Source organism: Enoplosus armatus, chromosome 9 (assembly GCF_043641665.1).
Source record: "Enoplosus armatus isolate fEnoArm2 chromosome 9, fEnoArm2.hap1, whole genome shotgun sequence".
NCBI classification, from domain to species: Eukaryota; Metazoa; Chordata; class Actinopteri; order Centrarchiformes; family Enoplosidae; genus Enoplosus; species Enoplosus armatus.
In genome coordinates, this window is record NC_092188.1 from 130,627 (window position 1) to 202,081 (window position 71,455).

General features: G+C 43.2%; 4 protein-coding genes across 4 annotated transcripts; 1 reads left to right on the forward strand and 3 right to left on the reverse strand.

Moving 5' to 3' along the window:
* Positions 1 to 1,672: 1,672 nt before the first annotated feature.
* Positions 1,673 to 32,253, reverse strand: gon4lb (gon-4 like b). Its single transcript, XM_070911321.1, has 30 exons — positions 32,230 to 32,253; positions 29,478 to 29,655; positions 29,156 to 29,298; positions 28,010 to 28,084; positions 27,650 to 27,700; positions 27,482 to 27,526; positions 27,268 to 27,381; positions 23,742 to 23,843; positions 23,415 to 23,561; positions 22,995 to 23,274; positions 22,461 to 22,562; positions 21,618 to 21,658; positions 20,549 to 20,643; positions 18,391 to 18,634; positions 16,106 to 16,192; positions 14,970 to 15,156; positions 14,737 to 14,887; positions 13,908 to 14,058; positions 13,652 to 13,768; positions 11,992 to 13,092; positions 11,577 to 11,823; positions 11,310 to 11,467; positions 4,978 to 5,175; positions 4,468 to 4,611; positions 3,455 to 3,763; positions 3,254 to 3,352; positions 3,030 to 3,156; positions 2,331 to 2,937; positions 2,115 to 2,217; positions 1,673 to 1,985 (listed from the first exon to the last, which is right to left on the reverse strand). The coding sequence occupies exons 1-30, from the start codon at positions 32,251 to 32,253 to the stop codon at positions 1,869 to 1,871; spliced, it is 5,544 nt and encodes a 1,847-aa protein (XP_070767422.1). The 3' UTR covers positions 1,673 to 1,868.
* Positions 32,254 to 35,817: 3,564 nt separating this feature from the next.
* pnp4b (purine nucleoside phosphorylase 4b) lies at positions 35,818 to 46,793 on the reverse strand. The gene is made up of 7 exons (XM_070911322.1): positions 46,771 to 46,793; positions 39,472 to 39,644; positions 39,279 to 39,382; positions 38,235 to 38,410; positions 37,901 to 38,091; positions 36,420 to 36,499; positions 35,818 to 35,958 (listed from the first exon to the last, which is right to left on the reverse strand). Exons 1-7 carry the CDS (start codon positions 46,791 to 46,793, stop codon positions 35,818 to 35,820), a joined length of 888 nt encoding a protein of 295 aa, XP_070767423.1.
* Positions 46,794 to 50,740: 3,947 nt separating this feature from the next.
* Positions 50,741 to 58,994, reverse strand: LOC139290856 (C-type isolectin Sp-CL4-like). The gene is made up of 6 exons (XM_070912722.1): positions 58,906 to 58,994; positions 57,367 to 57,473; positions 57,151 to 57,284; positions 56,849 to 56,980; positions 56,516 to 56,636; positions 50,741 to 50,929 (listed from the first exon to the last, which is right to left on the reverse strand). Exons 2-6 carry the CDS (start codon positions 57,428 to 57,430, stop codon positions 50,862 to 50,864), a joined length of 519 nt encoding a protein of 172 aa, XP_070768823.1. The 5' UTR covers positions 57,431 to 57,473; positions 58,906 to 58,994; the 3' UTR covers positions 50,741 to 50,861.
* A 9,437-nt stretch (positions 58,995 to 68,431) lies between these two features.
* LOC139290690 (ankyrin repeat domain-containing protein 34A) lies at positions 68,432 to 70,033 on the forward strand. Its single transcript, XM_070912530.1, has one exon. It carries the CDS (start codon positions 68,432 to 68,434, stop codon positions 70,031 to 70,033), a length of 1,602 nt encoding a protein of 533 aa, XP_070768631.1.
* Positions 70,034 to 71,455: the final 1,422 nt, after the last annotated feature.

Here is a 71,455-nt window from a genome sequence, read left to right on the forward strand (position 1 = left end):
CTGGAGAAAGTGTAGGCCACTCCATTTGAGGTACCCCAGCCTCCAGCAGCCGTTCCCTGATGATGCGACCTCGATGAGCTGGGGCATTGTCGTCCATGAAGATGAAATCAGGCCTGTGTTGCTCATGCAGAGGCACAATGACTGGATTAATGACGTTATTCAGGTAGTATCGGCTTGTCACGGTACCATTCACAAGGTGTAGGGCAGTTCTGTATTGACTAGACACACCTGCCCAGACTGTAACACCACCACCTCCAAAGGCTCGTCTGGTCACAACAGTGGCTGATGCATAGCATTCTCCTTGACGTCTCCAACAGTGTTGGTGGCCATCATTTCTGCTCAATGTGAATCGACTGTCATCAGAGAACAGCACTGAGGCCCACTGGTTCCTCGTCCAGCGCAAATGCTCCCTGGCCCATGCAAGACGATGACGCCTGTGCCTGGTGGTGTGGTCAGGTACCATTGCAGGTCGTCTAGCACGCAGACCATGCTGATGTAAGCGGTTTCGAATGGTCTGACGTGACACTTCGGTGCCCTCACCTCCCTTAAACGTGCCTAGAGTTGAGTGGCATTAACCATCCGGTTCCGCAGGGCACTGTTCACAATGAAGCGGTCATCAGCATGGGATGTGGCCAAAGGACGTCCACTTCTATGCCTTTCTGTGACTCTTCCAGTCTCTCTGTGTCTCTGTTGCAACCTGCTGATGACACTCTGTAACACTCTAAGCTCAGTGGCAACTTCCATCTGAGAACATCCCGTTTGAAACCTCGCAATGGCCAGGTACTGTTGATCGATTGTTAGGTGTCGTCTTGGTCTCATGATGTCAGAATGTGAACTGCATGATGAAGACGACTGTATAAATACAAATTGTCATTGAACCAGAACATTTAGTGGTCGATTCATGGATCAGACACTTGTGATTTTTGCAGTTAATCACCTTGTTAGAGAACAGCATGTTATGCAAGTACTGAAACATTGCACAGTTGGACGTGCATTCAAAAGTTTAGAGATGGTCAAATTAAGTTCACCTGTAAAGGTTATAGTGCATTTTAGGTGCATTCTGAAATTTCATCCAAAAGCCGAATATCCCTAACTTTTTGTGAGTAGTGTATGTTTTATTTGCTCTGTTTGAAACTCTGGGGCTGCAGCTGACAGAATAAGACAAAAACTGTCAAACACGCCATACGAATACATCTCACAACACATGAACACACAAATGTAATGACAGTCAGATCTCCTCGGGCCCTCATGATGGGGCAATATTAGAAGCCTTCAGTCACACAGTGGGGATTGTTTGCAGCTGCAGCTGTGCTGCTTTCAGCCTGGATGATGTATTTAACTTCTGCTTCTTTGTCTAATAGTAAAATTTGCTATTTGGTTGTAAAATATGCCGGTCTGTTGCCAGTAGACGTGTCTATGTTTGTGATTGGTCAGATGCAAACCCTGCCGCTTTCATGTGCACATGCTTGTGGCTGGATTGTGAAACCCTGGCTTGACTCACTGACTCGATAGCTAGCGTTGTGTGAGAGCTCAGCGGGATCGCGGATGTTTGGCCCAGTGAAGTCACATAACGAAAACATACCCTGGGTATGCTGAACGTGTTTCATAGCTGGTCTAAATGGGTCTGAACTGGACTGAATTGGTCTGATCCAGGACAGCAGACAGGCTTTGATGAAAAAAATGTTTTATTGTAAAAAAAAAAAAACCCACCTTGCATATTTACAAAAACATTAAATAATCTGAAGTTTTCATATTTACAGTTTTTTTCATGTATAGTAAACGCATCTTCAATGAACTATAAAAGTCCTGGGAATATGAAACAAACTTAATTTTGTCTGCTGCTGAACCTGTGGCTCTGATTGGTAATATCAGTCCTCTTCCTCATTGGCTGGTGTTGGATTAGTGGACGGAGCCTCGTCCTCAGAGCTGGTTTGACGAGCCGCTGTCCGAAACAAACTCATCAAATCCCGAAACCGGCGAGAGACCTGGGGATACAAGGAAGAGTTACTGACTGTTTACTGCCCTGTCAGTCAGAATAATCAAAAAACGTATTCTGCTCGTTAATACTGATAATGAGTGAAAAATCCCCAACAGAAGTCTGAACAGCCAATCACCTCACTGGGAGTCTTGTTGCCAAGCAGTGTAGAGATGGCTTGGAATGTGTTCTGATTGGCTCCTTCCTGCTGACATGTCGTCAAAATGACTCGATCTGCTTCTCTGAAAAACAACAACAGGGTTAAATACAATCTGTCCCCCTGCTGCTCCTCACAGAGGAGGAGAAAGGTGACCTAAGGAGTAGGAGCAGACAGGAGATGACGCAAAAGGTGTACCTGGTCCAGAGGATGACCTTCTCTCCGCTCGCTGTCAGAGAAATGTTCTTAGCACAAACAGGAAGGTCAGGAGGCGGACTGGGCCGAGGAGCAGAGGAGGAGGAGGAGGTGCAGACAGACGGAGAGAAGGAGGAAGTGGAGGAGGTCATGGTGGAAGAGGAGATAGTGGGAGAGGTTGAGGAGAAGGTGATGGATGTGAAAGAGGAGGTGCAAAAAGAGGGAGAGGAGGAGAGGGAGGAGGTAACTGAGGTTGAAGTGATGATGGAGGAAGTGGTAGAAGAGGTGGAAATAGAGGTATGGGAGATCATGGAGGAGGTGATAGGGGTAATAGAGGAGGAGATAATAGAGGAGATCATGGAGGAGGTGGAGGGGTTTGAGGAGGTAATAGAGGTAGAGGAAGTGATGGGGGTAATTAAGGAAATAGACGAGGTAGTGGGGGTTTGCAGCGCCTCCTCTCTCCTGCTCCTCTTCACCACCGGGCTCTGCTCCTTCTCACTGTTCTTCCTTTCCTCTTCACCTTCATCATCGTCCTCATCATCCAGCTCCTCCTCCTCCTCTTTCTCATCAATCAGAGGGAATGAGCCTTCCCATGACGCAATGCTTCGATCTGATAACAGAAACAATAAAGTTATACGGAAAAATAAAAACACCTTTAACACCTGTTAATTAGAACCATGGACACATAATCCTGTTCCACACCTAATTGCAGACTGTCGTCGTCCCCTTTCAGGTCCAGGTCTTTGTCACCTGGTTCGTCGTGGGTGGAGCTTATGTGAGTGTACAGAGGATCCAGACTCTTCATGGCTCTGGACACGCCCCCTGAGGTCTGGAGGAGATATGAACTGGTGAGTCATGTGTGTCAGGTGTATATAAACCTTTGTACCGGTCACTTATTCACACCTGATGAAACATGGAGGACAGACCTTGTTGCCATGGCAGCGAGAGCATACTTTCCTCCTGTGTCTGCGGATCTTTGCATCCTGACAGAGGCAAGGCCAGTCTTTATCTGACCAATCACAGTCCTGGAAAAATATCAAATGGCGTCAGAACAAATTCAAGTTTATTGAAGGGAACCAGTGTGAGAAGAAGTCCACGCATGATACCCTACATGTGTGTTTTCAGACCTTGTAGTTTCTGTGGGAGTCCATCTTCCTCCTCTGGCGCCGGCTTGTCATTGGTTGTATCTTATGCCCCTCCTCTTCCTCTTCAAGCTCTGGGAGAGTCACTTCCTCAAAGCCGCTACTGGCTCCGCCTCCTAACAAGTGTCCAACACCCTCCACACCATCTGACCCACCCCCTCCGTCCTCTGGCCAATGAGCTTCTTCGAACTGACCTGGACGGGCCGGATGTGGTCGGAGCTCGTCAAAAAATACCCAGAATTCAGCTTGTAGATGGGTGTGGCCTTTTAGCAGTGTGGCCATCTGAGCTTTTAGCTGAAACACATGAATTTTACTTTCAATAACCCCTAACCCCAGATGTCATATTCAAGTTATTAGAGACAAATTGATCAATAACTTCATGATAAACAAACATCTGATAACAAGGGGTTTTCAAAGTCTGACACTGTTTCCTCAGACAGTTAGCTGTGGGCTCCAACATGAGCCCTGTCTTTTCAGCCTGTATTTATTTACATTCAATACCAGAAACTTCTTTTTAAACTCAACACTTACAATTATGTACACACCTCTTAACCTTTTTCTGTCTAAACTAAATAAATATTAAATAGAACCTAACCCTAATCCTAATAGAATGAAATGAAACATTCCATTATTGATGGCCATTATCAAAGACAAAGTCAATGTAGAAAGATTGGACTGGCAGCACCAGCGCCACAGCAGCAACGCTGTGTGTGGAAACAACGTCTGCGAGAGACAGCAGTTCAGCGAGGTAGCTGCTCACGCGCCACTCGCGCAGGATGTGCGGCCCGGCCATTAGGGTGGGATCTCCTGTATTAATTTAATGTACTTGTACCAAAACCCGTAAAATGATCATTCTGTTGTTTGTATGTGATCATTGATAGAACATTTGTTTCAAATATGGAGTGGAAAAAAGTTTGGGCCTTAAATAAAGGTTAAACTGGTTTCTGTGCAGTTGTTATTGGTTGTGGTCAAACTGGCACTTTGTACAGCTGGCGTACCTCGTGGATGCTGGTTGGACTCAGGTCTGGACCGGTCTGCAGAGCTTTGATGATCTTCTGATAATGTGACGGATTATCTCCAAAACTGATCTCTAACTGTCGCAGGAAACGACGGCTGCGTTCAAACGCCTGCTGCTCCTCAAACTGCAGTCAGGACAGAGTTACATCAACATTTATACAAAAAACACAGAAATACAAAGGTTTGTGATGAAAACATCAACACTCTTCTCTTATTCACTGAATTCACAAATAATCAGTCTGTGAAACACCTGAAATGTAAACTTACCACAGGAAACATTTCAGCAGTTTAAACCAGTGACTGTGAACTACATACGAACACCTGCAGTGACACATATGTGACCCTGCAGTGATACATATGTGACCCTGCAGTGATACACACGTGACCCTGCAGTGATACATATGTGACCCTGCAGTGATACACACGTGACCCTGCAGTGATACACACGTGAGCCTGCAGTGATACACACGTGAGCCTGCAGTGCTACTCACCAGTCCACACAGCAGCGCCTGCTCAGGATGCAGGAATGCAGCAAAGTCTCGAAGGAGGTCTGTCCGGTCTCCCAGGATGCAGCACAGCTTCCTGAACAACAATATCACTTCCTGTCCTTCTCCCACCTGCTCAAACTCATTCAGCAGAGACACAAACTCCTCCACCTGCCCAGGTACGTCCTGCAGCGCCTCACGCACCTGGAAACACACAGTAACAGTCACCTGCAGATACCTCACCAGGTCCTGTTTTAATGTCTCTGAGGCTGCTGTTCCTGTTGCATCAGAAACACCTCTCTTTGAAGAGGATGAGACATTCCCCCCCGCGATCAATGAAGTATTTCTGATTCTAATTTCATTGAGAAATAACTAAACAGACTGTAGATGCCTGAACCCCCCTTCACACATACAAACTCAAACAACAGAGGAGTGACGGGCTGATTTTCATTCAGTGTGAATGCAACCTTTGAATATCTCCCAGTGAAGACTTTCAGCATTCGATATCCGCGGACAGCTGCAGACTGGTATCGGTTGTGTGGACACACACGCGTTTCTATTCATAGTACAATTGAGGGTCCATGTCGGTCTGGCGTTACACACATGTAAAATTCCCGTGTGTGGCAGTAATGCAGCATAACTAACCAACCGCCATGAAAATGAAGAAGAAGAAGCAAGGAGAGAAGTTACAATGTGCGTTTGAAAAACCTATGTCGGACTCCGTAGTTTTCTCTGGGCCCTTACCCAATCTGACCAGTGATGATGTGTTTAGCCGCATGTCATCCTTCAACCGCTGGCTGACAAGGTGGTGTCCAGCAAACGATGTGGGCTTCGTAGATAATTGGCGGACTTTCTGGAAGAGACCTGGTCTGATGAGGAGAGACAGCATTCATCCCACTTTGGATGGAGCGGCTCTCATATCTAGAAATCTGACCGACTTTATTAGTGAACCAAAACCGTGACAACCCAGAGTCCAGACCAGGAGGCAGAGTCGCAGTCCTACACGCTTCCCTGCGCTTCCATTAGAGCAGTTACCCACCCAAAACCCCATAATGACTGTGTCTGCCCCCCGACCACTTAAATTAATTCAATCAAAAATAAACAGGAGTCGTCGTTAATAAAAACTTAATAAAAATTAAGACCACTACTGCTATAGGCCAAAACAATAGGAAAATGAAGTGTGGACTGTTAAACATCAGATCTCTGTCATTTAAAGCTGTATTAGTAAACAAGCTAATATCAGATAATCATATTGATCTACTGTGCCTGACAGAAACCTGGCTGTGTCATGAAGAGTATGTCAGCCTGAATGAATCCACTCCACCCTTGGCGGCAACAACTACAATCAAGCGTTTGCAATAACTGGCAATGAGTCATTTACATCGCTGTGGAGGAATTTTGGCCTGCTCTTCTTTGCAGAATTGTTTTAATTCAGCCACATTGGAGGGTTTTCGAGCATGAACGGCCTGTTTAAGGTCATGCCACAGCATCTCAATTGGATTTAAGTCCGGACTTTGACTAGGCCACTTCTAAACCATCATTTTGTTTTTTTTAAGCCGTTCAGAGGTGGACTTGCTGGTGTGTTTCAGAGCATTGTCCTGCTGCATAACCCAAGTGCGCTTGAGCTTGAGGTCTCGAACTGATGGCCGGATATTCTCCTTCAGGATTTTCTGGTAGAGAGCAGAATTCATGGTTCCATCAATTATGGCAAGTCGTCCAGGTCCTGAAGCAGCAAAACAGCCCCAGACCATCACACTACCACCACCACGTTTGACTGTTGGTATGATGTTCTTTTTATGAAATGCTGTGTTAGTTTTACGCCAGATGTAACGAGACGCACACCTTCCAGAAAGTTCAACTTTTGTCTCGTCAGTCCACAGAATATTTTCTCAAAAGTCTTGGGGATCATCAAGATGTTTTTTGGCAAATGTGAGACGAGCCTTTGTGTTCTTTTTGGTCAGCAATGGTTTTCGCCTTGGAGCTCTCCCATGGATGCCATTTTTGCCCAGTCTCTTTCTTATTGTTGAATCATGGACACTGACCTTAACTGAGGCAAGTGAGGCCTGCAGTTCTTTAGATGTTGTTCTTGGTTCTTTTGTGACCTCCTGGATGAATCGTCGATGCGCTCTTGGAGTAATTTTGGTAGGCTGGCCACCCCTGGGAAGGTTCACCACTGTTCCAAGTTTTCTCCATTTGTGAATAATGGCTCTCACCGTGGTTCGCTGGAGTCCCAAAGCCTTAGAAATGGCTTTGTAACCCTTCCTAGACTGATAGATGTCAATGACTTTGTTTCTCATCTGTTCTTGAATTTCTTTAGACCTCGGCATGATGTTTTGCTTTTTGAGATCTTTCAGCCTACTTCATTTTGTCAGACAGGTTCTATTTAAGTGATTTCTTGATTCAACAGGTCTGGCAGTAATCAGGCCTGGGTGTGGCTAGTGAAATTGAACTCAGCTTTCCAAAAAATGTGGTTAATCACAGTTAATTCATGATTTAACAAGGGGGGGGGGGCAATTCGTTTTTCACATAGGGCTAGGTAGGTTTGGATAGCTTTTTTCCCTTAATAAAATGAAATCATCATTTAAAAACTGCATTTTGTATTTACTCAGGTTATCTTTGTCTAATATTAAAATGTCTTTGATGATCTGAAACATTTAAGTGTGACAAATATGCAAAAATATAAGAAATCAGGAAGGGGGCAAATACTTTTTCACAGCACTGTATATGCTTCCTTTAGGACATATCATTAGAAAACACTCCATACATTTTCATTGCTATGCGGATGATACCCAGCTATATTTATCGATCAAGCCAGAAGAACCTCATCAGTTAGCCAAGCTCCAAGCATGCCTTAAGGACATAAAGACCTGGATGACCTGAAATTATCTGATGTTGAACTCGGACAAGACAGAAGTTATTGTTCTTGGCCCTGAACACCTCAGAAACACAGTATCTAAGGATATTGTTACCCTAGATGGCATTGCCCTGGCCTCCAGTGCCACTGTGAGGAATCTCGGAGTTGTCTTTGATCCTTTAACTCCCACGTAAAACAAACTTCAAGGACTGCCTTCTTTCACCTCCGTAACATTGCAAAAATCAGGAAGATCCTGTCTCAAACAGATGCAGAAAAATTAGTCCATGCATTTGTCACGTCTAGGCTGGATTATTGCAATTCCTTATTATCAGGCTGTCCCAGTAAGTCCCTGAGGACTCTCCAGCTGATCCAGAATGCTGCGGCACGTGTACTGACAAGAACCAGGAAAAGAGATCATATTTCTCCTGTGTTAGCTTCACTGCACTGGCTCCCTGTAAAATCTAGAACAGAGTTTAAATTCCTTCTCCTGACTTACGAAGCTCTTACTGGTCAGGCACCATCATATCTTAAAGACCTCATAGTACCCTATTACCCCACTAGAGCACTGCGCTCCCAGAATGCAGGGTTGCTTGTGGTTCCTAGAGTCTCCAAAAGCAGAACAGGAGCCAGAGCTTTCAGCTATCAAGCTCCTCTCCTGTGGAATCGGCTCCTAGTTTGGGTCCGGGAAGCAGACACACTCTCTACTTTTAAGAGTAGGCTTAAAACTTTGCTTTTTGATAACGCTTTTAGTTAGGGCTGGCTCAGGCCTGCCTGGACCAGCCCCTAGTTATGCTGCTATAGGCCTAGACTACTGGGGGACTTCCTATGATGCACTGAGCTTTCATCCTCTCCCTCTTCATCTTTGCACATTCATCACCCTCCAATGCATGTTACTAACTTCATATCTTCTCCGGAGTTTCTTTGTGCTTTGTCGTCTCGCAGGTTCCTGTGGATCGTGGTCCCAGTGCGCCTGGGTGCTGCTGCCAAGGGCCTGCCTGACTCTCATCACTACAGTTATTATGTTTAGTCGTAGTTCTGTTACTATTAAAGCTGTTATTGCTATTATTAATCTCAGCTATTATTACAGATGTAACTACTATTATCAGTCATATTTCCATTATTATTATAATTATAGCTGCAATTTCTACTGCTAGTGCTGCCATACATCTCTGTCTGTCTGTCTGTCTGTCTATCTACGTCTGTCTCTCACTATGAGAAAGTCTTTCTGTCTGTCTATCTGTCTCTCTCCCTCTCTCTCTCTCTCTCTCTCTCTCTCAAACCAAACCGGTCAAAGCAGATGACCGCCCACCTAGAGTCTGGTTCTGCTCGAGGTTTCTGCCTCTTAAAAGGAAGTTTTTCCTTGCCACTGTCGCCAAAGTGCTTGCTCATGGTGGGAACTGTTGGGTCTCTGTAATAACATTATAAAGAGTCGGTCTAGACCTGCTCTATTTGTAAAGTGTCATGCGATGACTTTTGTTGTGATTTGGCGCTATATAAATAAAACTGAATTGAATTGAATTGCGACCGCTTCATGAGAACAGAGATGGGATGTGGAGTACTTCACCATGTCTTTAACATGAGCCTGAGTCTTCAGAGGGTCCTGCGTCCCAGAGGCTCAAGGGACTACAGACCCGTGGCACTGACCTCCCACATCATGAAGACCCTGGAGAGACCCTGGAGCAGCTCCGCCCCATGGTCAAGCCACACTTGGACCCCCTTCAGTTCTCCATTCCGACTTGGAGTTGAGGATGCCATCATCTACCTGCTCAACCGTGTCTACGCCCACCTGGATAAGCCGGCAAGCACTGTGAGAGTCATGTTTTTTGACTTCTCCAGTGCGTTCAACACCATCCGTCCGGCTCTACTGGGTGAGAAGCTGACGGAGATGCAGGTGGATGCCCCCCTCGTGTCCTGGATTGTCAACTACCAGACTGGCAGACCACAGTATGTGCGCTTACAATACTGTGTCAGACAGAGTGGTCAGCAGCACCGGGGCCCCGCAGGGGACTGTCCTCGCTCCCTTCCTCTTGACCTTCTACACCACAGACTTCAGCTACTGCACAGAGACCTGCCACCTTCAGAAGTTTTCTGACGACTCAGCAATAGTTGGATGTATCAGCAAGGGTGATGAGGAGGAGTACAGGGCTGCTGTGGACAACTTTGTCACATGGTGCGAGCAGAACCATCTGCAGCTCAACGTGACAAAGACAAAGGAGCTGACTGTGGATCTGAGGAGGACCAAGGCGTCGATGACCCCTGTTTCCATCCAGGGAGTCAGTGTGGACATTGTGGAGGACTACAAGTACCAGGGAGTTCACATTGACAATAAACTGGACTGGGCGGTGAACACTAATGCCCTTCACAAGAAGGGCCAGAGCCGTCTCTATTTTCTCAGGCGGCTGAGGTCCTTCAACATCTGCCGGACTATGCTGAGGATGTTCTATGAGTCTGTGGTGGCCAGTGCTATCCTCTATGCTGTTGCATGCTGGGGCAGCAGGCTGAGGGTGGCAGGCTCCAATAGACTCAATAAACTGATCTGCAAGGCCAGTGACGTTGTGGGGGTGGAGCTGGACTCTCTGACGGTGGTGGCAGAGAGGAGGATGCTGTCCAAGCTACGGGTCATCTTGGACAATGTCTCACATCCTCTCCATAATGTACGGGTCAGGCACAAGAGCACCTTCAGTGGGAGACTCATTCCACCTAAATCAAGAACAGAGTGCCTGTGGCCATCAAACTGTTCAACTCCTCCCTCTGAGTGTCAGACACTCAGAATAAACAGACTGATTCTGGACTTATTTCACCTGTCATATACTACCTCATTATTTATTCTTTAAATTTACCAGTGCAACATATATACACACACACACACACACACACACACACACACACACACATACATCTATATATATATACATATACACACACATATATATAAACACACATACGTACATACACATGTATATACATGTATGTATGTATGCATGTATGTATGTATGTTGAGTGTGTGTATATATATATATATATATATATATATATATATATATATATATATATATATATATATATATATATATATATACACACACACACACACACACACATTGTTATTGTATATATTTTTTACTTTTATTTTTCAGTTCAATATTATAAATGTGTATTTTTTTTTTTTTTTTATATCTTATCCCCCCGGGGATCAATAAAGTATTTCTGATTCTGAATACCGTACAAGAGATGAGAAGCATTGATGAGGAGAAGCATCCCCAGTAACAATCGGTGCGCTAGCTAACCCTTCCGCACGGTCACAAATTTTGGGCTGCACGCAGACGTCCTCATAGGACAGTCATTGTCAGATGACAACATTTACGCCACACGTACCCCCACGGACCCTCGTGGACACGCCGAAAGTATGAAGCAAGCTTAAAACCAGCAGATTCAGAAACATCACTCTCAGCTCTGTAACCTCACATCAGTAAAGTCGTCTCACCCTACTGAGGTAACTCTGAGCGAATGCCACGTCTTTGCTCTCTCTGTGCGGGTCGTTGTCCAGGATGTTTTCATCGTACAGCAGTAACAGCTTAGCAGCGTCTTTACTGTGGCGCTCCTGACGACTTCTCCTCAGACCACGAAGAGGTCGGCTTCGACCTACAGAGACAGTGAAGACAAAAAGCGGCATCAGGAGGCTTCTAGTGCAGAAATAAAGAAAAAAACCCAGAGGAATTTAAACATCTGATCTATCAGAGACAGCTCTGACCTCTTCCTCTTCCGGGACACCTGCCTCCTCCTCTGGGCGTCCCCTCTCCTGACAGTGTCTCCTCGTCTCTTCCTGCCTTACTGCTCCTCCCCTCTCCTGACCGCTCCCCTTTAGGCCCCTCCTCTTCCTCCTCCTCCTCCTCCTCCTCCTGAGAACCTGGGGAGGTCGGAGAGTGATCCTCCTCAGAGTCTCCGTCTGCACAGAGCCGACGCTCTGCCGCCAGCCACGTCAGCTGCTTCATGGTTTCCTAAAAAGGTCAAAAGGTCAAAGGTCAGCCATCACTTGGCCTCTGTAGGTCAAACACTGACCTATGATCTGCAGGTCAGTCTGAACTGGTGTTGGTGGAAGTCTGAACATGGAAACCAGTGGGATCTATCTCTGATAGATCAGATGACAGATGTGACTTCTTATTTACCTGTAACTCTGGAACAGACAGCACCGACTCCTCCGACGCTGATGACATCACTTCCTCCTCGTCTTCATCCTGTGTGAGGTCATCAAAGTCCTCCTCCTCCTCCTCCTCGCCCTGCTGGTCCTGATCTTCATCCTTATCCTTCTCTCCATCCTCCTCCCTCTCTCCTCCCCTGTCCTCCCTCTGTCCCTCATCCTCATCTTCCCCCTCTCCTCCCTGCTCCCCCTCTCCTCCCCCACCTGCATCCTCCTCTCCACCTCCTCCTGCACCTCCTCCCTCTCTCCCTTCTTCCTCCTCTCCACCAATGTTTTCTTCCCCGTTCAAACTGACCACACCCGGAGCAGTCCAGTTCTCCTCTTCCTCCTCCTCTCCTGCACAGGACGACAGCGGGCTCAGTGTTGGCGTTGAAGCTGAACTTTCCTCCTCCTCCAGTGGAGGGCGCGACTTTGTGGACGTCTGCGCCATCTCCTCCTGCTCTTCTTTGATTGGTCTGTGGAGCTGTTGCCCCTGAGCATGCTGGGAGGTGACGGTGGGTGGAGTCCACATCATCTGGAGGAGGAAGTACCCCGGTTTCACAGCGGCAGCTGAGCAAGGTATTATGGGATTTGTAGTGTCAGGGATGGTAAGGGAAGGGAGGGGGATGGGGCTGGGGCCACTGTCTTGTTGCCTAGAAATGCTCTGCTGCGTCCTCTGGCTGATAGGAAGGCAGGACTGGATGATGTTAGTGCACACGGGGTGTGTGGGGACTGTATGAACAGCAGCCAACTGGACAGCCCCACAGGCAGGAGGCAGAGCCACGGCTCTTGAAACAACAGGGGAGTCAGAGAGTAAAGTTATACCTGGAGGGGGAAGGGACAGGTAGCTGATTGGCTGCATGCCTACCTGTCTCTCTACCTGCCTGGCCAACTGTCTGTCTGCCGGTGCTTTGGCAAGTGGCAGCAGAGATGCATTGTGGGCCAAGGTGAAGCGGCGTCTGGGGGCGGGGGGAGGGGGACGGGACTTGTTGATCCAGTAAGGGTGGAGTCTAAGGTTGCATCCTTGGGGGAGGAAGGGGGGGTAACTGGTGGAGTTCAGTTGGGTCTTCTGGATGATCAGCTGACTGTTCTGCAGGTGGGAACCATCAGAGAACCAGAGTCACAATCAACAACCTGAGGGTTATGTCACAATGCAGACTGATGCTGGTGATGGTTTCGTTGGGTTAGTTACTATGTTTGTGATATATATTGTGTTCGTGATAAGTTAGTTATTAGGGACAGGTTACTTATAATGTAAGTAACAGTTAATATGTTAGTGATAGGTTACTAAAAATTATCTGGTCTCTTTAAGACGTTATAAAACAGCATCAGAATTCTCTAATAAATGATGAAACTGATGATGAAATTGGACGATCATGAAATCACTTTACCAGATCTCGGAATATAACAATTATTGGTAATCTAATTTCAAGTCAAACGCCTAAAATAAAGATTACAGAACTGATTTACAGTGAGGGTCAGGATGACTGTCCTTCAATTAAAATACTTGAATATTTATTATGAAAAATACATAGTTTATGTTGATATAACCCTAATCCTGTAATATGAAGTAAAACTAACAAATAAAACCAGTGACTTCAGTTTGTGCTGGCTTCACACTGATCTGGATCTGGTTTAGACTGTCAGACCTTGAGCCAGTTTGGCATTTTGGAGGTGTTTCTGTCCACTGGGGAGCGTTGGTCTCCTGGCTGAACTCTGCTGCAGGCGAGCGGCAGCGGAGGGACGACTCGTTGCATCAGGAACGTCTGAAAACATGACGAGAACACGGAGTCTAACTTTACATGTCGAAGTACAGAGATGTCTGAAAGAGGAGATGATTTTAGCTGCTGAAAGGTTCTCTGACGATGTCAGACAGTGTGTGTGATGGTGTCACAGTGATATCACCTTGATGACGTTGTTGTGTGGTGCTCTGGGTCCGCTCATCTCTCTGACGTGTTTCCTGAAGTTCCATTGAGTCTTACAGAGCAAGTGGGAGCTGATCAGCTGATCCGACTGGATCGTTCCCTCAAAGTGCTTCAGTCCCAGAACGATCAAACTGCACAGAGGCATCATGGGAAATAATTACCGCCACACTGAACCGTCAGTATATTACATGAATTTGGTACTGGATTCAGTCACAAAATTGCTCGCTGAAGCATGAGCCAAAGAAGTTTTCTAGCTTCTGTGTTGTGCTAAGAGGTGTTTCTCAGTGGGGCCCATAGACATTACATCGTCACACACTTTAAAATGTCTTTTCTAGGCTCTGTGAAAGACCTTCATAGGTTAAACATTCATAATACTAAGAGTAATACCTGAGCTTGTTTGCTGTTGGAGGCATTCTGTCAACAGTTTTACATACATTCATTTTATAATAGAGGTGTATGAGGAAAATGATTTTTGGGCTGCAGGGGATTTTTTAATTGCAGTACTGTGAGTGTCCACTGGGACAAACTGACAGCAAGACAGAGTGAATGTGTGTTCAGTGTAAATCTGGTTAATCAGTAAAGTGTCCAAACTACATTGAAGTCCCTGCTGACAGAACAGTCTGACAGCTGTAAAAGGCTAAACATAAATTAATTCAATGCGAGTCACAGACTGTCTGAAAGGGGTATGAGTGACACCTCACCTGTAACAGGTAACCTGTCTATGTGGAAGAGAAGTGATTTTCACTGTAACTGATGGATTCAAATATAGTGTGTGTGTGTGTATATCTTTGTATATTGTGTATATCTACCCGTCCTCTCCTGCAGTGTAAACACTCCGGTGGTGTCGGGTGTGGAGGGCGGGATCCAGGCTGCAGGTAGGAAGTAGTTCTGGGTAAAGGAAGATGGGCCGGGTGGCGAACAGCCAGGCGGTGTCGACGGGCAGCATAGGGAAGGCGTGGCCTACACAGAACCACAACAAGCTGACAGAACGCTTGCTGGAAAGTCCAAACATAATTACAAATTTAAAAACTTCTGCCCTTACTGTTAGTAGCAGGAGTCATCCGGGGGAGCCAGCGTCTGGAGGCAGCAGAAGCAGGTAGAGCAGGAGGAGGCTCTGCTCTCTTCACCACCTCCTGCAGGAGATCCAGCGCCCCCTGCAGGTTACACACTCTGAAACTGCTGAGGAGAAAAACCTCTTCCTGACGGCTGGCAAACCGCTGCAGCTCCTCCTGGAGGCAAAGGATATTGTTTACTGACTGACCAGGTAGTGGGGGTGTAACAGTACGTGTATTCTGCCCAAACCGTTCGGTTCAGAATGCGACTCTGTTCCGAGTACGCCCTGTGACCCAAACAACTACTGTCAAAATAGCCTTTTTATGTTGAATACTTGCACGTGTGGGAGAGAAATTCACTGGCGCAAGGTTAACTGTTTTGGCAGTACACCAGTTGTTGTCTATCAATTGTAGCACACTAGTCGAAACAAACGAGAGACTAGAGCTGGAGGATCCTCCCATGACATTTAGATCCACTGTATGGGATAATTACTGTTTCCCGTTAGTTATAGCAAAAATGGACAATGATTGGTGTGAAACTGTGTGCCGACATTGTTCAACTGAAGTCGGGTCTGTCTGTGGAAATGCTTCAAACATGACAATTACGAAGGCATCACCTGAATGTGTCGATTCGCGGAACGAGACAAAACCAGACTGCAAGGCGAGTCCTCGTCCTCACAGCATTCAGACAGCCTCTCACTGCAGACTCGGATCAAAGTAATAACTAATGCTACAAGAGACTAATGTTTATTGCTGCAGATATGTGATCGTACTCGGTCAGAGAGAACAAAGAATTTAAATATCTGGTCAAAGTGCTTGAGCCCCGCTACAATGTGCCTTCAATGTGCATGTTATTTTCTTATTGATGAAATGCAAGCATTTGAATGCCTTAACGGTTACAAGAATTATGGTCAATGAGCCACTGTTGAATATTTACATTTTTCAAAATAAATCGAAAAAATGTAAATTTCTAAATTTTTGTTTTCCCTGCTGTAGCGAAAACGTACCGAACTGTGATCCCAAAACGAGGTACATACCGAACCATGAATTTTGTGTACCCCTACCATGTAGTGTCTGAGTTATCTACCGACACACCAGGTAGTGTTTGTTTTGTTTACAGACTGACCAGGTAGTGTTTAGTGGTGCAGGCTTCATGGTTTAGGGCGTCCACACGGTGACTCAGGAGGTTAACCTGAGTCAGCAGCTGCACATGCTGAGAGAGAGAGAGAGAGAGAGAGAGAGAGAGAGAGAGAGAGAGAGAGAGAGAGAGAGAGAGAGAGAGAGAGAGAGAGAGAGAGAGAGAGAGAGAGAGAGAGAGAGAGAGAGAGAGAGAAACATTTCAGTCACACTGTTTCAGGTGAACTACACCTGGAAATGCTGCAGTATTTGTTCATGTTGGAGATGAAGAGGCACTGTTCAAAGACATACAAATACAACTATAGAGAACACTAAATGAAACACATCCATCAATCCATCCATTTCCCGCTACTTAGGGTTAGGGTCTTGTGTTCTTGATCCAGGTCATAGTGGCAGCAGTCAAAGTAGCCCAGACCTGTCCTCTTCCAGCTCAGCAGTGTTCCAAGGTCTGATATATAATTCTCGAGTAAATGGTAAATGATCTCACATATATAGCGATTTTCAACCTTCACGGTTCCCAAAGCGCTTTACAGCTAAGTCTCATTCATCCATTCACTCACACATTCACACACCGATGGCGACTGAGCTACCGTGCAAGGTGCTGGTCTCCATCAGGAGCAGCTTAGGGTTCAGTGTCTTGCTCAAGGACACTTCGACATGACGGGGGCAGCCCCAACCCGCTCTAACCAGCTTTACCTCCTGTGCGACAGTGCTAACCACTGTGCCACCATGCCGCCCAGTGCCGAGTGTGTTCTGATGGTATAAAGAATCCTCCGATGAGTTCTAGTCGCCCCCAGAATCCCCTCCTCCAAAGGGAGGAGTCCAGGAGGATTCTGATCAGATGTTGAGCAACCTCAGCTGACTCCCACATGAAGGAACAGTTGTTTCCCTCTGAGTTACTCACCCCCTCTCTAGGGTTGAGCTCAGGCACCTTGCCAAGGAGACTAATTTCAGCTACTTGGATCCAGCTTCTCATTTTTCAGTCACTACCCAGAGAGTACCACAGCCGAGGACTAGAACAGAGTCTCACCTTCAGGATGAAGTCCTTCTGAACCACCACAGTCTCATACAGAGTGCACATCACTGCTGACTATGCTGAAGTTCAACTCAGACAAAACTGAAGTTAGTGTACTTGGCCCCAAACACCTCTGAAGATATAGTTACTCTGGATGGCATTGCCCTGGCCTCCAGTGCCACCACGAGGAATCTCTGAGATATCTTTGATCAGGACATGTCTTTCAACTCTCATGTAAAACAAACTTCAAGGACTGCCTTTTTTCACCTCTGTAACATTGCAAACATCAGGAAGATCCTGTCTCAAACAGATGCAGAAAAACTAGATGCATTTGTTACATCTAGGCTGGATTATTGCAATTCCTTGTTATCAGGCTGTCCCAACAAGTCCCTTAAGACTCTCCAGTTGATCCAGAATGCACGTGTACTGACAGGAACCAGGAAAGAGATCATATTTCTCCCATATTAGCATCTCTGCACTGGCTCCCTGTAAAACCCAGAATAGACTTTAAAATCCTTATCCTTACCTACAAAGCTGTTACTGGTCAAGCACCATCATATCTTAAAGAGCTCATAGTACCCTATTACCCCACTAGAGCTCTGCGCTACCAGAATGCAGGGTTGCTTGTGGTTCCTCCAAAAGTAGAATGGCAGAGCCTTCAGCTATGAAGCTCCTCTCCTGTGGAGCCATCCTTTAGTTATGCTTCTATAGGCCTCGACTGCCGGGAGACTTCCCATGTTGCACTGAGCTCCACCTCTCCCTCTCCATCGCATTAATGGGTGTTACTAACTGCACATCTTCTCTGTCCTGTAGGTGGTGATCAGCTGACAGCGCTGCTCCTCTCTTCACCTGAGTGTCCAAGACGGCTGCAGATTTGATGACAAAACTACAAAGTCTATCATCCATTTCAGGATACTGTACGGCACATTAGAGGACACCACAGAAAACACTTGAAAACAATATACAAAACACTAGGGGACACTATATGAAACATTCAAGGCCACTTTATTAAGAACCAGAGGACACCATATGAATCAGTAGAGGAAAACATATGAAATACTTACAGGAGAACCATACAGGAGAAAAATACAAATATTGGATTGACCAGATGTAGATGTGGGTAACAACATGTGAAGGGGGTGTCCTTACATCCCATCCTGGAACAGAACCCAGCTGAGGGGAAGGTAATGTCTGACTGAGTGATGTAGTAACATTCAGTTCAGAGAGTGTTCAGTTTGAGGCGAGGTTGTGTCACGTACCTGCTGTATCTGCTGCTGTAGCTGCAGTTTCTGAGTATAGTCCAGGTGGAGAGCGGGGCAGACCCGGCTCGGCAGCACTAAGACAGAAGTGATGGTGTCGGGTTGAGGGCTGGGTGTGTCCTTCCGGTTTATGTTGGTTGGATTGGTTGTGTCCTGCAGGGCTCTCCTCTGCTGCAGAGCTTCGTACTGTTTTCTGACCGTTCGCCGTCGCTCTGTTAACATGCTGGCTAATGGTGCCTCAAAACTACGGACAGCAAAAAGGAACACAACTGCTGTAACACAGAGAGCCTTGAAGACGTCCAGTATGACGTTCTATCAGGTTCCCACCCCACCAATCAGTGGCATGTTTTCACAGATCTGGGATACCCACACCAAGATGTGCCAGCTGTGTTTGGAAAGGTAACTAAAAGACATTTTAGACATTTTTACTATGACATATTTGACCTGATAGGGGTAAAAAAAAAAATGGGACACAGCTTGTTTCAGAAGATTGACAAAGTATGTCTCCTCAACTGGATTCTTCTTCTTCGTGGTCTGTGTGAAGAAGCAGCAGCAGAGGCCATTTCTCTTCCTCCCAACCCAAACAGTCACAGCACTTCTCTGCTGCACTGTCCCAACAGGAGGACCTACATCACTCTGTGATTGTATAGATGCGTATGTGTGTAATTGTATAGATGTGTGTGAGTGTATAGATGTGTGTATGCTTGTATAGATGTGTGTGTGATTGTATAGAGAGGGGTGTGTGTGTGTGTGTGTGTGTGTGTTTGTATAAATGTGTGTGTGAGTGTATAGATGTGTGTGCTTGTATAGATGTGTGTGTGTTTGTATAGAAGTGTGTGTGCGTGTGTGTGTTTGTATAGATATGTGTGTGTGATTGCATAGATGTGGTTGAGTGTACAGATGTGTGTGTGTAGGTGAGAGGTACCGGAGGAAGCTGGAGTGGAAACTCCAGCAGAACACAACATTAGAGAGGTCTGGAGTGGAATGAGGACCATCACTGGTATCAGGCCAACCAACAACAGAGGAGTTGAAGGCAGTGTGAACCAGGCCAACGAACTGAATCTGTTTTTCAGATTCACCTGACTCTTCTGCTGTCTGCTTCCAACCTTCACCTATTCCACTCCCCCCTCCCTCTCCCGCTCCTCACAGCCTCCCACCCCCCTGTGAGAGCTTTCCTCACACCTCGTTCCCCAGTCCCCAGGCTGACGGCACTCTTCAACTTGACGACTCCAGCGAAGAACACTAATGCCCTCTACAAGAAGGGTCAGAGCCGTCTCTACTTTCTGAGGCGGCTGAGGTCCTTCAACATCTGCCGGACTATGCTGACGATGTTCTATGAGTCTGTGGTGGCCAGTGCTATCCTCTATGCTGTTGCATGCTGGGGCAGCAGGCTGAGCGTGGCGGGCTCCAACAGACTCAATAAACAGATCTGCAAGGCCAGTGACGTTGTGGGGGTGGAGCTGGACTCTCTGACAGTGGTGGCAGAGAGGAGGATGCTGTCCAAGCTGCGGGTCATCTTGGACAATGTCTCACATCCTCTCCATGACGTACTGGTCAGGCAAAAGAGCACCTTCAGCGGGAGACTCATTCCTCCCAAATGTACAACTGAGCGCCACAGGAAATCATTCCTGCCTGTGGCCATCAAACTGTTCCACTCCTCCCTCTGAGTATCACTGACACTCAGAATAAAGAGACTGGAAATCTTCTACATATACTGACAGTGCAATACATACAAATGTATATACACACACACACATACATATATATATATATAGACATACATATACATTGCTGTTGTATATATTTTTTACTTTTATTTTTCACTTAAATATTGTAAATGTGTATATTTTTATTATATGTTGTACATACTTTTATTTCTAAATTTATGCTGCTTTCTAATCTTGAATGGGAGAACCAGTACTGTACAATTTCCCCCTGGGAATCAATAAAGTATTTCTGATTCTGATCTGAGTGTGCTTGTATAGATGTGTGTGTGTTTGTATAGATATGTGTGTGATTCTATAGATATGTGTGAGTGTAGAGATGTGTGTGTGATTGTATAGATGTGTGTGTGTGTGTTTGTTTGTATAGATATGTGTGCGTTCGTATAGATGTGTGTGTGATTGTATAGATGTGTGTCTCTGTGCAGGGCTGTTACCGTAAAGCCTGGGGAACGTTGAATTTGGGTCCAGTTTGTGACAGGGCCTCCTCCTCTTGCAGCTCCTCCTCCTCAGCTGCCACCTCCTCCTGCAGCTGCACAGTGAAGAGATGTCAGTGTCATATGAAACGGCCTCGTTGACCAAACAGTCCCTGAACTAAGGAACCAAAAGTATGGTTATGGTTACTCAGTATCTTGTTCAAGGACACTTCGACATAACAGATTGAACCCCCAACCCACTCTACCCTGCTCTACGTCCTGTGACACAGTGCTAACCACTGCGCTACCATGCCACCCACACAGACTTGTTGTCTATTGTAATTTAGTGTTGTGCGACGATGGATTTGAATTAATGCTGTAAAAGATTGTGTTGACTGTAAAAGTACTCGCAATTAAATAACAACCAGATAAAAGTTTCAGAATCAGTTCAGTTTCTTTCACTTTCTCAAACTCTGTCCTGACTTTTCTCATCAGTCATGACTCGTTACAAAGTCCTGACTCAACACGAAGTTGTAGCTCGAGATTAAGTCCTGACTACCCTAACCTGCAGTAAAAACAGCAACGGACTAATTTGCCTAATCTTTGCAAGTCTTTAGACAGTGGTTGAAAGAACCTTTTAGTTCCTTGAAAAGTAGTCCCTCGGACTAAAAGTTAGGTGGAAGCGCATCTTTGATGTATGTTCAGAATGGTGACAGAGTTCCTAAGTTACTCGAATGTTCCTGAAGTTGCTGAAAACGTTGCAGTTGAGCAGGTCTACTACCTGAGCTGAGTGACTGTCTGCAGCCACAGTGAGATCACAGCCACCTCTGTTTTTACTGAGGGGATCCTACTGATCCGACTGACACAGTTGTCATTAGAGACAGATGGTTGTGACTTCTAATCTGTTTAAATCCAGCACAAAACACCACATGTTGCTAACTCTATACAGAGATACATCGACTGTTTGTATACCACTTGCACCAACAGGAAAGAAAACAATATAAACCCCTAAACATGTATCTAAACATCCTCTATGAATACTAGAATCATTAGTAGAAGACAGTAGCTGATAAAAATCAACTCAACTCACTGTCTCAAAGAGCTCCTCCAGCAGCTCATTCACTTCCTTCTCTGAAAAAGAATAAGTGTTGAGAGGAGGACAAGAAGAAAAACACATTCTGAGGTCCACTATTAAGCGAGATTTATTGGTTAGCGAGGTATGTTAAGTCTAAAGCCAGAGTTTTCAGTGTCACAAAGGTGGCTCTCTTTTAACATGGCTAGATCACCATGGTAACTTATGCTGCACCCCTCTTCAGAGGAGGTTATGTTCAGAGTTAAGGATTTAAAAAGCGTCGCCCTTTCACTAATTCTTTTCCTGATGATATTCTCTGTGAGCGATATGGATTCTCAGCTGAGGGAATATGTTACGTATGCAAACCTGTAGAGCCATACGTTAGTAATGCCACCAAACGAAGCTGTGCTGTTACAGCAGGCAAACTGCATGTGTCGCACTGCGCTTAGTAACATGTTAAAATGGATGCATTGAGTGGTAAAATAAATGTATTTACTTGCGAATTTAACCGATTAACAATTTTCTGCCAGCATTCCTCCCTTTTGTATTTTTCATAGCTCTCCATTATAACGACGTGTTCCCCTTGATTGAAGTGGGCGGCACATGGTCTAATTTGTGCAGAAGAAGAATCAAATGACGTGCCAAATGTCCCCTTTTATGGGAACACGCACAGAGCTTGAAGAAGAAAACTGGCTTAACAAATAAAGTTGATAACCACCATTGTGGTGCCCATTATCTCTGATTGAGGTTTTAGGTTTTGTCGAGCCAGCTAACGAGAAAGGGGCTATGTCGAACTTGCTTTGTAGTTCATCCCTCTATAAAAGCTCCAGGTCTTGACCAGGACACACCCACAACACCTACTGGTGATCTGGACGGCCCGGTCTGTCCTGTAATCCTCCAGGTCAGGTTCATCCAGGTCGTCCAGGAAGTTGTACTCTGGGTCGTCATCATCATCGGCTTCCTCTGAGAAAACAAACCGGTTCAGTCAGCTGTCAGAGATGTAAACAACAACAAAAAAGACTCAAATCAAACACTCTCACACTTCCTTTTTTGTTAAAGCTGAAATCAGGAACTTCCTTTAGTTCAAATATCAGAAACTGCTGAACACCTTACGGTTCAATCTACGTTTGTGTTGTGACTCAAACTGAATGGTTACACTTCAGTTAGCTGGTGTGTATTTCAACTTTAGAAACAACTGGTTTAAAGCCATGAATCAGTGCGAGTCGTTGACAGATAATTACGTTTTTCAGATTCTGAAGTTTGTTTTTGAATTTGAAAAAGAAGAAACTATCAGAGTAGACAGGCAGACAGAAACTAAAAAAGGTAAAAACTTTCAGAACATGGAGATGAAATTAGTTTTATTTTGACAGTGCTGCTGTCAGCCTGACCTCTGACCTTCATTGTCGGGGGCCATAAGACCCTGCAGCCACTTTGTCCAATGACGGTCCTCCTCCCTCTGGGTGGCGCTCTGCTCGTACATGTCAGCTGTGATGTCAGGGGCCAGAAGCTCTGCCTCCAGCTGACCCAGAGGAATGTTAACCAGACGAAGTTTGGAGCGCGTGCGGTACGCCAAACAGCTGGAGCCTTCATCACCATCACCATCACCACCACCACCATTATCATTATCATCGTCATCGTCATTGTCATCATCAGCAGCAGCTGTTCTGTCCAGAGACTGAGAGAGAGAGAGAGACGGGTAGTCAATCAGACAGACACATGAAGGCGGGAGGTTTCAAGAAGTTACCTGGTTAAAGGTGTAGGCCTGGGCTGGTGGAGTTAAGTAGTTATAGGTGTAGGTAGGGCTGGGGGGGTTACCTGATTATAGGTGTAGGTGGGGCTGCAGTTCAGCTCCTCTTCCACAGCGTTCAGTCTTTCCAGGAAAGAAGACTCAGGAGCAGTGAGGAGGTGCTGAGGAGCGCAGGTGGAGGCCATCACCTGTTCCCGCAGGTGTCCTGGACATCTCTAAACAACAGGTCAGAGGTCAGGCTACCTGTAGGGGTCAGAGGTCAAGGTACCTGTAGAAGGTCTGAGGTCAGAGTATCTGTAGGTCTGAGGTCAGGGTATCTGTAGGGGGTTAGAGGTCAAGGTACCTGAAGGAGGTCTGAAGTCAGGGTATCAGTGGGAGGTCTGAGTTTAGGGTACCTGTAGGGGTTCATCAGTCCTTTGGTCTGCTGGATGTTTGGGCAGAGATCTCTGTTGCATTTTGGCAGGTGAAGCTAAACTGTCTGCATCACTGAGGAAGGTCTGCACACACACACACACACACACACACACACTTAAATCATTTAAGGAAAATTCTGTTAGGTATTTTTCAACCTTGCTCTTAATCTCACATTGTGTCTTTTCGGACTCTGGATCATAACAACTTCACCTCAGTAGGAGACAACTGTTAACTCTGACTGACCCTGACTCTGGCAACTCTGCAGACAGTGAGATGTCAAAGAAAGCAAAAAGAAAACACAAGAGCACCTACAGTAATCCCCACCAATTTGTGATTGAGAAACACCTGAAGAAGACCCATGTGAACGATCTGAGGCACAAACCAACAGTCATCCCCCCACAACATGGCACCAATATGCTCACCTGATCATCATTTGTATAATCCCCCCCCCCCGGGGATCAATAAAGTATTTCTGATTCTGATTTGGACTGCAGTCCTCCCAGAAGGAAGGCGGTTAAGGAAATAATGCTACAGACAGGAGCAGCATCAGCTCCAAATGAAGTACGTTGCAGCTTTTTACACGAATAAATCTGACGTATTTAAATATCTTTGGAGGGTGATAAGAGCTGCATGGGAAAAATAGATCATGCCTAAGGCATGAAACAGTGTAAGAGTTGTCCTGAAATCCAAAGAAAAATATCCTTCAATAGATGAATCTCTTGAATGTTGAGGGCAAACATTTTCTTTCGTGTGGTTTTCATAAGGTTGGCTACGTATTACTATATCTATAACTCAAAAACCTGGCACTCAAGGATTCTCAGGATGTTTAAGCCCATGCATGCATGGTTTGGTGTCTCACAAGCTACTCTAGACAGACTCTGAGTTCTTCCAGATCCCACAGCCCCTCATTAACCTTGTGAAGTCAGAAGATCATGATCATCATCATCTTGCATCATAGTGGGTGGAGGAACAACCTGCAACCTCACACAAGGAAAAAACATCTGGTGACACAACATGCAGTGCCTATCAGCTGAACTGGAAGACAAGCCAGTAACTAATGTCCTCCCCTTCATTTTTTGTTGACAGAGGGAGAAGCCAACATCCAGCTTTTGATCACCAGGGCCTAACTGAACACAGTCCAGGACTGATTTAGGCCAGAACCCTTTCCTCCAGAGGTCACAGTAACCAACCTGAGACCAAACCTACCAAACTACGGTCTAGCCCCATGCTGTCTGCCGTCACTAAACTGAACTAAAGAACATTGCAAGAAGCAGTAGACGAGGAGTTTGAGCTGGAAAAATTTAGGTATTCTGAATTGGCAGCAGAAGCAGCAGTTCATGGATGGCAGATTTGGGTGTGCACAGATAAAGTAGGTTGTTGGGTTGTTGTCGCAAATATGAGGTGAGGATGAAAGTGCAGAGACAAGCCATTAGATCTCTCTTCAGGAGTTTTACCTGAAACATTTTGGCAGTGCAACAGTTGTTGTCTCTCAGCTGTAGCATGTCAGCTTAGACATTTAGATCCACTGTATGAGAGCATTACAGTTTCCCAGTTAGTCACAGCGAAAATGGACAGTGATTAGTGTCAAACAGTGTGCCGACATTATTCAACTGGAGTCGGTTCTGTCTGTGGAAACACTTCAAACTTGACATTTATGGAGGCATCACCTGAATGTGTTGATTAGCGGAATGAGACAAAACCAGACTGGTAGGCGAATCTTTCTCCCCATAGCCTTCAGGCAGCCTCTCACTGCAGACTCGGACCAAAGTAATAACTAATGCTACAGGAGTGTTTATCGCTGCAGATGTGCGATTGTACTCAGTCAGAGAGAATACAGAATTCAAATATCAGGTCAAAGTGCTTGAGCAACAATGTGCTTTCAGTGTGCATGTTAGTTCGTTGTGCCTGCTCTGTATAAACCAATACAAACTGCAGCTGTTCAGGAGTTATGAACAGGTCAGAGTCTGGGATGGAGCATTCTTGACATTTGTTTTATATTTTATTGACAATATGTCAGCATTTGAGTAAATTAACTGTTACAGTGAGGATTATGGCCAATGAGCCACAGTAAAATATCTACATTTTTCTAAATAAATGACCCCAACAACCGAGGTACATACCGAACCCTGAAGTTAAATTAATCCACTGCAGTAATCCAAGTCCAAAAACAATCAACAATGTGCATCGGCAAACAGATAGTATTACTGCAGAAGTTATCATTGATAATTAACATTACCTAACTTAGCTAACGTTAGCTAACGATGTAAGGTGTCAATTGACATATCTCACTGCTTGTTGTAAAAAAAAAAAAAAAAAAAGGTATAAAAAGGTATGCAATGTTAAATCTAGCCAGCTAACGTTAGCTAACTATTATTAGCTAATAGTTAGAGTGATTGATGTTGGGTGATTGGTTTGTACGCTCTCTTTCCTGCCTGTCGGGTCATGGAGAGCTGCCTTTCTTCCCTCGTCTGCTCCTCCCTGGACTGTTTAAGTGCGTAACCTTTGTCTCCTCTTCCTCACAGCAGTAGGCTTTATTTTGTTTCCAGCTCCTTTTGTGTTCATCCCCTCACGGAGAATGTCAGGTGTTCTACTGTGCAGTGCCACTGGGGCTCATATGGGTTTCTATGCGCTGTTACACATGGAACCCTTATTGCTTCATCTGGTGAAGTGGGTGTGTGTTTGTGGTACCGGACGAACCCATTGAGGGTCTATATAGACTATATCCTGCTTCACCTTTACCCCACTAGTGACAGCCTTAGAGGGAGAAGCCTATATGATATAGAAAGTTAGTTACTACTGTTACTCCAGGTTCTATGAGTACAGGCGCAGATCTCTGAGCTCTGGACCTCAAATAGAAGAAGAAAAAGCTGTTTTTTGGAGCCGATTGTCTGTCTCAGTCCAATTTATACACAAGGTAAGACCGAGGTGAGCCCCACACAACAGGTGGGAGTGGACTAAAGTTTTTTCAGTGCTATAGTCTTCATATCTATATAACCGATGTGTTTGTTTAAATTGTTTAGAACAGCACAAAATATTTTACAAGAGCAAGTTCTTCATTGATCTAGCATATTACTTTTGCTCTCGGATTGATGCATTTAACTTTAAAATGTACAAATGCCCCCGGACTCCCGAGAGGATCCAAGGTCCACCCACCACATTCTCATAAAATCCTGTGAGAAACACTGGCACCTTAACTCCAGACAGAACCAAAAGTACAAAGAGAAGATGAACTCCAGATAGAACCTAAACTACAGGCAAAACCTAAAGTGATGGTTCTGTACAGGTTCTAATGCTCATGTTCACTTTTTTTTACTTGTTCTGTTTAATTTACTGTTCAATTATTAAACTGTTTAATTCCACCAGTAACAGTTTGTATGATTGTGTCATTAATGTGAATCAGCTGCAGACATTCAGTCTGAACACAAAACTGTGACAGAAACTAAACTAACAAAACAATGTAAATAGGACGTGTGGCAGGTTACAGGGAAAGGTCAAAGAATCACTCACTTCCTCAGCTGTGTCCTCCTCCTCCTCCTCCTCCTCCTCTTCCTTATCAGGACAATACTCTTCATCTGATGAGTCTTCATCCTCCTCAAGATCAATGTCAACAAACTGAGGAGGCTACAATAGAGACAGAAAGTCAGACAGAGAGAGCGGCAAGCAGAGAGTTAGAGAGAGAGACAGACAGAAATCATCCTGCAGACTGAATGAGTTAGTTTACCTTGACTGTGGCTGTGTTAAATCCAGAGATACTCCAATTAAGTGGCTGTAACAAGACAGACAGACAGACATATAGAGAGACAGACAGACAAAGGACAGTCAGATTAAAACAGGCTTGTTTTGATCTCCAGATAAAGTATAAGAGAGAATTGTGGGTGGTTTAGTTCACCTGTCCCTGTTGAACGGCTTGTTTCAGTCTGGATCGAGTCATCTTTGGCTCCTGATGGAAAACAAACAAACTGTAGGTTCAAACACAGACAGGCTGTAGGTTCAAACACAGACACGCTGACAGACAGACAGGCAATAGGTTCAAACACAGGCTGATAGACAGACAGGCAATAGGTTCAAACATAGACAGACAGACAGGCTGTAGGTTCAAACACAGACACACGGACAGACAGGCTGCAGGTTCAAACACAGACAGACCGACAGACAGGCTACAGGTCTAAAATTCTAAAATTAAAATCAGAAGGTTTTCTGGATGTTTCCTCATGCAAAGACGCTTCAATAACACAACATGGACACTCACAAACATGGGCAGGTCTTGAGTGTCTCTGATGGCAGCTTTCATCATGGCCACCACATGCTCATGGGTAATCACCTCCTGACACGGGACACAAAATATCAAAACATGTTCAAGCAGTGTGTAGAGTATGTGTGATGAACATGTTCTCTACATGTGTCCAGCGATAACACCAGTGTTCCCCATACATAGTCTGGACTGTCCAAGTAGATTAAGAGCTGCCCAGGTAAATGAAGTCCGAATAACATTTTTTTTTTTATTTCAATCAAGACGCGTAACTGTTATTTCGTAATGCACACAAACCAGCGGAGTTTTACCCGCAACGTTTTGGCAGCGCACCAGTTGTCGTCTCTCAGCTGTAGCTGCTAGTCGGTTTAGATATTTATATCCACTGTGTGGGAGCATTACGGTTTCCCCGTTAGTTACAGAGAAAATGGACAGTTAGTGTCAAACTGTGCGCAGACTGTTCAACTGAAGTCGGGTCTGTCTGTGGAAACACTTCATACATGACATTCACCACGGCATCACCTGAACGTGTCGATTAAACACGACAAAACCAGACTGGAAGGGAGTCCTCCTCCCCACAGCCTTCAGGCAGCCTCTCACTGCAGACTCGGACCAAGGTAGTAACTGATGCTACAGGAGTGTTTATCGTTGCAGATGTGCGACCGTACTCAGTCGAGAGAATACAGAATTTAAGTTTGTGGTCAAAGTGCTTGAGCAACAATGAGCCTGCAGTGTGCATGTTAGTCAGTCCATTGTGCCTGCTCTGTATAAACCAACACAAGGTGCAGCTGTTCAGGGATTATCAAGAGGTCAGAGTCTGGGATGGAGCATTTGTGTGTTTTTTTTGTCAGTATTTGAGTGCATTAACTGTTACAGTAAGAATTATGGCCAATGAGCCACTGTTCAATGTTTACATTTTTCAAAATAAATTAAAAACAAATGTTATTTTCTGCTGTTTTTTTCCTTCCCTGCTGTACTGAAAACGTGGTGAACCGTGACCCCAAAACAGACAGGTGACACTATGTATGTAAAGTGTATGTAAAAATCTTGCTCTAAATGTATTCACAGTAAAAACACAGTATCTTTAACTTGCAGTTGAAAGTATGTAACAGTTTGTAATATGTTAACTGTGTGTGTGACGCTTACATGCAGGATAGCGCGCACGTTGTTAGACGACAAGTTGTGCTGTTTGGACTTCCTGTCCAGGTCAATGTCTAGTCGTCCTAGTTCATCCTCACTGGACTCGCTGGTCTCCATGGTGACCACCTCCTCCCCCATCATCCCACCACCTGAGCAGGAGATAGACAACACTTCAAGTGTGAAACATCTGGCTCCAGGTGCACACCTGTCTCTTCAGACCTGGACTCTTTATAAACACACTGATGGGTGAATTCAACCAAACTCCATATAAAATATGACTTGATGTGTTCATGTGTCATCATGATGTCACAGTTTGCTTCTGTGTCACCTGAGACAGGTGTTCGCTCCTCTTCCTGTCTGTCCTCAGTGGAACTCTCAGTGTGAGGTGTGGACGCTGTGTGTGACTTCCTGTCCAGTCTGAAGACGATGGTCTCTCCGACCATCCTCAAAGATTTAGACTCCAGAGGACAAACATGTTCTTCTGCAGGACGCCGCCTCTCCATTCGCTGGAACACACAAATGAGAACCGATCAATATAACAACTGATGTTGGACGTTTTATGAGTCTGTGGTGGCCAGTGCTATCCTCTATGGTGTTGTATGCTGGGGCAGCAGGCTGACTCCAACAGACTGAACAAACTGACCCGCAAGGCCAGTGACGTTGTGGGGGTGGAGCTGGACTCTCTGATGGTGGTGGCAGAGAGGAGGATGCTGTCCAAGCTACGGGTCATCTTGAACAATGTCTCACATCCTCTCCATGATGTACTGGTCAGGAACAAGAGCACCTTCAGTGAAAGACTCATTCCTCCCAAATGTACAACAGAGTACCACAGGAAAACATTCCTGCCTGTGGCCATCAAACGGTTCAACTCCTCCCTCTGAGTGTCAGACACTCAGAATAAACAGACTGATTCTGGACATATTTGACCTACGAGTGCAATACGTGTGTGTGTATATAAATGTATATATTTTATTTGTATTGTTTATATCTATTTAAGCTACTTTTCTACTGTAGAATGGGAGCACATGTAACTGTGGAATTTCCCCCCAGGGATCAATGAAGTATATCTGATTCTGATTTCATACAGACTGAAGACAGACAGACAGGTCAGAGTGCCCCCCCCTCCCACCATTGGCTTTAAGTCCCTGGGCAGCTTTGACACGTGTCTCAGTTACGACGCCTGCCACCTCCTACCCCTCCTCGACGGTATCAGAATCGTCCTCTGTCTCCTCAGCCTGATAAAAGCACAGAATATCCAGTTAGCAGAACCGATTGTGTACAAAATACAAAAAGTACAGCAAAGTCTTGCTGATATCTGTTGGGTATAGGGCCACAAGGATGATGGCACTCATGAATGTTCCCAGGACCCAGTGTGCCAGTAGTTTTCCATATTCCTGTCTTGATAGGCAATAGAAAGAGAATGCTATTCCTATAATCTTGATTTTAAGCTTTTAACTGAAACCTGGCTAGATAATAGTAGCAGTGCACCACTTCTCATTAAGTTAGCCCCACCAAATTTTAATTTTATGAATGTTTCTCGACCTGACAGGAAAGGTGGTGGTGCTGTTGCTATATTTAAAAGACTAATTTCAATGCAAGTAGTTATCATTGAACTTCTTTCTGTTATCTCAGCAGCTTGTGACGATGTTTTGTGATTTTAATATCCACATTGATAATACCGAAGACAGAACTGCCAAGGACTTTTGTGGAGTATTTGAAACTTTTGATCTGTTGCAACATGTGAAAGGGCCCACACACAACCAAGGACACACACTGGATTTGGTTATTAGCAAGGGTGTTGATATTTCTAACACTGTTGTCAAGAATGTAGGCCTTTCTGGTCATTTCTGTGTTTTCTTTGATATGGCAGTTTCTCCTGATGCTGAAACCAGATCAATCTGTCAAAAAAAGGTATATAAATGAGCATACTAATTGTCTTTTTAGCTATGTCCATGAGAATAAGCTTAACGTCTGACTCTGTTTATTCACTCTTTGATCATTTTGACTGTAAAACTAAAACATGGAGAAACATCCAACTGTCACAAGTCAGAAAAAAGAATGCAGGAAAGCTGAGCGCAAACGGAGAAAAAGTAATGTTCAGATTCACTACAACATCTACAAAGAGAGGCTTCGTACTTACAATTCTGAAATAAACAAGGGTAGACAAGCCTTTTTGTCTAACCCTATCAACAGGTGCCTTGTTCACCATGGTTGAGAAACTAACTAATCCCCTGACAGGACTAGCCCCCAATTTCATATCTCACTATATATAAGTGTTATGACTTTGCATCTTTTTTTAGTGAAACAATTGAAAATATCAGAGTTGACATAAATTCCTCCATGACAAGCAATAGAATCAGACCACTGCTGTAGTGGAGCGTCTTAATTCATCCACCTGCAGTTTTAACAACCTGCCAAACACCTTCAAAAATGTTTTCAATTGCTTGTAAATGGATTTGTTGAAAATTGTCAATGGTTCAGTCCTATCAGGTATTTTTCCTAAATCACTGAAGACTGCAGTTGTTAAGCCCCTTCTAAAGAAAGGCATCCTGGATCCTTCCATTTTGAAGAATTACAGACCCATTTCTAATCTTCCATTTATTGGAAAGAATATTGAGCAAGCTGTTTGGATTCAACGCAATAACTTATTTTTTATGTAAATGACCTTTTGGACATATTTCAATCTGGCTGACAGACTGGTGTTTAGCGTATTAGCTCAGCTGCACTTTAGCTGTAGTTTAGCTTTAATTAAGAAGCCTGTCAGTATAAACGTGAAATAACACTGACTCCGTTTATGACCCAGTTTAACTGATTCAGGTTAGGCTTGTAAACGTGCTAAGTGACAGAGCAGCATTACACACATTTGTCTGTGAAACGATATCTCAGTTAGCTGAAAGCTATGTGTTGCGTTTAGCTAAGTTACTAGACAGCCACAGCCAGTCGCACTGAGCAGGCGCAGTAGTTGTTTCAGTGTGTGCAGGTTTGTGGCGCGAAGTTCGGCTGTAATATTAATAACAAAAAACCGGAACCATCAAATATTATACTGAGCCTGTTAATCAGGAAGAAAAGTGAAAACTCACCCTTAGACTGATGTCAGTAGCCATCTGTTACTCTATCACATTACCGCCGTTAACCTCAGTGGGCTGTGTTAGCTTCTGTTAGCTCTGCTAGCGTCTGTTCCGCCAACAAAAGTAACACTTCCGGCCCGATTACTTCAGAATAAAATCGGAACGTCATTGGTTTTAATCCCGGGCTACGGAGCAATGTGAAAGGTACATGGCGCCACCTGCTGTACCGAATGTTGTATCAACAGAACTCTGCAGTGAAGATAGAGTAAACTATTAAAAACCTGCCTCCTACATATATAATAACACCTCCTCTTATCCTCTCCCCTCAAGCCCACAGCTTCAGTGTGACTGCTCAAATGATTCTCTTTGTCTACTGTGCGGTGTAAGAATCATAGAGGGACATCAATAACCAGGTGGTTATGTTTCATACAAACATTCAGAATCAGAATCAGAATCAGAAATACTTTATTGATCCCCGGGGGGAAATTGTACAGTACCGGTGCTCCCATTCAAGATTAGACAGTAGCATAAATTTAGAGCTTAAGTATGTACAAAATAAAAAAATAAGAAATAGAAAATAAAAATAAAGATAAAAATATACACATTTACAATATTTAAGTGAAAATAAAAGTAAAAAATATATACAATAACAGTGTATATGCATGTGTATATATATGTATGTATTGCACTGTTGTGTATGACGTAGGCTAACTCACGGAGCCGTGTTACCGGACTGCTCTCCTCCGCTGGTGCCGGCTCGTCAACTGTGAATCCCCGTCTCCTGATCTCTCGCCGCACCTCTAGTACACTGGAGTATGTTCGGGTCCCCGTCTCCCAGTGGATCCGCATGCTTGTGTATGGAGTTTGGAAATGAATTCCCTTTTCTTTGAGGGCTCTCTTTATCACGATGTATTCGTTACGCTTCTTTATTATCTCAGGTGCGTAGTCGTGGTCGAAGTAGTGTGTTTTGTTGCCCAGCTGGATTTTGCCTTTTCTCCAAGCCTCTCTTAGTACCCTCACCTTTGTTGTGAATTCCTGAAAGTTGATAATAATGGGTCACGGAGGGGCTTCGGGTGGTGGTTTTTACGCCAGAGACCGATGGGCACGCCGTATTTTCAGATCGAGATCTTGTGGTAACGGCAGCTCGCTTTTCGACTTTTTGAGTTTCTCAATAAACTGCAATACCGAGTTTCCCTCTGCTTCTTCTGCCACTCCAAAGATGCGTATGTTGTTCCTCCTGGACCGAGACTCCAAATCCGTTACTTTTTGCTGCAGCGCTTGTTGTAGTTCCAGGCAGGTGCACAGCGCCTCGGTTGCCTCCGCCGCCCATCCCTCCACCTGATCCATGCGTGCCTCCGCTTCGCTGACTCGGTCGGATAAACTTTGAATTTCCTTTACAAGGCTGTCAAGTTTGCCGTCGATTTCTTGTCCTAGGTGGTTCACTACTTGTCTCAAACCATCATTGTCCCCCTTCATTTCAGTTTTTAGATCTTTTATCACCATAATAATATTTACAGAATCCATAGTCGATCCGGGGCTGGTTTGGCTTTGTGCACTAGCTTGGTCTGTAGCGATGCTACTAGCTACCTCGTCCGGCGCGCTTCTATCTTGTTGTTTTGACATCTTTCTTACTCTCGTTTGGTCCCTGGTCTGTCTTCTCCCACTCATTTATCCCTTTCACTGAAAAAGAATCGAGTTTTGAATTGTTAGGTGGGAGAGTTGTGGTAGGTCCAGGAGTGCGGTTCAACGTCGGTCTAATCTAATCCATGGCTAACCGGAAGTCCCAGTTTATCTCCAGTTTATCTCCAGTTTACCTCCAGTTTATCTCCAGTTTACCTCCAGTTTATCTCCAGGCTCTGCTGAGCTTCAGAATCAATATGGGCAGCTAGCTCACCTGTGGCAAACCCTTTGAGGACAAAGAAGGTGGTTGGGCTCATGTGGATGCATCATCCCTCCAATAGTTCTGTACATTTGTAAACTCCCTCTCTCTCAATACAACTCTCAATAGAGTCTTCTGGCTGTTTACCTACTGTTTACTTACTGTTTTTTCAGGTATTGCACAACACCCACTTACAGAGGCTGCCTGCAGGGTTCCAAAATAACAGCCAGGCTTTATCACCCAAAACAAGTGGTTTTGTGCCATAGCTACCCTAAACTCAGCTGATTATTCCACAGCTGTCCACTGACAAAAGGCGTTTTCAGACCAGAACAGTTCTGGGGACTCCCTGAGAAGAACTGCCCACTGGGGAGCTCCCCTAAGAACAACATACCTTTGAGGGCTTCTTTTCTGTTTGCATATGCACCACCAAGAGGAACGCTGAGCAGTTGGTATAGCTGCTGAAATCTTTGATTTATCACATTAACATTATTAATTTTTATTCAAGTGTTCATTTTAAACAAAATAATTCCAAAATGTTGTTTATTATTACTTTATATCACAACATGCATCTGACTACCTGCCTGTCTGACTGCCTGTCTGTCTCTCAGGGAGTAAAGATGTCCAGACATCAGTTTGACAGGGTGTTTGATCTCTATGATCAGGTCAGTTAATATTTCTCCGTCTGATTAATCGCTTTCGTTTCATTAAGTGTCTATCAATGAACTCTAATTAATTAAACTGTTTGTATTTAAATGTTTTCAGTTGGCTCTGACGATGATGTCATGGTGATGCAGGTTGTCAGGGTTATAATGTTGGAGGAGTTTAAAGACGCAGGAGGCTCTAATGAAAAACACTTTCAAGGTGCATCATGGGAAATGTAGGATCCAGTGTTGTTGGACTGAATATGTCTCATCTGAAGCTCTGAAGGAACTGATGACCTTTGACCTGTTTGTGTTTCAGGATGACAGTGGGTTCATGGACGAAACAGAGCTGGAAGCTTTGCTCAGAGACATCCAGGTCTACACACACACACACATCATGAGTAAAAACAAAGTATTTATTTTTCACCTCTCACAGGGCACAACATGAGGCTGAAAGCTCTGGAAGACATCTAGTAAGAAGACCGTGAGTTGAGATTTTTGAGTCAGACTTATTTCTGAGGTCAAGAATGAAGCTTTAGGCTCCACATGTTCATGAGTTTTAAACACATTCATGAAGTTTTAAACTCACCTGTTAATGATTAGTTTGTGTATATACAGTTAACAAATGTTTCTGACAACATGTATTATATCATCAATCATTCATTAACTGTTTATCCAGATTCTTTATAGGAGGAGTTGTGGTTGTTGACAACACATCACTTGTTGTTTGGAGGACATTATAACTACATTACAGTGTGTTATAAATCATTTGTTGATAGTTTCTCTGCTGCTTATAAGTGATAAGTTGAGATGATCAAAATAAAAAACATTTCATCTCAGTTTGTCCTGATGTATAATCAGAGTCTTCAATCATTTAAAGGACAGTTTTATTGTGAACTCAGTTAAAAGCTGAAACACAGCATAAAACTACAACAGAGTTACAAACTCTCCTGCAGTTTACACTGACAATAACAGAACAGATGACACTGAGAGAACATTTACAGACAGATATTAGACATTGTTGTAGATGTTGACAGTGATGAGTGGGGAGGTGGACTCCTCTGTGGTTCTGTTGATCCGTCAGTGGGTGTTGATGCTCTGCTGCTGGCATCGAGAGATCAGCGTGGTGACAAGTTTCTGCAGAACTTCCGCCCTCATCTTACTGATCTGAAGAACCTCCTCGTGGTTCACCTTCTCCTCCCGACTGTAGTCCAGAGACACCTGCAGCATGACAGAGGTATGTCAATGTCAGAGCCACATCACAGCTGTCACACAGCCACGTCACAGCTGTCACACAGCCGTCACACAGCCAAATCACGACCACGTCACAGCTGTCACACACACAGCCACATCACAGCTGTCACACAGACACGTCACAGCTGTCACACAGCCACATCACAGCTGTCACACAGCCGTCACACAGCCACATCACGGCCACGTCACAGCTGTCACACAGCCACATCACAGCTGTCACACAGCCACGTCACAGCTGTCATACAGCCGTCACACAGCCACATCACGGCCACATCACAGCCATCACACAGCTATGTCAGAGCCGTCACACAGTCCTAATGAAAGCAGGGCAAAAATGCCGTTCATGGCTGGGTTAAGAGTCTATTTGAATTGTTGTTTTTCGTCACTGCCATCACATCAGACACGCGGTTATCATTTTAATAACTGACCTTGTTGGTGATGAGGGACAGACCAAGAACTCTGAGTCCACAGTGCTTTGCCACCGTCACTTCAGGAACTGTACTCATACCTGAGGAGGAGACAATGTAAAAATGTAATATGAATGAGAATAAATCTATTCTTATTATGGCTTATAACCTTCATTTTAACTTTAGTTTTCTGATTTTGTTGTGATTTGAGCAACCTGCATTACTGTGCACTTAAACAGAAAAAGAAAGGATAGAAAACGTTCTGCTACAATTTGTCCCAAAGGGAAAAATTAAATTAAATCAGTGAAATAAATAATAAAAGTAATTGTTGTATAATAGAAATGTTTCTCTTTCCTCTAAATTGAACACCATCTATTCAACCTCAATGCATATTTAAAACTCCATTATAATTACCACCTGATCAAAGCAGTTATGTAAACTGGTTCCAGTGCTGGCAGCAGGTGAGAACAGAACAGTATTTAATAGTCAGTGTAAACACATCAGGAGACGTGCATCATGTGACTTCGTTAACCATCCTGATTGTATTTAGAAGTTTGTTGAGCTACAGGGTTCCACTCTGTCTCATTAATATTAAATTAGCAGACACATTTAATGAGAACCTGCTGATGTTCTGGTTCCTGCTGAAACAAACCCATCATGTGCTTGTCCTTCGGTCTGCTGCTGTTAACGCTGATGAGTCATTCACTGAATAACTGAGATCTGAGTTCATTCTGCTGTTTTTTGATCCACAATCCACATGACACTGTTGATAAACAGTGTGCAAAATGAGGCTGTTCAACTGAGAACTCAGCTGTACCACCATTATTGAAATCTGATCTTTAAGAATCCTAGATCCTCCTCACTCTTGACCCTTCTCAAGTAACTCTAACCCCCAAAATAACATTTTAAATGACCCTTCTTAAAGAACCCCACAATCTTCTCAAGGACTCCTAGATTCTATTAAATGACCCATAGAACCTTGTCCAAGAACCTTTGAACCTCTACTAAGAAGCTCTTGAGCAAAAACAGGTCCAGAGACATCTCTCCAGGAGTCCCTAAACCTCTTAAGGACCCCTTGATAACCTCTAGAGCTACCTGAAGGCCCATTGAAACCTCTCATTGAAAACTCCCTTTAGGACCCCTAAAAAGCGCAGACCCCAGATCCTGGACGTTGCAACAGCAGACTGAAGACACAGTTACAATCAGGAGACAGAATGAGACCCTTCAGGTTTCCACACTAAAACTCTCAGAAGCCCCTGCTGTGCTGCTGTAACAGGTCATCAAAGAATGAAAAACAATGTTAATTATGTTCTGTCTGGATCTGATCTCAGGTCAGATCAACACTCCAATGACAGTCACACTGAGAACCAATCACTGCTCTCCCTGCTGACTCACTAACAAGGCTCATTAAGACTTGTTAATTATCAACATGCTAACCAGGAAGGTCCCCCCTTGATGACCAATTACTGAAGACAGAGTGTCTACCTCTCTTAGTGTCTTACCCACAGAGTCACAGCCCAGGATCAGCAGCATTCTGGCCTCAGCGATGGTTTCGAAGTTTGGTCCGCTCACCATACAGTAAACTCCCTCTCTGATGAAATCACTGCAGCCGAGCTCAGAGCCCACATCCAACGCCAACCGCCTCAGATCCTTACTGTACGCATCAGACATACAGGGAAACCTGATCCCAAAACTACAGACAGAGAGACAGGCAGTCAGACATACAGGGAAATCTGATCCCAAAACTACAGACAGATAGACAGGCTCATATAGAATCATCTCTGTCTCCTCCTGTCTCTCTCTCTGTCTGTCCCCCTGTCTGTCCTCCTGTCTCACCGCTCATCGTTGGGTCCACACAGCGGGTGTTGTCCGGCGAATCCTGGCAGGTTAATGTGGTCTTTGATGATCATGATGTCACCGACTTTAAAATCGGGACAGATTCCTCCAGAGGCGTTTGTCACCAGCACAGACTCCACCCCCATCAGCTTAAAGATCCTCACAGGGAATGTCACCTGAGACAGGTAGACAGACAGAGAGGTGAACAGTCAGTGTCCTGTAATGTAACCCTAACCAGATGTTGAAGGCAGAGAGAGAGAGAGAGAGAGAGACAGACAGAGACAGACAGAGAGAGAGAGAGACAGAGAGAGAGAAAGAGAGACAGAGAGAGAGATGCAGCAGTTTTCAGAAACAATATCCTCGTCGGCTGAATACATTCATTGAGACCGAGACGATGCCCCAGAAGGATAATGGCAATAGGTACAAGGTCATCAAGAATAAGCAGCTAACTGAAAGTTAAGGCGAAAAGATGAGTGAGGAAGGGGTCACGATAGGAAAAGGCCCTGCAGCCTGCTGACTTCTTCTTCCTGTATTCTGAGAACAGAGAGCTCGGGATGACTCTATATCTTCCTCAACGCCTCTCCGTTGTGGAGTCCCTCAGAGGTCTTTCCCCTTTATATACTCTCCTCAATATGGCATCTCGTTCCACTGTTACGCAGACAATACACAAATTTACCTGCCTTTGAAACAGAAAGATTCAACATTTTTAAAACTGTTGTTTGACTGTCTCAAGAACATCAAAGATTGGATGGCCTTGAATTTTTTATAGCTGCATGGCTTTGTGTTAATTAACTGCCTTAAGTGTATTTTATATCAACTGTGCAACATTTCTCATCTGAAATCTCAGAATTAAATCTTTTGATACAATAACAGCTGTAGAATGAAAATTAAAACACTCATTCTCCACCATTACTGCTGGTTATGTGAATTGCATGCTGGGATACTACAAGTCAGCTCCTACAGCATACTGGGTAAAATGGGCAAAGCAAGAATACTTGGTCGCGTTATTGGATTGGGACAGTACTGCGAGTGATCAGGACTCACCTGGCAGAGGGAGTAACCTTCGTACAGGTGGAAGTGACCCTGCATGAAGACACAGGAAGTGTCCTCAATCGTCCCAAACACCAGACAGCCTTCATGACCCGTGACTGAGAGAGAGACATTATATCAGAAAGACAGAGAGAGAGAGAGAGAGAGAGAGAGAGAATTTCATAAATTGTGGGCAGGGCCAACTCACCTGTGCTGACGGGAAAGTTGGGGATGTCCTGATACCTAAAGGTCTGTTTGTTAGCGGCTCCGTCAGCCAGCAGACCAAGTCCTGAACCACAGATCACTGCAACCTTTGGACGGTGACTCGTGTGGTTCAACAGCCACTCAGTGGTCAGTTTGTAGTCCTCAAATGAGCAGCAGCTGATGGGAGAGAGAGGGTGAGGTAACTACATACTAGAAGAGGGGGGGGGGGGCATTGCTGTCACAGCACAGGTTCATTTGAGAAGGGTCCAGCTGTAGCCTTGCAGACCCTACAAACCACGCACAGTCTTAATGTGTAATTTGTAAGTAAAGCAGCTGCAGAGTCCAAACATTGCCCAGTTGTACACAACACTACGGCAGCTGAGGAAGACAATAGACAATACAACTTTTCATTGTGTTGGCCTAACTGCTAAACATACAGTGGGGTCTGAGACCACTAAGCAATATCTTCTGTTTTGCCTGAATGTAACACTTTTTTTCATTACAAATGATAATATCAGCTTAACAATTTGAGTGAAAAGTTGAATCTTTGAACGTTCAGGGATTTCAGAGAATCTTAGTCTTTGGTATGTCCCCCTTTTGCTTTAATGACAGCATGCACTCCAGCTGGCATGGACTCCACAAGTTTGTGCCAAACCTGATGACCCATGTTATCCCAGCATGACCTGACAATGTTCTAAAGGTGTAAGGTTTTGTTGGTGGTGAACCTTTACAACCAGGATGAAAATTTGACTCTGAGAAAGCCCCTCTTTGCTCAGAATACCAATTTGACTTCTGACACTTTCACGTAGTTCTGATGCCATCTTTCCCACTATCACAATGCTGCTTAGTGAGCAATGACCTGCTGGAAACTTGAGGCGCAGCCATATTTAGAACAGGTGAACACCGGCTGCAAGCTGAGTTCATTGAACGAGCCTCCGATGAGGACTCCACCTGAGTGTCATCTGAACGCATGCTTCGATGGAAGGACACAACTCAAAGACATCTGACCTTTTGGACGAAGGAGTTCACTTGGTCAATGCCACAAATTTACTTAAGTTTGATTGCCGACCTAAAAATAGTGCAGAATCAACATATTTCTTCTTCTTAGCCCACAAACACCAGAAATGAATAAATGGAAAGAAACAGTTTATGGATGTATACTAAATGGAATTAACAAGGCAAGGAGATAAAGCTCCCTCTCCGAGGAGAGATGGGAGAGTTGAACAATGCACTAAAAGAGCGGCATTCACTGAACAGGCTCATATTTTTGGTGAACGGTGAAATGAATGTATCAGAGTCGTTAACCGTGGATTACTGGCAACCCGGCTTGCCAGCATGGGTAATGAAACTGGATCTGAAAAGTGAAGCCAATGCAGAAACATGCATTCTTTCTAACGACCAGCAGGGGGCAACAACACCTGTTGCAAAAAGAAGTCTGATTGTATAGAAGTCTATGAGAAAATTACCCTACTTCTCACATAATTTATTACCTCAGTAAACATTTTCCTCATGAGTTTATGGTCTCAGTCGCTAGTTTCAAGTCTTCTTCAATACAGCATGATGTTCATTCAGTAAATTATGGTCCTATTTAGAGTAAAATAGACAATAAAGCAGGGTGCTTTATGGGCAGAGCTGCCTTGTGATTGAATCTTGTACTAAAAGACACTCTAGGAGTCGGCTGTTCATTATATACGTTAAGTACATTTACAAGTAACTTCGCACGGCGTAGCCAGGAGCCAGGTGCAGTCAGATTACTGGGGTAGGTAGGCCTGCTTAGTGTCCTCAGGTTCTGGTTACTTCTGGTTCCAAAAAACCAAGACAGAGAAATACCAAGGCTTCAAAACGGTAGTCCACAAAACAATGGGTGATGTCACGGTGGTTACGTTCACTTCTTATACCTTTAGTCTGGCCATAATTTGACTCTGAGAAAGCCCCTCTTTGCTCAGAATACCATTTTGACTTCTGACACTTTCACTTAGTCACTATATTCGAGTCACTTAGACATTTCAGTTGCAAACTCACTTCAAGATGTAGCAGTAACCCTTTGTCCTGAGTGATAAAATATAAATATAATAAATAACACTGTATATGTACATGTCCACAGTATCACAACTAATAAATGTTTTGATAAATATCAAACATTAAAAACGTGAAAGACTCTCTTCACAGCCTACCTGCTTTGCAGTTTGAATTCATATGTAAGTCAGATTCTTGTACAAATGAAGTTCAGCATTCTCACCTGAGCTCTGTGTGCCATCTTTTCTTTTTCTGCGTCGACACTGGCCAACCAGGGGAGATAAATGTCATCAAGTTTTGGGCGTTCTGTGACCCAATCAGCCCCTGAACCATAGTTGGAAGTTCAACTAAAACAAAGAAAGTCAGCTCCATGGTATAACACCCTAACCCGCAAATTAAAGCAAACAGTGGAGAAACTTGAAAGGAAATGGCACTCCACCAAACTGGAGGAATCACGTTTAATTTGGCCAGATAGTCTTAGAATAACCCTTATAGGAAGGCCCTCTGTAAAGCCAGAGGAGCCTATTACTCATCATTAATAGAAGAGAACAAGAAAAACCCCAGGTTTCTCTTCAGCACTGTAGCCAGACTGACAGAGAGTCACAGCTCTATGGAGCCATGTATTCCTATAACCCTCAGTAGTAATGATTTCATGAGCTTCTTTAATGATAAAATTCTAACTATTAGAGACAGAATTGATTACCTCCTGTCTTCAGGTGGTACCTTACCTCCAAACACAGGAATCTCACAAATAGCTGTAAAACCTGATGTATATTTAGACTGCTTTTCTCCCATTGACCTTCACCTAATTACTAAAATCATCTCTTCATCTAAGCCATCAACTTGTCTCTTAGACCCCATCCCAACCTGGCTGCTTAAAGAGGTTTTAACTTTAGTCAGCACTTCTTTACTAGACATGATCAATCTGTCTTTATTAACAGGCTACGTACCTCAGTCCTTTAAAGTAGCTGTAATTAAACCTCTTCTTAAAAAGCCCACACTTGATCCAAAGGTTTTAGCCAACTATAGACCTATATCTAACCTTCCCTTTCTCTCCAAGATTCTTGAGAAAGCAGTCGCCAACCAGCTGTGTGATTTTCTACATGACAATAAGTAGCTTGAGGACTTTCAGTCAGGTTTCAGAGCTCATCATAGCACAGAGACAGCACTGGTGAAAGTTACAAATTACTTTCTAACTGCATCGGACAAGGGACTTGTCTCTATACTTGTTTTGTTAGACCTTAGTGCTGCATTTGACACCATTGACCATCATATCCTATTACAGAGACTGGAACATTTAATTGGCATCAAAGGAACCGCACTAAGCTGGTTTAAGTCGTATTTATCAGATCGCTCTCAGTTTGTACATGTTAACGATGAATCCTCCATGTACGTCAAAGGCAGTCATGGAGTTCCACAAGGTTCTGTGCTTGGACCAAAACACTCCATACATTTCCATTGCTATGCGGATGATACCCAGCTATATTTATCGATCAAGCCAGAAGAACCTTACCAGTTAGCCAAGCTCCAAGCATGCCTTAAGGACATAAAGACCTGGATGACCTGTAATTATCTGATGTTGAACTCGGACAAGACAGAAGTTATTGTTCTTGGCCCTGAACACCTCAGAAACACAGTATCTAAGGATATTGTTACCCTAGATGGCATTGCCCTGGCCTCCAGCGCCACCGTGAGGAATCTCGGAGTTGTCTTTGATCAGGACATGTCCTTTAACTCCCACGTAAACCAAACTTCAAGGACTGCCTTCTTTCACCTTCGTAACATTGCAAAAATCAGGAAGATCCTGTCTCAAACAGATGCAGAAAAATTAGTCCATGCATTTGTCACGTCTAGGCTGGATTATTGCAATTCCTTATTATCAGGCTGTCCCAATAAGTCCCTGAGGACTCTCCAGCTGAAAACTCTTTAGAACTTTCAAGAAAATAAAACTTTAAAGTTACAGTTTCTGATAATCACATGTTCTTAGTGAAGCAGGAAGATAGAAATGAACATGAAGACACTTCAGAGATGATTAACAAACTAAAAGCTTTTTATCTTCAGCGGAAACATAAAGAAAAGTGACCCATCAGCACATTTTTACTGAAGAAACTGTAAAAACTGAGTTGAACTGCAGCTCAGGTTCAAAGATCAAAACTTTACAGTTCAACAAACAGACTGACAGGCAGATGAAAGCTGAACTAATCTATTTTCTGATAATAACAGAGAGTCATAAAGCTCTCAGTTACTGACGATGTCTTCCTCCTCTGGAGTTTAAAGGGTCTGATTGTGTGAGACAAATGTTTCTGTGATGTTAAAGTGTCAGAACTTTATATGTGTGTCTGTTTGAAATCTGAGCTGAAAGCTATGTTTCTTATATGTCAATGTTATGTTATATATGAATGTATGAATAAATAGTAATATGTTATACCAGTTATCTTGAGATACACACATTGATGGAAGAAGTATTATGATCCTAGTAAAAGTAGAAATACCATTTCCTAAAAATAAATACTATAATAGAAACTACTGGGTTTCTTTACTGCACTCTACCAAAGATCATCTGTGAGGGAAGAAGCTCCACTCTACAGTGTTTTGTAGTCCCATCAACTCCAACAGAGTGAGACGTTTACTGATCTCTCGTCATGTTCATTTTGTACATTCTCTAGTTAAACTTTCACTCATAAATCAATAAAAACCTTCAGTATTTGGTTAGCTTCTAAAAAATAGGGTGTGTCAGTTTTATTATCTACAGCTGTTAATTCAATCAGTCAGATACAGTTGAAGCCATATATTTAAATACACCTAGGCTTAAGACATTCAAACTCCACATATTTCATGTTATCATACATTTCTTGGGTTAAGTCAATATTCAATTCAGTTCAATTCAATTTTATTTATATAGCGCCAAATCACAACAAACGTCATCTCATGACACTTTACAAATAGAGTAGGTCTAGACCGACTCTTTATAATGTTATTACAGAGACCCAACAGTTCCCACCATGAGCCAGCACTATGGAGACAGTGGAGAGGAAAAACTTCTTTTCCAATAGGGTATCTACTATATTTCCATAAGATATCATTTCAAAATAATAGTCAAGAAGGACATATATTTCAGCTTTTGTTTACTAGAACAGATTTTCAGTATACACTAAGTTGACTGTCTCTTTAAACTGTATGGAAGATTCCAGAAATTGATGGAATTACTGGACGCTTCTGATAGGCCAATTGTCATAATTAGAAGCTATTTGGGAATGCACCTGCATTTAAGGGCCTACACTTAGAGTCAGTGCCTTTTTGCACTTGATACCATGGCGAAAATCCAAGCAATTTAGCAAAGACCTCCGAAAAAGAATTGTGACCCTCCACAAGCCTGGTTTCTCCTCAGGAGCAATCTCCACGGACTGAAGGTCCCATGAGTGTCTGTGCAAAACAGTGAATGCAGGTATAAAAGAAAGAAGGAGAAAATTATTCCCTAGGGCTGAACGAACCTTGGCCCAAAAGCTTCAACTGAACCCCAAGACAGCAACAAAGGAGATGGTGAAGGAGTTGGAGGCACAAGGTACCTCCACCTCCAGGTATGTATCTAAATCCACTATTATGAGAGCCCTACATCACTAAGGCCTGAGAGGATGTCTCTTCGCTGAAGAACCCCCTACCAAGCCCTTCTGCATAAAAAAAGCAATGAATAAATGAAGTTTGCAGATGATCACCAGAACAAAGACATACCCTTTTGGAGGAGGGTTCTCTTGAGACTTTCCATGCAAATAACACCATCCCAACTGTGAAGCATAGGGGTGGCAGCTTCATGTTGTGGTTGTTTTGCTGGAAATGGGACTGGTACACTCCATAAATAGATGGCATCATGAGGAAGGACGATTATCTGCAAGTACTGAGCAACATCTCAAGACATCAGCTAGAAATTTGGAACTCAGTCGTAATTGGGTCTCCCAGCAGGACAACAATCCTAAACATACCGCCAAAGTTGTGACAAAATAGCTCAGAGACAACGAAGTAAAAGTATCTGAGTGGCCATCACAAAGCCCTGACCTGAATCCAATTAAGAATTTATCGACTGAACTGAAAAGGTCTGTTCTAGTAAGGAGGCCCACAAACCTGACCGAGTTACACCGATTCTGTCAGGAGGAATGGGCAAAAAGTTCGGCAAAGTATTGTGAGAAGGTTGTGGAAGGCTACCCCAAACATTCAACAAATGGAGCGGGTTACAGATTTCAAAGGATTCAAAACCAATCCTGAATTGGCCCTCTTCCTCCTGGACAGGTATGTAATATGTCTATTCTATTTATGAAATACATTGCAAGACTTGTTTTACGTCAATATATGAATTAACATTGATGGCTAAAAAAAAGCTAGCTAACGCTTTGGCTCATGTTAGTTGAATGTAACTAACGTTAGCTGTGTTTGTCAAGCAAAGCTTTGTTAAGAGGCTTGACCACTGAAGGGAGTAAACCTATTCCAGCCCTTCCAGTTTGTGTAGCAAGCTTTGATTGCCAAGACTGACTTTCGGTAATGTTAGCTTTGTGTGGCTAGGCTTTAGGTAACATTAGCTTGGCTAAGTTTGACTTTAGTTGGTAGGTACTAGTTAATCACTATGGCTATTGCATATTGCGTTTTTGTTGTTGCTAAGAAGACATTCAGAGTCTAACGCAGGGGTTGGGTTGCATCTTTCTTTCACTCGCTTCCAAAACAAATGCGCGTGCTAGCTAGATCGAGATCTTTATAAGACAAGGTGGTGACACCGCCAAAATCAACACAAAATGAAAGTTCCTTGTAGTTGCTTTAATCTGGCTTTTCATGTTTCACAATCAGAGCCTTTAAACTCCAGAGGACATTGTCAGTAACTGAGGCTTTTTATGAATTCATAAAACAGTTGAGGTTAATACAAACATCAAACCAACGATTATTTTCATTATCGATTAATCTGAAGATTATTTTCTCAATTGAAACATTAAAATAAATAACGATGAAAACAAATAATAAAGATATTCAGTTTGCTGCGATATGAAATTGAAAATCGTAATTATTCAGAGGCTGAAACAGAATGTTTGGTCAATAATGTATTTATGTTTTTAACTTTTGACAAAGTTGAGGGTTAGGGTTAACCCCATTGTAATTTAGACTGAAATTAATTTCAGATTTCCAGTGATTTCAGGATATGGATGATTGATTCAGCAGACAGAATCAGAGTCTGATCTGAGTTCAGTCAGAGAGACGACAGAGAAAACTTAATAATTAAATTAGTAAATAAAATGAGGGGGGGTCTTACCAGGAGTTTCCTTTGGTGTGCATCGTCCAACCGCAGAGACACAAGAAGAAGAACAAGAAGACGAGCAGAAAGTCATCAGACAGTGAGAGTGTACTCTGCTCTGATTGGCTGAATCAAAGCCTGTGAATACAGTTGGGGTCATTGACCTCTGCAGTTTGTACAGTTGGGGGTTAAAGTTCAGCAGGTGGCTTCAACAACAGAATCACATTAGATCAGACAGAAAGCACATGTGATTTTATGTAATAATAAACTTATGAAGTGTGATGCATCTCTGTGAAAAAGAAGGTTTGGAAACAATGGCAATATCTTCAATCTTCAATAACATTTTAAATCTACAGTTCCAGTGAATTTATTCAAAGTGACATTTTCCCACCTGAAGTTTCTAACTTTTCACTTATTTTAGGAGAGAAAAAGGTTTTCTGATCCTGAACTCCGTCTGTGATACACAGAACTGATCTGACATCAGTATAAAGAGATAAATACAATAACAGTAAAACCTGACTCTGATCACCCAATACCTGATCAGATCAATAGGATCAATATCAGCACCAGTACTGATCCATTACAGCTTTTTATTCTTGTCTATGCCCAAAAATATAATTTTGAATTTTCACAAAATCAATTCAGAATTTTATTGTTTATAAAATAAAGTGCCTGACAAATGAAAATACTTCATCACATTCATGTTGAATAATATTACAAATATTATAAAAACTATATTATTATTATATATATTATTATAAATCTTAAAATTTTTACAACTTAAACTGTAAATGGTTTTACTGTGAAAATATGAAAACCATCAACCAAAAACCTGATTGTACTTCCTGTTTATGTTCTTCTGTTTTCTTGTTGTAGATGATTTTTAATGTGTCTCTGTTGTAAAAAGAGGGATACATTTATTATTATTATCACTTACACAGTACACAGTAACTGTCACATGACTGTTGACTCAGGTGAGTTCAGGTGGTAGTAGAAGCTGAAGTTAGCGCACTAAGAGGTTTCATGTTTAAACTGACAGGAAGCAACAGCACACATTGACAGACACTCAGGTGAGAGTCAGTGAACAACAAACTGTGACCATCAGTTTGTGTTGACTCACCGAGTTGATAACCAGCGTTGTGTGAGCGCTCAGTGGGATCGCGGTTGTTCGTCTCAGTGAAGCCAGATAAGGAGAAGATGTCCTGGGTCTGTTGAACCTGCTTCTGTCGCGATCCAGGTTCTGCCCCTAGCTCTCTGTCTCTCTCTGTTCTCCACCTCTCTTCTCCCTTGAGTCTTGGGTTGCAGGTAGAGGCTTGGGCAGAGCCACCACTCATCAGGCAGACCACCTTCCACCGGCTGCTGGCTGATCTGAACCACCTGTCTACAATTATTCATCAGTCCCTTTGCTTATATTCCCCGGTTTCACACTCCAGCCTTCGCCAGTTCATCAGTTTATCTCTGTGGTACAGACAGTCAGGCTCCCTTAAGTTTTTGAATGTTACCTCGAAGCTCTATTCACCTGTTTTTCCTCTGCTCCAGGTTCTCCTACGCCGTGCCCGCTCTGTCTCCCTACTCCGCCGACAAACCTGCCTTTTGGATCTCACCCTACCATCAACCTCCATCCACCTGCCGCTCCCTCCGGACCCAGCTCATCAGAGGCTGCTCACCTGTACTACAGTTTAACCTCCACCTCTCTCTGGTATCTGTTGGGGGTTAATAATGACACATGGTCAGCTGGTGATCAATCATCTGATGTGACCAACAAAGGGAGATGTTTCTTCTTCTTTTGTTTTTTAGGTGACTCCTTCTGGAAGAGTGTGAATCTGAACAGTTACTATTTTAAAACTCACAATTCCTGTGTTTTCTAAAAATCTGAAGATAGCGCTGTATCCTAAATCACCTGAACTCCTCTGCAACATTTCTCTAATGGCTAACAGCTAATAGCTAGTGTCATGTGATTCCTTTGGAGTGTGTGTCTCTTGTTGATATCTGGACAGTATAAATAAATACATGCTCCGTTTCCTGTAATTTGCTAGATAGCAGTTTCATTTGAGCTTCTTCTTCCAGCAGGCTGTACGCTGCTGTCCTCCAGTCACTCATGTTTTTCATCAGTTTTTTGGTGCAGGCCAGTGAGTGTAAATAACTTAAAATTGTTCTTTCAATAAGCTGCTGTGTTGACGTCAGGAGATACGACATGTCAGACCAATTGTGTCTTCTCACAGAAGTCACAACAAACCTTATCCTTTTTAATGGCTGCTTGTGAGGTAAAATAGTGCCTCTTGTCGTCTTTCTCAGATACAATAAATTTCCCTCGCAAGAGACTCACAATGTTATCAGCCATTTCATTTCCCTCAACCCTGAATGTCCTGACAGAAACCCGACACGTTCATTAGTTTGACAGCAGAAATGTTTCTGTGTGAGTTTAGATGTTCAGTTTGTTTAACTGCCTCAAGTCACTCTCATTAAGAATTATTCATTCATCTGTCCCGAACAAAAGAACAACATGAACTTTTCTTCTGTTTACTTGATATTTCTGTGGGAAGTATTTTCTTTATTCATGATGAACAAAGATGTTTCCACAGACATGATAGTTCAAACTACCTGTACAGTTGTTTATTGTTTTTACTATTAAGTTATTTTATGTCATTTAAATTGATTATTTTATTCTTTTCTTATAAATGTTTATGATTCTTTGCTTTTATGTAAAACAACTTATGGTGCATTTTAGACATTCAGAAACAAATGTTATAATTATTGATCCTTATATCATCATGAGGACACTTTGAATGTTTTGAATGAAGCTGAATTATCACCAACATTAAAAGAGTGAAGTAAAGATGAATCAGGAGTTGATCTGAAAATAAAACTTGTTCATAGAAAAGTTTACATTTTTAAAATCAGTTTAATTTATGTCTGTTTTATTTTTCAAACTAACCAGAAGTATTGAGTCTTACACTTCAGCTGATGTAATTATTATTATGCTTGTTATGTTTATTGATGTGTTTAAAGTTATGATCCTAAACATTTTCATATAATCACATTTTTTATTCTATTTATGGTCATCTTTTTTTCTGCAGCAGCCATTTAGTGTATTTCATTACATTATAATCTATTTAATATTATTCAGTTGATCTTGAGTTTTTAGGAGACACTTTCACTTCCTGCCTCTCCTGCACAAGCTTATGTCTAAAATTTTAAAACTGTAAATTCATGTGTATAAGTACATGCAAGTAAAAGTGTTTCTGTACATGTACTGTACATACCGTCTTTTATAATAGTTGTATTATTTAATGTCCATTATCTATAATCGTGTTTCCTTAGATAGTTGCAGGGGGCTGGAGCCGATCCCAGCTGACATTGGGCGAGGGGTGGGGTCCACCTGGACAGGTTGCCAGTCAATCACAGGGACAGACAACCACTTCACCTGACTGTCTTTGGACTGTGGCACGAGGCAGACTCTGCTAACCACTGCACCGCTGCCTACTTTTATTTTTCTATCTTCATTGTTTTAATGTGCAAAGAAATAAGAATAATTGTTTTGTTATTGTTGGTGGCAGCGTCTGCCATTCCCACTCTGAGTCCATTCACAGGAAACAACACAGCCTGTGATCCAGTGTTACCGTTGGTAAATGGATCTGACTGATATCAGCCTCAGTGTTTCCTGTTCACTCTGTATCACAGCTGGATTAGCTTACTGCTAATGCTAACACAACATTTCCCACTGCTGCTTCACAGTAAAACACTTCCACTGGCTTTTATTGTGAAGCAGTTACAGGACAAAATGGATTTGTCACTGAGGTTAGCGCTGACCGCCATTGTTCATCTGTTATTTAGTTGATTGTTGATTGTAGTCAGTTTTAAGTAAGTCAGGGAGTCATTGACATGTACCTGCTGTTACCGTGGTAACCACAGGTGTCACCAAATGAACCCGGACTGAACTCTGAAGGATTTGAACTGCCAGATTTTAATGCTGAAGCAGAACTTTTATTGTGATGAATGTAGAAAGTTGCAGTTTGAATTAGTTTACATTAAACTACTGCGTGCAGAGAGTGAAAGAGGGTCTGATGGTGATGATGATGGTGGTGATGATGATGATGATGATGATGGTGTCACATTGGTTTGGCACAAACAAAAGGTTTCTTGTATCCACAGTTGAGGTCGTTCCACAGTCCCCATCCTGAAACATTCAGTCTGTTAGTTCACATAAAATAATAATATGCAGCTCAAAGTGCTTTATACCATATTGTATACACAACATGAGCTATATTATATTAGGTCCCAAATGTAAAATATAGGCCTATTTGCAAACCAATATGATATTGTGCTGTTTTAATGTCGTGCTGCTATTCTCTTTTCAGCCCCCATATTTTGACCTTTGACCCTATATTGCTTTACATGTGGTCAAATCGTCTTCATTAAAAATAGCTTAATTACTTATTAGCACCTCCTGTTTGCAGCATACCCATGTCCCCTTCAGCTCTCCACCCCATTATGTGTGAGTGTTCAAAATGAATATGAAGGTGTGTGTCATCACCTCGGCATCAGGCAGGCCTGAGCCAGCCCTAACTATAAGCGTTATCAAAAAGCAAGGTTTTAAGCCTACTCTTAAAAGTAGAGAGTGTGTCTGCCTCCCGGACCCAAACCGGGAGCCAATTCCACAGGAGAGGAGCTTGATAGCTGAAGGCTCTGGCTCCTGTTATGCTTTTGGATACTCTAGGAACCACAAGCAACTCTGCATTCTGGGAGCGCAGTGCTCTAGTGGGGTAATAGGGTACTATGAGCTCTTTAAGATATGATGGTGCCTGACCAGTAAGAGCTTTGTAAGTCAGGAGAAGGATTTTAAACTCTATTCTAGATTTTACAGGGAGCCAGTGCAGCAAAGCTAACACAGGAGAAATATGATCTCTTTTCCTGGTTCCTGTCAGTACACGTGCCGCAGCATTCTGGATCAGCTGGAGAGTCCTCAGGGACTTATTGGGACAGCCTGATAATAAAGAATTGCAATAATCCAGCCTAGACGTGACAAATGCATGGACTAATTTTTCTGCATCTGTTTGAGACAGGATCTTCCTGATTTTTGCAATGTTACGAAGGTGAAAGAAGGCAGTCCTTGAAGTTTGTTTTACGTGGGAGTTAAAGGACATGTCCTGATCAAAGACAACTCCGAGATTCCTCACGGTGGCGCTGGAGGCCAGGGCAATGCCATCTAGGGTAACAATATCCTTAGATACTGTGTTTCTGAGGTGTTCAGGGCCAAGAACAATAACTTCTGTCTTGTCCGAGTTCAACATCAGATAATTACAGGTCATCCAGTTCTTAAGGCATGCTTGGAGCTTGGCTAACTGATGAGGTTCTTCTGGAGTGTTTTCTAATAATATCTCCTAAAGGAAGCATATATAAGGTGAATAGTATTGGTCTAAGCACAGAACCTTGTGGAACTCCATGACTGACTTTGGCGTACATGGAGGATTCATCGTTAACATGTACAAACTGAGATCGATCTGATAAATACGACTTAAACCAGCTTAGTGCGGTTCCTTTGATGCCAATTAAATGTTCCAGTCTCTGTAATAGGATATGATGGTCAATGGTGTCGAATGCAGCACTAAGGTATAACAAAACAAGTATAGAGACAAGTCCTTTGTCTGATGCAGTTAGAAAGTCATTTGTAACTTTCACCAGTGCTGTCTCTGTGCTATGATGAGCTCTGAAACCTGACTGAAAGTCCTCAAGCAACTTATTGTCATGTAGAAAATCACACAGCTGGTTGGCGACTGCTTTCTCAAGAATCTTGGAGAGAAAGGGAAGGTTAGATATAGGTCTATATTTGGCTAAAACCTTTGGATCAAGAGTGGGCTTTTTAAGAAGAGGTTTAATTACAGCTACTTTAAAGGACTGAGGTACGTAGCCTGTTAATAAAGACAGATTGATCATGTCTAGTGAAGAAGTGCTGACTAAAGGTAAAACCTCTTTAAGTAGCCAGGTTGGGATGGGGTGTAAGAGACAAGTTGATGGCTTAGATGAAGAGATGGTTTTAGTAATTAGGTGAAGGTCAATGGGAGAAAAGCAATCTAAATATACATCAGGTTTTACAGCTATTTGTGAGATTCCTGTGTTTGAACTACCTGAAGACAGGAGGTGATCAATTCTGTCTCTAATAGTTACAATTTTATCATTAAAGAAGCTCATGAAGTCATTACTGCTGAGGCTTATAGGAATACATGGCTCCATAGAGCTGTGACTCTCTGTCAGCCTGGCTACAGTGCTGAAGAGAAACCTGGGGTTGTTCTTGTTCTCTTCTATTAATGATGAGTAATAGGCTGCTCTGGCTTTACAGAGGGCCTTCCTATAAGTTCTAAGACTATCTTGCCAAATTAAATGTGATTCCTCCAGTTTGGTGGAGCGCCATTTCCTTTCAAGTTTCTGCACTGATTGCTTTAATTTGCGGGTTTGGGTGTTATACCATGGAGCTGACTTTCTTTGTTTTATTATCTTCTTTTTAAGAGGGGCAATAGAGTCAAGTGTCAACCGCGTTGAGCCTGCAGCACTGTCAACAAGATCATCCATTTGAGAGGGACGAAGGTTAGCATAGGAGTCCTCAGTTGTATTGAGACATGGCATTGAATTTAATGCCGATGGAATCACTTCCTTAAATTTAGCTACAGCACTATCAGATAGATATCTGGTGTAGGCTTTTTTGCCTAATGGCGTGTAGTCTTGTAATAGGAATTCAAAAGTTATTAAATAATGGTCCGATAACAAAGGATTCTGTGGAAAGACAATTAGATGTTCAATTTCAAGTCCATATGTCAGAACCAGGTCGAGGGTGTGATTAAAACAGTGAGTGGGTTTCTGTACCCTCTGACAGAAGCCGATCGAATCCAATAAACAGATAAATGCAGTACCAAGGCTATCCTTATCAACGTCCACATGAATATTAAAATCACCCAAGATAATGACTTTGTCTGTTTTAAGGACTAAACCTGATAAAAACTCATTTTTCAGATAAGAATTCAGAGTATGGACCTGGAGCGCGATAGACTTTAACGAATAAGACTGGCTTCAGTGTTTTCCAGGTTGGGAGTGAGAGACTCAAAACGAGGCTTTCAAATGAGTTATAATCCAGTTTCGGTCTAGAGTTCATCAACAGGCTTGAGTCAAAAATGGCTGCAACTCCACCTCCTCGGCCGGTGGGAGATGAGAGCTGCTCCATCCAAAGTGGGATGAATGCCGTCTCTCCTCATCAGACCAGGTCTCCTCCAGAAAGTCCCCCAATTATCTCTGAAGCCCACATCGTTTGCTGGACACCACCTCGACAGCCAGCGGTTGAATGATGACATGCAGCTAAACATATCATCACTGGTCAAATTGGGGCCCAGAGAAAACTACGGAGTCCGACATAGTTTTTGCAAGCATACACACCGACTCCACGTTAATTTTAGTGACCTCCGTTTGGCGTAATCGAGAGTCATTACCGCCGACGTGAATAACAGTCTTACTGTATTTACGCTTATCCTTAGCCAGCAGTTTTAAATTTGATTTAATGTCGCCCGCTCTGGCCCCAGGAATGCATTTCACTATGGTCGCTGGTGTCGCTAACCTCACGTTTCTGACTAAGGAGCTGCCAATTACCAGAATCTGCTTCTATAACTAAACATCTGACACACCGAGCAGGACAGAGCAGGAGAGTGAGAAGGGGAGAGAGAAGCCATCGCTAGCTGCTAAGCTAATGTAACAGACAGAATAGTGTGTAAACAACTGTGAGATTAGCGAAAAAGTTGCTAAAAGAAGGAGAGAACTATCAGTGTTAAGCAGAACTAATGTACGTTTAAGTGGTTAGCGGCTGGTTAACCGCTGTAATGAAATATATACCAAACAAATATAACTTGTTTGAGCTTAGAGCAGCCAAACACACACAATGACACAGAAACCGGAAGTGAAGCAATACGCTTACCGCAGTACGTCAGTACGTTTTCATTTCACTATCATACATAAGTTTCAATAGTCCATTTATAATAAATAAATAAATAAACTTCTACAATAACCCTTACATTTAGTTATATTAAATGCCCGTATATGATATTTATATATGTAAAATTTCTTACACCCTTAAAATCAAGAGATCTTCACGACCCCCTCCGTGGAGCTTTGGTGACCCCTGGTGGGGGACGGGACCCCTAGGTTGGGAACCACTGAGTTAAATTACAGACGAGGAGCACAGTGAAGGCCTCATTCCCCACCTCCCCCTGTGATGTGAATCCTGTCAGAATGAGACTTTATGGGAGGCGGGATATCAGCTGTAAATGGTAAATGATCTCACTTATATAGTGCTTTTCAACCTTCACGGTTCCCAAAGCGCTTTACAGCTAAGTCACCCATTCACCCATTCACTCACACATTCACACACCGACCAAGCTGCCATGCAAGGTGCAAGACAACTTAGGGTTCAGTGTCTTCCTCAAGGGATCGAACCCCCAACCCGCTCTAACCAGCTTCTTCTACTGTGCGACAGTGCTAACCACTCAGTAGTGTAACAGGAAGGCACACTGACTTCATTAACAACACAGCGATATTACAATACAAATAACAGAAGAGGGAGTATTTAAAATCATAACAAACACAAGCAGAAATAAGATTGAACAACGTAAAAAGATACATAATATAGGAATTAAGAGAAAAATAAAATAAAATAGATACAATTTAAAAAAGTGAATAAGCAATATTGTAAACCAAATTAAAGCTGGAGAGCAGATCTTTTGTCTCCCCCTTCTGGCGGATGCCTACAGGTTTTCCCATAGCCCAGAGCCATGTAGAGAGAGAGTTGCGTCAACTAAGTAATTACCAAACATCACAGTTCCATCTCTCTGTATTCACCATGGATGTGTTATATTTACATTCTAATTGCCTGACAAGAACTTCCTGAACTATCTGAAGTCCTTGTGAATCACGTGATGATCAAACGTTTTGAACTTTCTTGATGCGACTCTGTCGCTACATGGCTCTGCTGTCGCCATGGTGACAGCCCACTCCGTCCCTACGGTTGCTACATTCAGCTCTGGCAAACCAGTCATTACTGGTTGACGTGAAACGCATCACTACTGGTGCACCAGCGCGGGAATGTCGCCCCAGACACCAGATTTAAGAACTCTGCAGACTGAAACACAGAGAGGTCGACCTGGCGGCGACGGGGTTCATCAGCGCTGCGTGAACAGCTTGAGGGAAACCGACGTTTCATGTACAAGTCCTGCACTCCAGCTTTAAAATCACCTGGCAATGTTGTCCACAATGTTTCTGAAGAGCTGAGACGTCTTTAAAGATTTTTTTGTTTTTAAATACTCTACAGACAGAATCATAGAAGCTCAAAAATAACTTTTTATTAGTTAGTTATCAACGTCATTGACTCTACATTCAAAAATAAGACCAAACTTTCTGTTATGTAGGTCCAGGTTGCGCTCTGAATCGAAGCCTTACCGTTACACTGAAACAACTTCTGGGCACACTGAAAAATATTTTACACTCAGGTACTCACACACACAAGTATGTAAGTATGTGTACAAGTGTGAAGGTGGTGGGGTGTGAACATTTTCAATGTGTATGTGCACATTGTCACTGCGTACTGTATATGTGCATGTATTTCAATGTTTTCATCCTAAACGGCTTCTCAAAGGACTGTGGGAACACTTGAAATCAGGTGTTTGTGACCCAAGAATAAAAATATTCAACAAGAGGTTTTCTTTAAATCTGAAAAGAAAACAATACTCACTCAAGAAGTTCACCTCCACACAGTTCTCTCTTAAAAAGTGGTTGTCAGGTTGAGTGTAGTGCCAGTTTTTATAGCTGAAGTCACTTCCATCAGTCCAAGCAAACCAGGCTTTAAAGAAAGTCTGAATCACACACACACACACACACACACAGTCACATGTGAACAGCAGCTCAACTGAACATGAAGCATAAACATATATAAACATCTACAGATACAAATTCAACAGATTTTAAGAATACATTTTCCAATAGTAAATAGATGATTAATAAATAATAACTTGGCTTTAAATTGATCTTTGTTGACATCTGACTGATCTCATGTTGATGTTCTCACCCCAACTCTCTGGACTCCGATCCAAACGGTGATTCTTGTGCTGCTGGTTCTCATGATCAGACAGATCAGCTGATTGGTTTCTTCATCACTGTGAACGGACACCAGGTGAGCTCCAACTGACAAACAGTGTTTCTGCAATGAGAGTAAGACTTCAGCGTCAACAGGTGTGAGCACCATCACCTGTGTTTGTGACACCATCACCTGTGTTAGTGACACCATCGCCTGTGTTAGTGACATCATCACCGGTGTTAGTAACATCATGTGTGAGTGTTCAGGATGAATATGAAGGTGTATGTCATCACCTCAGCATCATCAAATGTCTTCTTTGTTTTGAAGAACTTGATGCACTTCTTGTCATTGATCCTGAACCAGCCGCTCTCTGAACACGGTCTCACAGGAACTGAAACTTTACAGTCTGGAGGGTCTCCGTAAGGATCTATGGGAACAGAAGTGCTTTAATTGCCAAGGTACTCAGTTCTTCCTGTTGTGTGTATGTTGTGTGTGTGTGAGATACTTACAGGCTGCAGAGATCTGGACAAACAGCAGGACCAACAGAACAACAGGAGCCCAAACACACCTCATGGTTCTGATCACAGTCTGGAGTTTAATCTGCAGAGATAATCACCTGTGGTAGTGACATCATCACCTATGTTAGTGTCATCATCACCTGTGTTAATGTCATCATCATCTATGTCAGTGACACTATCACATGTTAGTGACATCATCACCTATGTTAGTGTCATCATCACCTGTGTTAATGTCATCATCATCTATGTCAGTGACACTTTCACATGTTAGTGACATCATCATCTATGTTTGTGACACCATCACCTGTGTCACCTACCATCACTTTCAGTCTCTTAAAGTTAACGTTAAATCATAAAAAGCAGATTCATTAGACACTGGCTCTTCATTGACTTTAACCTTTTGTCTGGTCTCAGGTCAGTTTTTCATCTATCTGTTGATTTTACTCAGGTGTCTGAACTCTCTCCAGGTGTTTCCTGCCTGATGATCTACCTTCAGCCAAATAATGCCCACAGGTGTGAACATGATGTTCACTAAGTTATTTAATAAAACCATTAGAGCTAAAAACCTGTTTCTGTTTACAATATAATTATTTTATTTACTTAGGTTGTATTCAGTTATTCATATCAGGGATTAACATGTGTTCAATAACTCATCTTGTGTAAATACCGAGAGCTTTCAGTTATAATTCTGCTGAGACTTTTGATCTTTATTATCTGAGGAAACGGTTTGGAAATCTGCCACTATAGAACTGATGTCACAGTGTAAACGTACAAACTTCTAAACTTCTAAACTGTGAAAACCTATATACATATAACATATACACTTATAAACATATAAACTGTGTTGTGTTGTTAACTGTATAAACGTAGTAACTGTATGAACTTAAACTGTAAAAACTGTAAAAACTTTTAAACTGTAAAAACTTTTAAATGTATAAACTGTATAAACTTCAAGTCAGTTCAATTCAGTTGTATTTATATAGCGCCAAATCACAACAGAAATCATCTCATGACATTTCACAAACAGAGCAGGTCCAGACCGACTCTTTATAATGTTATTACAGAGACAGGTCCCACCAGGAGAAGCACTATGGAGAGGAATAACTTCCTTTAAGAGGCAGAAACCTTGTAGTACCAAGGCATAACATCATAGACTCAACCACAACTGCAGCTGTAATCTGATCATATATGTATTTTATATATTATATCTGGACTGGACCAACACATTAAATGTTCCTGTGGATCAGAGGGAGCAAAACTTAATGTGAGAGAACAAAAACATAGTTCAGAAAAAGATTTCCTTTTAGGTATTTTAGGTATTTCACACACAAAAAACATTATTGGTAAGAAAGTTTGATCAGACAGCTCTACTTTTGGTTTCTCTAAAGACACATTTTAATAAAAGTGCTTTTACTTGCAGCTATAAAAATTCTTAATTAAGGTTGATTTCACTTTTACACACACCTTCAGGTAAAAATAAAAATATATCACTTCTCAGACGGGGACAAGGACATGAAATGTTCCACTCACATTCACAGACTGTCAGCTCAGGTGTGTGCAGGTCTTCAGTCCTCCTCTGTGTGGATCAGGTGGATCTGTGAGTCAGGTTTATGTGTCAGCTGCTGTCAGACTTCATGTTAATGTAGACGAGTCGGGACTCAATGTGCTGGGTCAACATCCAGAACAGAGAAGAAAAAACACAGACAGAAGAACTAGAGAACAAACTATCTTTATTTAAACAGCAGCTTTCTTAACAAAGTTACAATAAAAACATCACAAATACCAAGAAAATCAAGCAATAAGAACTCATGAAACAAGGAAAATAAAAATACACAAAAGCACTTGAAGATGACCTAATAAAAGCTTCTGTAATGAAGTAGGTTTGTGTCAGACAGCCCGAGCGGTCGAGAAGGCAAAAGAGGAGAAGCACTTTGTTCAAACTTTTTATTTATGTTTAAATGTTTATTTTTTGCACTGTGTACAAGTCTTCCCACACCTTTCAGCCTCACCGACTGACGCCTTTTAAAACGATGTCACTCACATAATTGGCTGGCACATACCAATTACAGTTATTTCACACAGATATTCACACATATAAATATACAATGTTGAGTGTTCCACCTATGTTGTGTCCGAGTCATGCCCTCACAACCCTTTTTTTGTTTTCTGAGTGATACTTCAAACTCAGTTGAAAAGTTCAAACTAAGTTCAGCTTTAAGGACAGGAAGTACGTTAAACCTGCCTATTCTCCGAAAAGGGAACAGACGTCCTGTGACAGGTCAGCCTGTTCTTATACATTCTGCTAAACCGACGTCTAGGTGGCGTGAAGACCAGTTTAGGTTTATGCATCTGCCTGACACCCTACAAAGTGTGAAATCACACTCTTGCAAAGCAGGGAAGATGAGGTATTCGCAAAATGTGGTTTATGGTCATATGGTGTTTAGCGATATGTTTCTCAGAAAATAAACGTTTTGAACTCCTGACCCCTTGGAGGGGGGTAAAGGGTACAAAAAGGGAAGACAGAGGAGGTCGGGCGCGTGTGCGACTCTGACTGACTGCTTAGGTTTTTGCCTTGGTTGTTCGTGAGACTTTGTTACCAAATTGTTATATTTTCTTCCTTTTTGAACATTTTTGTATCCATTTATTCTTTTTGTTAAAACTCCAATAAAATTGGGTTGTACTTTGTACACTCTGACCTAAGTCCTGTGTTGCTCCTCTCTGAGATCATCTAGGTAGCCTCCCTCAGGTAAGAAGACTCCTCTCCTTGAAATATGCTGACAGTAGATAATAATTTGGCTTTGACTGATGAATTCTAAGAAAGCTGCTATGTATATATTATGATGTTTAACATGGAAGGACATGTTAAATAGGTTCAACTCAGTTGTCTGATGTTTTGCTGCTGCTTTGGATTGTTTGGAGATTACTGTTAAAGTTTCTAAATAGTTGGGACACAGGGAGGGATTTCCTAAATTTATCTCTAAATTGTGTATTAGGGATTTGGGCATTTGAGGCGGCCCAGTGTGAAACCAGGCAAGTATCTGCCACCCTTCCGTGTGGACCTCCCTCAGTATTGATCTTTTCCTTCAGGGTCTTACTGGGGTACCACCAATCTTCAAACACATATCACACACAGATATTCCTGCTAATATCCGGTCGTTGGCACATAGTCAACTATATAGGCCTCATTGTTATGATATTCCGGGAACGTAACCAGGCTCCCTCAGCAGGCTAAGGCGGTCTTGCGTGTAGATTTTGGGAGTCCGTTCGAAAACCTAAAGATTAGGTCGTAGGACAGCCGTCACTCAATGTGATATCCGCGTTGGGTGGGGGTATCGGTTGTAACACCTAAGAACCTCTTCAACAATAAATATAATATAATATAATTTACATACCCAAAATAGACTTATTGAATAACTTACATAAATAAGAGAACATTCAAACTCCCCTCTACCCACTTACCACTTGATGTCACCCTCCCTCCTTTTTATTAAGTTAAGCAAGAGTCTTGATTATCTTTCACAAACAAATATTTTACTATAACTGAGTCATAAATCAATGCGCATTAACTTGCATCATTCACAGGCAAACAACGAGGTGGAATGGCCCAGTGTCCCCGCTGTGACACCCGACGCAAATATTGCACTGCAATATATAAACAAGCAATCAATAAAAACATTTGTTAAAATATTACGTGTTTCTTACCCGTGTCCAAATATATGCAAATGTGTTTTACCAATTATTTTCATCTAGCCATAACATCACAATTAGTCATAGCTCTGGTAACAGTTTGTAAAAAGGATTCCAATTAAAGAACAAAGACGGTAACTTACAGTATTTTATTATAGTATATTATATAAAGCAACTGGTGTCAAAAACAAGAATAAATCAAGAGCACGGATTGATTTGTTACATCATCAGAGTTAAATGAATAAAAATCCAAACACACTCACTCTCACGATATCGCTCTGCTAGCTTGCCACAAGCTAGAGGTCATTTGCAGTGTTATATGATGGGCGGGCTTAATTCAATTCAATTCAATTCAATTTTATTTATATAGCACCAAATCACAACAAAAGTCATCTAATGACACTTTACAAATAGAGCAGATCTACTCTTTATAATAACTCTTAACTAGTTGTTCTCGCATCTGATTGGATGGACACACATTTATCATGTAACAAGGGATAAATGAGCAATCAGCATCTTTTCATTTCACTGTCTTTAGGGTTTAAAAAACGTTTAAAACTCTACAGCCATGCTAGCAGCTCTGTACCTAAACACAGCAGTACTAAATGCTAACATCAGAATGCTAACATGTGCACAATGACAATGATGTTTAGCAGGTATAATGTTCACCATCTTAGCTTAGCATGTTAGCATGCTAACGTTACCAAACACCAAGTACAGCAGCAAACTAAGTGCCTTTGTAGAGAGCCAGGCTAGCCCATTTACAATTTTATGCTATGCTAAGCTAAGCTAAGCAGCTGCTGTCTGTAGTGTCACATTTACTTACAATGAAAAAAAACACAGACTCGCCTTATTGCTAGCTTGTACTAGTACTGTCTAGTAGTAGTACTAGTCTTCTGTTAGTACTAGTATTAGTACTACAGTATTCTGTGCTGCTATAGGCTGTCAAACATTTCTGCTACATCAGTAAAACAAGTGTGTGTGTGTGTGTGTGTGTGTCAGTGAGGTAAAGAGCTATGTGTCGCCGTGGGAACGCTTGTGCAGGAATCTGGCACATCAGTTGCCATGGAAACTGTGTTTCCATAATAGCAACAAGCTGTGGTGTGTGTGTTTGTGTGTGTGTGTCTGTGTGTGTGTGTCCTGCAGTATTTTATTTTTGTCAAAAAAATACATGAAAAGGCAGAGCCTTCATCAGAGTCTTCACCAGAGTCTTCATCAGAGCCTTCGTCAGAGCCTTCATCAGAGCCTTCATCAGAGTCTTCATCAGAGCCTTCATCAGAGCCTTCACCAGAGTCTTCATCAGAGCCTTCATCAGAGTCTTCACCAGAGTCTTCATCACAGCCTACATCAGAGCCTTCACCAGAGTCTTCATCAGAGTTTTCATCAGAGCCCTCGCCAGAGTCTTCATCAGAGCCTTCATCAGTCTTCATCAGAGTTTTCATCAGAGCCTTCACCAGTCTTCCTCAGAGTCTTCATCAGAGCCTTCATCAGAGTTTTCATCCGAGCCCTCACCAGAGTCTTCATCAGAGTCTTCATCAGGGCCTTCATCAGTCTTCATCAGAGCTTCATCAGTCTTTATCAGAGCCTTCATCAGAGTTTTCATTAGAGCCCTCACCAGTCTTCATCAGAGCCTTCATCAGTCTTCATCAGAGCTTCATCAGTCTTTATCAGAGCCTTCATCAGTCTTCATCAGAGCCTTCATCAGAGTTTTCACCAGAGTCTTCATCAGTCTTCATCAGTCTTCATCAGAGCCTTCATCAGAGTTTTCATCAGAGTCCTGACCAGAGTCTTCATCAGAGTTTTCATCAGTCTTCATCAGAGCTTTCATCAGAGTCCTGACCAGAGTCTTCATCAGAGTTTTCATCAGAGCCCTCACCAGAGTCTTCATCAGTCTCATCAAAGCCTTCATCAGTCTCCACCAGAGTCTTCACCAGAGTCTTCATCAGAGCCTTCATCAGAGTCTTCATCAAAGTCTTCACCAGTCTTCATCAGAGCCTTCATCAGAGTCTTCATCAGAGCCTTCATCAGTCTTCATCAGTCTTCATCAGAGTTTTCATCAGAGCCCTCGCCAGAGTCTTCATTAGAGCCTTCATCAGTCTTCATCACAGTCTTCATCAGAGCCTTCATCAGTCTTCATCAGTCTTCATCAGAGCTTTCACCAGAGTTTTCATCAGTCTTCATCAGAGCCTTCATCAGAGTTTTCATCAGAGCCTTCATCAGAGTCTTCATCAGAGTTTTCATCAGTCTTCATCAGAGCCTTCATCAGAGCCTTCACCAGAGTCTTCACCAGAGTCTTCATCAGAGCCTTCATCAGAGCCTTCACCAGAGTCTTCACCAGAGTCTTCATCAGAGTCTTCACCAGAGTCTTCATCAGAGCCTTCACCAGAGCCTTCATCAGTCTTTATCAGGGTCTTCATCAGAGCCTTCACAAGTCTTCATCAGAATCTTCATCAGAGCCTTCAGTCTAGTCAGAAAATCATTAAGAAAATGCATTTAGGAACAGTAACTTTGAAAAGACAGTTTGCATGATTGACCGTTTTGAAATATTTAGTGAGAAACCAAGAAACTTATTTGCCAGTGCTTATTGTTATTCAACATACAAGTTCCACACCATACGATGAAATATTTAACTGCCATTTGCTCACAAGGTTCCATTAGTTTCATTTCCAATGAATGGGGAGGCCTCTCAAGTGATCACACAGAGCTCACAGAGCAAAGTTGTTTTTTATCTCGTCTGCTGCCAGGGGACCAAGTTTTGGCAGACAGAGGTTTCAATGTCAGAGAGTCCATCCAGTCTTACCAGGCTGAATTAAAGATTCCAGCATTCACTCATAAGAAACAATTCAGTTCAATTCAATTTTATTTATATAACGCCAAATCACAACAAAAGTCATCTCATGACACTTTAAAAATAGAGCAGATCTAGACCGACTCTTGTAATGTTATTACAGAGACCCAACAGTTCCCACCATGAACAAGCACTGATCAGTCTGATCCTGTTGACTTGGAGAGCACCAGATGCTTAGCATCACTTCGGATACACACTGAAAGAGTCATTGGAAAGAACTGTCAGTGACAGAAAATAATGCAACATAACCTAGACAAAGTTGTAAGAGTATGTTGTGCTCTTATTAATGTCTCTGAATTTGTTTGACCCTGTCTTGGCTTTTCTGCAGCAGGGACATATCCACTGTTTAATTGATGAATTAATCAATTATTTTCAAGTGAAGGAGAGTTTGGTGAAACCTTTAGACTGAACAAAAAACTGATGCACAGACATGTGCATGTTCGCTACATCTGGCTCACAGCAGCAGCACCACTGTTGACTCTGAGCGACACATTTCTTAAAAAAGTCTCATTCCAATTCTTTGTCAAATACAAACAGATCTGGTGTCACGCTCCACAAAAGGTCCAAAGGATAAAATCCCAGTATGGTTTGTTGGTAACAAACAGCTGCGTTTATACTTGGCCCTGCTTCAGTCTGACAGTGAAGGACCGTTTGGTGAACCAGTCAGACATTTAAGGGTTAAATAAAACCGGGTGGGGGGGGGGGGTCCTCCTCCGTCGGGCTGTGAATCTGCGCTGAGTGGCTCGGACAGCTCAGACTCGGAGGAGGAGGAGGAAGAGGAGGAGGAGTGTCGGTGCAGCGCTCCATCAGTCAGTCAGTAAACAGTCGGCTACCGTCGGTAACGGTCGCTAGCGGACAGTAACCGTCTATAACGGTCGGTCAGATGATGAAGTTGATGCTGCTGCTTCTTCAGCTCGGCGGTAAGAAAAGAAAAAGCTCCTGTTTTCTTCATTCATCTCCTCTATCATCAGCTGCTACCAGAGCGGATTTTAACGACTCCTCCCGGTGTGTGTGTGTGTGTGTGTGTTGGTTTATGTCGGTGGCGGTGATTTTAACGAGATTAAACGCTGTGAAGTCACCAGATGTGATGGGTTGATGATGATGATGATGATGATGCAGCACAAATACACCATGTATCTGATCCTGTGTGTGTGTGTGTGTGCGTGCGCGCGTGCGTGCTCTGCTGCCGTTAACTTCGCAACCGGTGTGTAAATATAGAAATCACTGCGTCAGAGCGGCGGACTGACGTAGAAATTCGGTAAATATCTGGGTCTGTGCTGTGAGCTGCATTCCACCACGGTCAGGCAGCTTCCTCTTCATCATCATCATGTCACTGAGCAGCAGCTCCTTCACCTGTGTGACAGGTGACAGCAGAGACACGTTACCTGCTGCAGGTTTGAATTCAAAGAGTTAACTGTCACTTACTGACGTTTGAAAGATTATTGTATTTTAGTTCTGTGGTGGACGTATTTGGTACTCCAGTAAAAGTAGTAATACTATAGTGTGAAAATACTCCATTACAAATAAAATTGTGCATTCAAAATGTGACTTCAGTACAAAAGTATAGCAGTAAAGTATCAACAGTAACAGATATTTTCAACTGTCAGAGAGCTGATAGTCATTAATTAAATATTACAACATATTTGACAAAAAATCTAAGTACTATTTCCAATATTAACAATGAACCTTTACACTGAATACAGTGAGATAATAAGTGGAGACTGATTCTCCATCAGTACACATAAATACATATGTGTGTATACACACACACACACACACACACACACACATATATATATATATTGGCATTGGTCCAATGACAATAACCGTCACCATCAGTTCTCTACCACTGTATTGTAAGAGAGTGAGTGTGATGAACTGACAGTAAAATGATAGATTCATAATTTCATACAGAAGGATATTAGAAAAGAAATGACAACGTGCAAATAGCAAACTCCTTTTAAACACATCACTAAAAAATTACATTTTATTTAGGGCTTTTCAACAGAGTCCCAAGTTTCCCATTTTTCAAGCAGTAGCTAGCTACTTGCATTAGCAATGCAACAGTTAGCTTGTTGTTGCAGCTCTGAAGGACTGAATGGATTTGGGCAGGGGTACAGCTGTCTGCAGGTGTTGCAGCTGTCCGTAGGTGTTGCAGCTGTCTGCAGGTGTCTGCGGCTGTCTGCAGGTGTTGCAATTGTCTGCAGGTGTCTGCAGCTGTCTGCGGCTGTCTACAGCTGTCTGCAGGTGTATGCAGGTGTCGCAAATGTCTGCGTCTGTCTGCAGCTGTCTGCGGCTGTCTGCAGGTGTTGCAGCTGTCTACAGCTGTCTGCAGGTGTCACAACTGTCTGCGTCTGTCTGCAGCTTTCAGCAGGTGTTGCAGCTGTCTGCAGGTGTTGCAGCTGTCTGCAGGTGTCTGCGGCTGTCTACAGCTGTCTGCAGGTGTCGCAACTGTCTGCGTTTGTCTGCAGGTGTTGCAGCTGTCTACAGCTGCCTGGAGGTGTCACAACTGTCTGCGTCTGTCTGCAGCTGTCAGCAGGTGTTGCAGCTGTCTGCAGGTGTCTGTGGCTGTCTGCAGGTGTCGCAACTGTCTGCGTCTGTCTGCAGGTGTTGCAGCTGTCTGCAGGCGTTGCAGCTGTCTGCAGGTGTTGCAGCTGTCTACAGGTGTCGCAACTGTCTGCAGGTGTCGCAACTGTCTGTGTCTATCTACAGCTGTCTGCAGGTGTCCTCGGCATTCTGCAGGTGTCGCAACTGTCTGCGTCTGTCTGCAGCTGTCTGCAGGTGTTGCAGCTGTCTGCGGCTGTCTGCAGCTGTCTGCAGGTGTTGCAGCTGTCTGCGGCTGTCTGCAGGTATCTGCGGCTGTCTAAAAAGCTTTTAGACACCCTTTTTCACAGTTTATTAGTTCAGTTCAGTTTATCAGTTTAGTCGTTAATAAACATGCTGTGCAGCTTGTTTAATGAGTTCAGAGGTCAAACTGAGTGGAACCACTTCCTGTTAATAAAGAGTTTGTAAGCTGTAACTAAAGGCTTCATTAATGGTTAATTAATCACTAACTAATACTTTACTGATCAGATATTAGATTCTATATATTCATATTTTAATCATCTGTTCATTTCTTCACTTTGATGTTCAGGTTTCTGTTGATTCTGTAACTGAAAACTATAAAACCAGCCGACAGGTGCAAAGTCCACCCGTACCTGTGTGTGTGTGTATGTGTGTGTGTGTGTGTGTGTGTCCATATGTTCGCTCTCACAATGAAATGCAAACACTGAGTCTGTGTGCCATCATTCAGCAGGGTGTGTGTTCAGTACACACTGTACATTAGTATTTCACTTTAGACTGCAGTATTTGGATTATTGTTGATCTTCTCTCTCTGAGGAAGTGAGACTTTCTTCTTCCTGTTAACAGAAACTTTACCTTCATCATCATCATGATCATCGCCACTGAATTCACTCTGAATGTAAACACCTGTTTGTTCTCTGAGTCATCAGCGATGTCACTGTGATGTCACTCTGTACACCTGCAGGTTCAGACAGAAACAATCTGCAGGAGAAAATCTGTGTTTTCTGTCAGCTGATTTACCTTCAAGTTTGAAGGTCTAAAACCTCCAATCATTTCCAATCATTTCCTACAACTTGGTGTCTACAATCACTGTTAGTGTGAAACTAGCCTGGCTCACTGGATGTCGGCTGCTGAGATAATTCTGGCGACTATTTCAGTTGCCATTCTCCTCCCCTTCCTCTATCTATGCGTTACTGTTTTCAAAGTCCCTGTCGCTAAGTGAAACAACACCATCAACCACACGTTGAAAATGGATTTGGATGTCTGTGGTTTTAATGGGTCCAGTGAGCTCTTCCAGAGAAAAAGTATAGGTAGGCTTCACCTCCAGGACACCGATGATCAAGTTATGTTTGTCTGTTTTAACTGTAAGCGTTGTAAAATCACAGTCTACATACGTCGTTTACTATTTTACGTGGCATTTTCTTTAGCGGGGATTTAACCATTTTAATGCCAGGGCTCGCCTCCCCACATCCACCAAAACAAGCCCCCACACACACAACACTATTTTGCAAGGGCACCATTGCTGCATCCTGGGCTTAGCACCACTCAAGAAGATTGTGATTGGTTTAAAGAAAAATAAACAAGGGTTTTTATCTTCTATTCCAGAACGATGATGGGTTGAGACAGACCTGTCTCCAAAATGTGGAGGTGGTCTGGCTATAGAGGCTAGTATGAAGCAGACGTGTTAGTTTTATAAAAAGCAGTCAGTCCGTTTGTGTTGACAAATTGTTTTTTCACAGTCTTTAGGTGAAGTAGCGACATCACCTCCAGAGTCACCCATTGTTTCTTTATCAGCATCTCAACTAATCATGTACCATCATGTTTATCTGTTACATCCTCAGAGGTGAACTCACCTCACGTATGTTTCTCCTGCAGGTCATGTGACTTCTCATGGAGGATGGGCAGTCGGCGTTAAGCTAGCTTCCAGTGGACAGGAGGTCTGAGGTGAGGCGCGAGATAATGGGAGATGGAGGACCACTGCAGACTGAGGGGAATGCCCTCCTCAAAGCTGTCTTCCAGGGGAAGCTGAGGCTGACCCGCCTGCTGTTGGAGGGCGGAGCTTACATCAACGAGGGCAACGAGCGCGGAGAGACTTCCATCTCAGCAGCCTGCTTAGCGAGCTACGACGACCCGCAGACACGGCAGAGGATGGTGAGGTACTTGCTGGAGAAAGGTGCCGATCCGAACATTCCTGACAAGAGCGGGAGAACGGCGCTGATGCATGCCTGCGCCGAGCAGGCGGGGAAGGAGGTGGTCTCACTCCTGCTGGAGAACGGAGCTGATCCCAGCCTCAAAGACTACTCCGGCTCCTCCGCCCTTGTCCACGCCATCAACAAGGGAGACCGTGACACTCTGCAAGTGTTGCTGGATGCCTGCAAGGCCAAAGGTAAGGAAGTGATCATCATCACCACTGACACGTCTCCATCAGGCACCAAGAAGACCAAGCAGTACCTCAATTCCCCCCCCTCGCCGGTAATCGTGGACAAACTGTCTCCGGCCTGCATGTCTCCCTCCGAGGTGGAGATCGGCACCTCCTCACCAGCAGCAGACAAGAGCAAAGATGAAGAGGGGATTTTCAGGTTTGCGCTCACCTCGGCTTTACCTTTACCTTCAGCTCGACCTTCAGGAGAAAAGAGACCTCCGCCACGCAAGCTGCTGAAGAGGCTGAACTCGGAGCCCTGGGGCCTTGTGGCACCCTCTGTGCTGAGCGGGGTTCCCCAGGAAAGGGTTGATGGAGGTCTGGAGGAGGAGGGCAGCTGCGACCTGAGCAGGACGATCACTGACATTAACGGCCTGTCCATCACAGAACTAGTGCGACCTCTGTTGTCACGGCGACACAGCATTGAGACCCACGACCCCTGCTCCCCCAAACTCATTGACCGGTCCTGCTCTGAGGACTGTGCTGCCCTCTCTGGTTCCTCCTGGGCAGACAAAGTCCAGCAGCACCAGATCCTGTACCGCAGGAACACTGCCCCAGAGTCCCAGGAGAATGCTGGGGGACCCGGGGCAGTCGCGGCCCGTTCCCTGGCTCACCCGAAACTGACCCGTATGGAGCACTATGAGTCGGACACACACCTTAGCCCAGAGTCTATCCCCGGATCTCCGGACTCTGGTCGGGTGTCTGTGGAGCGAAGGAGGTACAACGCCTCCCCCCTCTCCCTGGTCACCAGCTCCTCCAGGGAGTCTTTGGAGAACATCCCCAACTCAGTGTCCCCTATCACCATGCGCAGACGTCCCCCGGGACTCCTGGAGCGCCGTGGTTCCGGGACTCTCCTACTGGACCACATCTCCCACACCAGGCCCGGCTTCCTGCCTCCACTCAACATCAATCCCCAGAGACCCATCCCTGATATCCGGGCCAATGGCAAGCCCACCTCCCCCATCCACTCCGGGCACAAGATCCTGGTCCCTGTGGCCCCTGCCTCACCCAAGCGGGGCCTCGACTTCAAGATGAAGAAGAAGCTGATGAGGAGACACTCGATGCAGACGGAGCAGATGAAGCAGCTCTCCACCTTCCAGGAGATCCTGGCCGAGAAGGTCATTGAGTCCAACGGGGATTGATGACAGGAGACACTGGAGCAAGGCATGATGGGTAGCTGCAGACTTCTAAGGTGGTGATTTACTGTGAAGCTTCTCCATCAGATCATCACCTCACTGATGAACTCTGTGACACATTTAAAACCACTTTCTGGTCTTTATGGAGGGCTGCACCAACAAGCATTTTATTGAACTGAGAAAAGGGTTCAATTAGAGTCTAATTAAACTTGTATTAACATTTTTAAATCTGAGCTGTCTGTCACAGTTTTAACTATAATCTCTGGTTGTAAGGTTAATGTTAGCTTAGTTTAATGATTTAAACTAATATGAATATCAAAGTAACAAACAAAAAGCAAAAACAGCTTCACACAGTAACAGTTACAAAATAAAAAACAAATAACAATTAAACGCAAACTATTGTCTCTCGACAAAGTTAAACAGCTCCAAGTATAAACCAAGTTTATTGTCTTTTTGTGATGCAACATAATAAACACAGCTTTAATGTATTGTCTGTTCCTGGTAACAGTTGTAGATATTGAATTCAACAACTTCTCCTCACTCATTTCTAAAAGCTAAACGTTTTCCAGATCAATAAGACAAGTTTGTGATTTCACTGATTTGAGCAGGTTAAAGTTTTTGTGGGTGCAGCTCTCCTGTTTCCTCTCTGCTGAATTCAAAATCAGTTTACAGCACATTCCTGATGCTTCCTCTGAACCCTCCTCAATCATTTACTCACTTCAGTTAAAAACTAACGAAACTATAAACAGAAGTAATCTGACTTGATAGATGTTTACAGATGCACAATTTGCACTGAGGTCTTGTCCATTTTTTTCATGATGACGGATAAAAACATGAACCTTCTGCTGGACCTGACGTTTTACTGATGAAACTGAGATCTGAAGGTTGGCTCTGAAAACAAACTGTCTTCTTTTCATTAATGAAGCTAACGTATTTATTTTAAATCATTTATAAGCTCCTGTTCTAATTGAAGACGTATGAAACTACCTACTGCGCTGTATGTACTGTAATTATCTACACACTAGTCAATATAATAGTTGGTATTTCTGTGTAAATGATCCTGAGTTCCTCTGAATGAATCGTCTTTATTTTACAGTTCAGAGGGACGTTTGAACATCGGCCTCTGCAATGTTTCTGTACTTTAACCAACATCACAGTTTTCTCAACACTGAGGTGATATTTTGATCTAATTTTGTGTTGAGATGAAGTTAAATGAGTAGTTTTCTTGTTTATGAAATTCCAAAGAAGTCGTGTGGACGATTTGAACCAAAACCTGCTGAGACTGTAAATACTGTAAAGATGCGTCTGTTTGAGCCTGTACTGTCGTATCAACCCTTAAGCACTTCATCTGGTTCAACATAAGGGGGTGCTAATGGACAGTTAAAGGAACAGTCCCACATTTTCTGTGTCCTCTCCCAAGTCATAGGA

Excerpts from the sequence above, each read along its gene's own strand:
- gon4lb (XM_070911321.1), bottom strand. The coding sequence starts at position 32,253 with ATGGCTACTGACATCAGTCTAAGG. Across the intron at positions 27,382-27,481 it reads TTAACACAGCCACAGTCAAG|CCTCCTCAGTTTGTTGACAT; the intron begins GTAAACTAACTC and ends TCTCTATTGTAG. Across the intron at positions 2,938-3,029 it reads CGACGACAGTCTGCAATTAG|ATCGAAGCATTGCGTCATGG; the intron begins GTGTGGAACAGG and ends TTCTGTTATCAG.
- pnp4b (XM_070911322.1), bottom strand. The coding sequence starts at position 46,793 with ATGCACACCAAAGGAAACTCCTG. Across the intron at positions 38,411-39,278 it reads AAGGTTACTCCCTCTGCCAG|GTGACATTCCCTGTGAGGAT; the intron begins GTGAGTCCTGAT and ends TACCTGTCTCAG. Across the intron at positions 35,959-36,419 it reads TGTCCCTCATCACCAACAAG|GTGTCTCTGGACTACAGTCG; the intron begins GTCAGTTATTAA and ends GTCATGCTGCAG.
- LOC139290856 (XM_070912722.1), bottom strand. The coding sequence starts at position 57,430 with ATGAGGTGTGTTTGGGCTCCTGTTGTTCTGTTGGTCCTGCTGTTTGTC. Across the intron at positions 56,981-57,150 it reads AGACATTTGATGATGCTGAG|AAACACTGTTTGTCAGTTGG; the intron begins GTGATGACATAC and ends CTCTCATTGCAG. Across the intron at positions 50,930-56,515 it reads TGTGGAGGTGAACTTCTTGA|GATGGGGACTGTGGAACGAC; the intron begins GTGAGTATTGTT and ends TGAATGTTTCAG.
- LOC139290690 (XM_070912530.1), top strand. The coding sequence starts at position 68,432 with ATGGGAGATGGAGGACCACTGCAGACTGAGGGGAATGCCCTCCTCAAA.